Raw genomic sequence first — 60,948 nt, forward strand, 5'->3', positions numbered from 1 at the left:
CCCACCCACACACCCACACCTTCCCCACACACACACACACACACACACACACAAATGCTGACAAACACATATAGAGTCCTTACTGACTCTTAGGGCATCCCCAAGGTCTCTTATTGTAAAGTAGCTAGGAAACCCTAGTATCCAAAATTTATAGCTGTAAAGGACCCTCAAGCACATTAAGTTCAACTCCACATGCTGACAGAGGAGGAAACTGAGGAGAGGTGGTCAAGTGGCTTGATGCGGGTCACAAGCAAGATTCTTAGATAGGATTGGAAGTCAGATCTCTTCCTGCCTCCACTTTCAGGACAGTATCCACATGACCTGCTTCATCTAATAGGTCACTTCCTAGAAGTAGTAGGTGAAGCACTGACCTGCTTTGGTAGAGGGAATCACTTCCCTGAGAGATTTCCTTATCAATGACATCAGAAGTCCAGTCAAACTAAATGAAAACCCAGTTTGGGGGGAAATGTCCTGCTCTCCCCTCCCCAGAGGTCCTGTGCGTTGCCCTCCTGACCCCATCCTCTTAGAGCGTCTGTAGATCACAATTTCTTCCCATTTATTCTCCAGGGAACATAGTGGATCGAGGTTGCCTAGGACTCTGCTAAAACTCTATGTGGACCATGCTCTGGGGGAAAGTTCAGGGAAGGGCATGCTTGGAGATCCCAGCCTGGCTACTGGCTGTGGCTCTTCCAAGGAGGCCAACGGAAGGGACTAGGAGCTCACTGCATCCTTGCTGCCAACTTTGTTCCTTGCTGCTTGGCAGAATCTAATGTGTCATATCCTGGGCATAGGGCAGGCTGGTGATGGTGAAATTCAGAGGTAAGTCTGGGAACCTGGGGTCAATCAATCAGTGCCTTGGCTGCTGACAGTGGGAACCTGTGTTCAAGTCGAGCTGCCTCTGGAACATTCTCTTTGACCCTGGACAAGACTCTTTACCCCACAATGTCACTCTCTAAGACTTTAAGGTACAAGAAAATATTGATGTACATTGGTAAAGGGAGTTCCTTACCTGGAGTTCTCTGTATGTATGAAATTCCAGGCATGATCCCCTGGAGGGGAGAGGAAGGGAAGGAAGGGATGGAGAGATAAAGGAAAAGAGAAGAGAGGAGTGGGAAGCTAAGGTTTGGGGAGAGGAAAGACAGAAGAGAAGGGGAGGGAAGGGAAGGGAACAGGATAGAAAAGGGGAGGGAAATGAGAGTAGAGGAGGGGAGAAAAGGTGAGGATGGGGAGAGGAAGGGAGAGGAGAGAAGAATACACAATGGTTTTCCATATTTACATTTACATATCTGTAGCTTTTTCTAGTAGGTAATGAGGAGGAGGGAGACAGTTTGGAACTTTTTGTATTTCATGTATTAATGTATTTCAAAACACATTAAATATTTTTAAAAAAATAAAGAACAAGCATTTATGAAACACCCATCATGTGCTCATTGCATTAGATATTTTACTTCATTGGAGATGCTAAATAAATGTTGTCTAAATGAAAAAGGTTTGAACATCCACAGGAGAATAGATAGAAGGGGAAGTCAGAAAGTGATAAGACATATGAGGTCTACAGCCCTTTGAGACCTCCATTTTGGCCTCGGGGAAGCCATCATTGGGACTCTCAGAAGGCACTTGGAAAAGTGATGAGGTTCTGCCCTGAAAAGAGAACACCTCCAGCTCCTTGTTTGGGGCTGGGGGAGCGTGGGGATGGTCTGGAAGTCTAACTGTTTTTTTTTCCCAGCTCTGACACTTTCTGCAACTTTGGGCTAGGTCAAGTCTGCTCAGTGGATCTCAGTTTGCTCAATTGCAAAATGAGAAGGTTGAGTCTCCAAGGCCCTTCCCAAGTCAAACCTTTGACATTCTGAATGCTAAGGCTACTCTCTAAGCTCTGACACCCTAGGTTCTTTTTTATTTGACATTACAAAAATAAAATACTTGTTTTAAAAAATGCAATTTTAGCACATGCATCATTTTCTTAGCTGGTTGGCACGTTCAACCAAGCATTGTTTTAAAACAACCCAAAACTTTTACAATAGTGAAACAAATCATCAGGCATTCTGAAATACTAGGATCCAGCTGATAGAACTGACATATATCTCTGTTTCTTCTGGCACGGTAAAAATGAAGTGGGTGAAAAAGAAGCATTATGGCCAGTGAAAATGCTTTGTCATGTCCTCAAAATACACTGGTCTGTTGTTCTCAAAGAAAATGACCAGCACAGTTTGCCATGTTGATGTTACTACATACTGAGCCAAAATATTCCGTGAAATGTTTTCCCTGCCTCCATGATTACTCAAGCTTCATCATGGTTCTTACATCTCCATGAGATTTTTCATCCAAATCTGCAGCTTTGAAGAGATTTTTTCCTCCAACAGTACTGCAGGAAGAACTATACATATACATATACATACATATATATATATATGTATATATATATATACACACACACACATATACATATATATACATATATATATATATAAAGGATATCACGAAGTGCAGTCCAAGAAAGGAGATTTTATATGTAATAATCCTTACCTTTATATCGGCCCTTTGATTTCAAAAGACTTTGCAAATATTTCTTAACCCTCACAACATCCCTCTGAGGGAGGTGGGCATTACTGTCCCTACATTACCAATAGAAACCAGAGACAAAGGGGTAATGTGTCTTGTCTCCAGCTACAGAGGGAGCCAAGAGGAGCCCTGACACTCTTTCATCCTGGCAACCAACAATGTGCTCAGACTACACCATGTCTCTCTCATGTGACAACAGACTCGACTAATACATTTATGGGTCTCTATAGTATATTTTTGAAATAAAGACACACAAGAGTATAGAACAAGCCCAATCAGCATCCTTTTGCTTAGGAAAATATGATTAGTAAAATACAAAAAGCTTGGATTTAGAATTACATTTCTTTGAAAATCGTTTGGTGTCATAGAGGAACACTGCTACAAACTTTTGTTGACTTACTCTCAAAAACATCATAATGACTCTAAGCAAACTAAAATAATGGTTCCACACAGGCCTTGCCTCCACAATACCAGATTCCATAAAAATGTAAAATAATGATTCCATTCCTCCCAACCCCAAATCAAAAAAACCCAACAAACCCAAACCAATTCTGACTTAACCTAACCTTGTTGGGAATTAGTAGTGATCATTCTTTCTTGCGAAATGGGGAATCCACTTGACATTTAGAGCTGGCAAAAATGTTCAATATATTGAAGGTTGCAGTTCAAAGATACCTGATACTTAGTAGAAAAGCACAGTTGGAAAGGGAAAATTGAAGACTTCCATTTCCTTTGTGTAGTCATTCAGAGGAATAAGGCATTTAGAAACGATACTGTACTAAGAAATAATATTGTAGAAAAAGAACATAATAGAATTTAGATGGGATCCTTAGAATTAGAATATTTTACAAGGGGTGAAGAGATTATAAAATCTATACTATTGGAAGCAATTTAGTGAGAAGACCCAATGGCATTTGTTACATATAGTTTTGGAGGATGTACATATAAATGTAAACTACTAAGGCTTGGACGATGGTGTGGTGATGCAGGAATGGAGGGTGATCGATGTGCCCTTACTGGGATCACTTCTAAGGTGAAATACCCACTCTGCTCTGTAAGTCACCAGATCATGAAGTGGCATCACAAAACTCACCTTCATTTTTTCCTGATATCTTGTGGCGATAACCAAGCAAGGAAACACGAAGAGAACTGGAGTCTTTAAAGTCAAATGTAAAACTTCAAAACTACCCTTTAAACAGAAACCACATTCATTGTGAGAAGTAAAAAATGTAAAACTCTTAAATCATTGTACATAGAGCTGTATATACATATATATATAGTTTAAGAGATATTACTGGATGCAGTTCAGAGAAAATTTTTGACGCATGATTTTCCTTAAAAAAAATACCTTTTTTTTTTTTAAGGAAAATCATGCCTTAAAAAATACTTTTTTTTTGCTTTCCCACTTCCCCTAGTTTCTTATTAGTAGTTAGATAATGTTTATCTTTCCATCCACTTAGGTTGTTCATTCATATTGTGCACTCAGGGGCTCATTCTCACTTGTATGCTGTAGCAGTCTTGTTTGTTACCAATTTGTTCAGTTTGTCACTGTTAGTTGGTTCAAAGTTTTTGGCATAGAGTGAATACCAGTCCCTTTCAAATACCTCTTTCAGTTGCCTGATGATGCTTGTGCTGTTTTCCACCTCTGCCTGGTTGAAAACAAGGCCTGTGCCAGCATTCAGGGTAACATCATGCCCTATCCAATCAAAATTCCCAATGGTAGCTGCTCCATCAGTTACCTTACATTTATTTCTGTTGCACTTGGGAAACGAATTGTTCTTTTGAGGAGCAGGCACTCTCTCTTTCTAAATTCAAGAAGTTAGCTTTCAAACTGTAGTTAGCAATTTCAGCGCAAATACTTTTAGACATGAAACAAAGTTCAATGAGGGGGTCTCTTTCTTTCCAGAAACTTAGGAGTCGAACTTTAACTCTTCCTAAAATGAATGCTTCTCTTGTTTTTCCCATCCAAATCTGGCCAGTAAGTTCTTCTGGTGCTTGTCCTAGTGACAGGAAGATAATCCCTTACAGCAATGAACCCAAGTCCTTTGCATCGTCAGTGACACTATAGATGGCATCTATGTCAAAGCTCCTATTTTTAGAGCAAAAGACTATTTAGGAGAATTCGACACAAATGCCTGAGACTTTGTTTCATTCAGCTGAAGTTGCCATGCTTTTTTGCTTGTCATACACTCCATACAACTTCTCTGACCAAGTTGGAGGCTCTCTGCTCTTGTATTTTAATGAGCTACGCAGGACAAATGTCGTTTGGAAATCTAAGACCAGATAGTTGCAGTTGTGAAAGATGACACCAGGTTCTTTCATCTGCCCTAGTGACCTCAAGTCCAAGCTGGCACTACCAGTGTAAATGTGCTGTTCATCAACAATCCAGAAGGATGATTGGAGCTGACCTTTCTTGGAAGCATTTGTGTCAATGTATATTACCTTGGCACTCTTTATTTTCACGTCTTCCAAAACTTTAAATGGCCTGGTGAATCATTTACTAATTTGAGCTCAAGATTTTGAGCAGCCAGTTGCAGCAACTTTTCACAAAGATGCTGACCTAGAGACGAAAAAACCAACATCTGGGTTTTTAAAGCCAGGGGGCTCCGTAGCCACCTCCTAGAGTCCTCACTGGGCTAAACAAACACTTCCATTCAGTAAGCACCTGACATCCTGGGTTCTAAGGACCCTGCTAGCTCTGACATCCTGGATTCTAAGTGCTCACCGCACCCCCCGCAAACCTCTGACAATATCCTTTCTAAAGACTCTCCCACCTTTAGCTTTCTAGGTTCTAAGAAACTCTGTGATTTAAACATTATGCCTTATATTCTAAGGAACTTTATAGCCAAACACTGTTTCAATCCCATAAGTCTTAATGTCACCTCTACTTTCTGGGGTACAAGTTTGTCAAGTGCCTCCCTTCTGCTTCTGCTCACCTCAAGCCCTGCTTCCCATCTCTCAGTCCCTCTGCAGCATCTGTTACCTCCATAAACCCTTCCCAACCACTGAGACCTTCGTATCCTCCTTACTTGTCATGTGCAGGTAATGCAGCCTGTAGAAATCCCTGAGCCAGTGGGCTGCAGCATTCCGAGTCCTATCCAGAAACACTTGTCCAGTGGTTTTGGGATCCAAGTTGGAGGAGAAACTGCAGTTGCCGGGGACCAATACTGAGCCCATGCTATGGACCAAGATTAAAGGACATTGGGTCAGGGGACCCAATTGCCCTTCCCAATGTGGCCTTGGTCTTCCAGGTTAAGGATCCTGGGATGAGTTGAGGTGGATATATTTCCTGTAGCCTACTGAGGTAAGGTGGAGGGCTCCACAGAACCTCAGTGATTAATTGATCAATCAAGTAGCATTTACTGAACTCTATCTATGGCCAAGGTATTGTGCTCGGTGCTGTGGAGATATGTTCACCTAATCTAATCTCTCTGGCAGGGAGAGAACCCTTCTATAGTGTCCTTGGCAGGTTGATTTTCCTCTCCCCTGCTCAACCACAGGGCTTCTGATTTTAAGGATGTCCTCACATTAAGTGGAAATCTATCTCCTGTACAACTCCCCTTCCCCCATTCACCCTTCTTTTCCCCACTTGAAGCCCATAGCTCAGATCTCTTTGTTTTGCCCTTTGATGGCATTCCAGCACTGGAACATTTTTCTCCAGTCCCCTGAGGCTGCAGACACATTGAATCTAAGCACTGGGAGAGAACTCAGTGGCCACCTAGACCTATACCCCTCAACAACATCCCTGGAACCTGTCTTGCTGCCTCTGTCTGCGATTGTGCCTGTAACTCAGTGAGGAAAATCACCAGTTGAAGTGTTCCAACTGATCATCATAGAACAAGGTTCAGAGTTCCCTTCCCCTTCTGACACAATGTCCTCTGGCCCTCCTGAAATGTGGTGTCCAAAACTGGACCCAACCTTTCTGATGGAGTCCACTTGGGACAGAGGGCCCAGTGCCTCCATCTCCCTGGTCTGGGACACTCTTTTCCTCTACATAAGGCCTGAGGTGGTGTCAGCTGTCCTTGCTGCACTTTCTTTTCTCCGGGACTATCTCAAGGACAGAGCAGTTGGAAATCACCTAAGAGGAAGTGATCACAGTCAGGACAGGCACCAAGAATGACCCAGAGTACAGTTCTCTAGGGATATAATCTAAAAATTGACACAAGCAAAGTCTTCTCGCCCATGAATGTTTACTCTGAACTTTGGATGGTGAGAATCTTGTAGGAATTTAGGAGCAAAAATTGAGACTTGGAAGGGAGCCAACTGCTTATCTAGTGTCATGATGGCATAGAAGAGAGACCAACCACTGTCTCTGGGTCTGAGATGACTTGGGTTCAGATTCTGCCTCTGACACTCAATACTACCTTGATCAATCTCGTTTTTCTTCTTGATAAAAGGAGGAGGCCAGACTAGATGGACTGTGAACTTTCTGGGTCTCTTCTAGCTCTACAATTCTCTATGTGTCTGCCTCTCCCTGTCTCTTCCTACCCCTCATCCCTCTAGCCCCTCTCTCCTTCTCCCTGTCTCTTTTTGTCTCCCTCTCTGTGTCTGTGTGTGTGTGTGTGTGTCTGCCTGTCTCTCTCAGTGTCTCTCCTCCTGCAGTGGAACCGTGAATCAAACCTTGATCCTCCAATCAAAATCTGAAGGCATTAAACTGAGAAGTTGAAGAGCAAAAGATAAGTGTTACCTGTGGGTGTTTGAGGCATTTTTGAGAAGGTTGTGTCACGTTAAACCTTTAATCTTTACAAATTCATGAGGTCACAATACTTTATGGGATGGATTAGAAAAGCAAAATCGAGCCCTGACAAGAGGGGTTACAAAGCAGTGACATGATGAGGGGAAGGGATGGAGAGGGAGAGGGAGATGTGATGGGAAACAAAGTCTGAATGAGGTTGAACACCCTGGGGTGGCCTAGAGTAGGGGAGTAGGCAGGGCATTTTGGAGTCATGCGATATGAAGGGAGGGAGAAGTTTAAGAGGAAGAAAACAAGAAGTTTTGGAGAGAGACTGAAGGCCTTTCAAGTTGGGAAGGGGCTGGATAGTGAGTGGGAATCTCAGGACAATCTGAGTGAAACATTTCATAAACAAGGCACAGCCAAGATTTCCTGTATGTCCTGGGAAGTCTGGTCCCTAAGACTTCCTTGTGCCAGGAGGTCTCTAGGTTCTTTGCCCTTAAGGCTGCTGATGCTGCCAGAGGATGCAGGGAGTGAAAGGAGTTGGGAAGATGTTTCCAATCCTTGAGGCTGCAGAAAGGACTATTCATCACCTCAAAGGCCATCAGATCCAACCCTCTAACTGTACAGATGAGGAAACTGAGGCCTGGAAATTTCAGTGATTGTCTAAGGTCCAACAAGTGATATGTGAAAGAACCTCTGCATCTCTGGTCTATGGCAGTGGAAGGGACTGGGCTAGGACACTGCTTGAACCTAGTTCTTCATTAGTGGGGAGAATATCTGTGCACATGAAACTTCTGACTAATGCCCATATCAGGCAAAGATTACAGTATATCATGGCTGGAAAGGAACTCAGAGGTCATCGAGACCAAATTCAGTATGAAGAAGAGTCCTCTTCCTAACATTGCCAACATCCTTTGCTTGAAGATCTCTGGTGAGAGGCAGGGAACCCACAATCACACAAGGCAACCACTTTGTTTCTAATAGCCACAAAGTTGTTCTTAGATCCACTAATTGCTCCTTATCCCACCTGAGGGGGTTAGGCAGAACAAACTGAATCCTCTTTTCACTGAGGTTTCCCTGTCCTCTCCCTGACCAGGCTTCTGTTATCCAGGGTAAAAATCACTAGTTCCTCAAGTAATCATGATATGATGTGAACTCCATGTTCATCACTTCCCAATCACCTTCTTCTAGATATTCCTCTTTCCCAGCTTCCTAATGTGTGGTAGCTAGCCCAGAACATAACACTCCTGAAGTGGTCAAAGCAGTGCAAAGCTCAGCATTCATTCATCACTTCTTGAATCTTGGGAAGGAAGTTTCTCTTATTTCAGCCTAACACATATTTCTTTTCTTTAGACATTCCCATTGTTCCTGCATGTGAAATTTGCAATCCAAATGAAATTCCAAGCACTTTACAGAAAGACCTCTCTTACTTTCCTCACAGAGATTAAAAAAAAAACAAAACCTTGAATGCATGATTTTGCATTTGTTTCCATTAAATTTCAAATTCATGCAGCCTATGCTGTCTTTGTCATCTACTGGGTTGGTACCTCCTCCTTCCAGCTCTATGCCTTTTGCATATTTAGTGAAGAAGGCTCTCTATAACTTTAAGTAGCTATCAGAAATGTGAAAGAACACAGGGCAAAGCAAAGGTTTCTGGAAATTCCAGAGGAGATCTGCTTCCAAAAGCAGGGGAGGTTCGATGCTGTCTCTCTCTCATCTATCATACTTGTCACATCCACTCCAAACAGTGGTCCTATCACCCCTTCTCTTGCCTCCTGTTTTTCTCAAAAGTTTCTGATAAAGCCTGCTATTTGTGAACAAGGGCCTCAGCTGACAAAGGAAAGTGATTAGAGAATGCTCAGATAAACAAAGAATGGCTACAGAATGTAGGTAGAGAGTGGGAAGTGCAAAAATCTCACCAGATGCTAAAGGGCCCCTTCTTCTTTGTTAAGTTCGATAGAGCCTGGGTGTCCAAGTGTGTAGGGTCAATTAGTGATGGTGAAGTTGACGGTAAAATGTTGCAGACTCTGGTCACTAGCTGCAAGAATAGAGGGAGAAAAATGACCATGTCCAAGCTTTGGAAGATTCAGGGACCGTGAGAGGGGACAGGGATACTTTTAGCCCTGGCCTTTACTGTCAAAGTTTGTCTGCCCAGGGCCTTATGCACACAGTACCACACGCTTTCATTTTCCTTGCGGTTTGAGTAAGAGACAAGACAGCAGGTTTCCACATGATTATTCTGGTGAGCTATAAGATCAACAGCTTGAAAGTTACATCTTTTCTAGTCTTTGTGATATGCCACCCCACTATAACCCACCAAGCCCTGCCTGGGTTTTGCAGATGAATGATGGAGATTTGGAAAGACCTAGAGCTGGTCTCTCTTTTAGGCAGGATAATGTTTAATATAAAATTTTGGAATAATCTCTTTGTTCTCTCTGAAGTAAACTCAGAGAATGCCTTTCCTATGTCAGCAAAAGCCAGCCAAGGCCTACTCTACACTCCTTAAGGAGACCTTTAACCTAAGACACTATATCTTGAATAATGAGACTTTCCTTTGAATCTTATTATCTGTAGACACATACTATGTTATGGCATATTAATGGTAAAGAAAATATAGACATCTTAGGTCGTAATTTCTATTGAACATTGTTCACCCTTTTCTATGTCAATTATCTGTTTAGGGGAGGAAGCCTGCCACTTACTAGTGGTGGGGATTCTTTCCTTATCACCAAGACATATGCTTACCCAGCCTGAAATCCCAAGGCCTGACCAACATTGCTTTGTTAATTGTCCAGTCTTACTGAATTTATGGTTTGCTTAATTAGGAGAGTTTCTTTCTCACGGCAAAATGCATATAAGCCAGAAGATTTCTGCACTGGGTAGCCAGAACATTTCTGGCTCCATAATGCATTATGTTACCGTTATCTTTAATAGGGAATTGATCAATTAATTAATTAAATCATAGAATGTATGCATTTAGTTTGTTGCCTTTTCTTAACAAAGTTTTCAGGTCAACAGGCAGCATATTATTTCTTGGCAGAAGTATGGGACTGTCAGTCCTCACCAGGGGATTGATGCTTCCCCTTTCTTACCTGTCTGGTGTCCAGATCTTGTGGGACCCACAGGGATTGCAGGTGGTGGTACGCTTGGAAGTGGAGGAGCTGCAAAAAAGAGTGTCATTACATATGGACTAAGACCATGCTTACAGAGTGAAACAGGGCTTTTGGGCAAAGGCACAGTTTGTCACAAATAGATGATGCTAAATAAATGCTTGTATAATGGAGGAAAGAACAAATGGAATGTGTTTGTGTGTATATAAGTGTGTGTGTGTGTGTGTGTGTGTGTAAGTGTCTTACAGCTGAAGATCCTCAGCTGAAGTACAATCTCAAGGATGTAATTCATAATGAAATTAATTAATTCAATAAAATAGAGGAATTTCAAATATTCTTGATGAAAAGACCAGAGATGAAATGAAAATTTCACTTTCAAACATAAGAATCAAGAGAAGCATGAAAAGGTAAACAGGAAACATATCATAAGGGAATTACTAAAGTTGAACTGTTTACATTCCTATATGGAAAGACAACATTTGAACTCTTAAAACTTTTTTCAGTATCTGGGTAGTTGGTGGGATTATACACACACACACACACACACACACAAACACACACAGATACACACACACAGACAGAGGGCACAGGGTGAGTTGAATAGGAAGGGAACATATCTAAAAAAATGAAATTAAGGGGTGAGAGAGGAATATGTTGGAAGGAGAAAGGGAAAAATGGAATGGGGCAAATTATCTCTCATAAAAGGGGCAAGAAAAAGACTTTTCAATGGAGGGAGAAAGGGGGAAGGTGAGAAGAGAAACATGAAACTTACACTTATCACATCTAACTCATGGAAGGAATAAAAGGCACACTCATTTTGGTATGAAAACAATAAAGGAAAGTGGGGGAGAAGGGGAAAAGCAGGGTGGGGGATGATGGAAGGGAGGCAAATTAGAGGAGGAAGCAATAGAAGTCAACACTCTTGAGGAGGGACAAAGTCAAAAGAGAGAATAGAAGAAATGGGGGGGTGGTACAGGACAGGATAGAGGGAAATATAGTCTTACACAACATGATTATTATGGAAGTCATTTGCAAAACTACACATACATAGTCAATATTGAATTGCTTACCTTCCCAATGGGGATGGGTGGGGAGGGAGGGAAGGAGGACACGTTGGATCTCAAAGTCTTAGGAACAACTCTTGAGTATTGCTCCTGCATACAACTGGGAAAAAAAAATACGGGTAATGTGGTATAGAAATTTATATTGCTCTACAGGACAAAAGAGAAGATGGGGATAAGGGAAGGGAGCGATGTTAGAAGGGAGGGCAGATTGGTGGTAGGGTTAATTAGAATGCTCAGCATTTTGGGGGGAGGAGAAGGAAGAGATGGGGAGAAAATTTCAAACTCACAGTTTTGTGGAAATGGTGAAAACTAAAATAAATTTGAAAAATTGTTGCAGTCTCTGGTCACTAGCTGCAAGAAGAGAGGGAGAAAAATGATCATGTCTGGGCTTTGGAAGGTTCAGGGACCATGAGAGGGGACAGGGATACTTATATCCCTCGCCTTCAGTGCCAAAATTTGTCTGCCCAGAGCCTTATCCACAGAGTACCTCGGGCTTTCATTTTCCTTGCGTTTTGAGTAAGAGACAAGACAGCAAGTTTCCATATGATTATTCTGGTGAGGTATAAAGTCAACAGCTTGAAAGTTACATCTGTTCCAGCCTTCATAATAAGGCACCCAGTGTAACAAACCAAGCCCTGCATGAGTTTTGCAGATGAATGATGGAGGTTTGGAAAGACCTAGAGCTGATCTCCCTTTTAGACAGCAAATTCTTCCTTGGCAGAAGCATGGGACTAAGTCAGTCCTCTCCAGGGGATTGATGCTTCCCCTCTTTCTTACCTGTCCAGTGGCCAGATCTTACAGGTCCCACAGGGATTGCATGTGGTGGTATGCTCGTTAATGGAGGAGCTGTAAGAAGGAATGTCATTAGGTATGGACACTAGGACCATGGTTACAGAGTGAAATAGGTCTTTTGGGCAAAGGCACACTTTGCCACAAATAGATGATGCTAAATGAATGCTTGTGTAATGGAGGACAGAACAAACGGAATATGAGTCTCTGTGTGTCTAATAGCTGAAGATCATCAACTGACGTATAATCTCAGGGACTTCATTCATAAGGGACATGGAATTCAGGACTACTAGGTATCTCATGAGGTGGTTTTTCCACCACATACATACTGCTCTTTGCCACCGAGCTAAAGTTGACCTGACACCTACCCGTGACCTCTCCGGGGTTAAGTTTGAAAAGTATTCACCACCCAAGCTCTGACAGGGGAATAAGGAAAGCAATGCCCATGCATCTACTATTGGGAAGGCATCAAAAGATGCAGAGGTACGGGGTTTCTTCCTCATATCATTTTGGCCTTATGATGGAGGAAATGAGAAACCCATCACTATCACACCAATACTGGGAAGGTATGAGAAGACCCAGAAATATGGGATCTCTTCCTCACAGCATGTTAACAATAGAAGGGGCTTACACAGGGAATCGAGCCAAGGGAAATCCTCTCAACTGTCTCCCAGAAAAAAGTCCCTTGATACTTTGATAAATCAACCACCAGAAATTCATGTTCTACTTTGAGATTTGGGGGGTGGGGAGGGAGGGCTTTGAGACATTCAGCATACTAAGGTCAGTGTTGCTCACCCAAGATGTTTCACCAAGTCTCAGAAACTGCTTTGCAGTATTAGAATGAGAGAATTTTTAAGGATTGAAGCAATTTTCCTTTTCAGAATCATTCTCTCCCCAGCATGCAAATGAGACCCAGGGGGTGGTCCCCAGGGTACGAATGCTGCCAAATTGATACCTGTGGAGGCTCCAGGCCCTGTGGATTCCTTGAAACTTGAAGAGATGACACAATGGGTATACCAACAGCTGTCAAAATATAGAGAAGGAAAGGAAGAACAAAAAGATGAAGAAGAAGAAAATGTAGTAGTAGAGGAGGAGCAAGTTGAAGAAAATGGAGGAGGAGTAGAAGAAAAGAGGAAAAGAAGAAAGGAGAGAGGAAGAGGGGAAAAAAGAAGAATTAAAAGCCAAAGAAGAGGAAGAAGACAAGGGAGAGGTAAAGGAAGAACAAGTAGGAGAAGAAGAAGACGATGAAGGAGAAGATGAGGAAGAAGACGAAAAAGAGGAAGGAAGAGGAGGAGGAGAAGAAGAAAAAGGAGAAGGAGCAGAAGAAGGAGGAGGAGAAGAAAAAGAAGAAGAAGAGGAGGCAGAGGAAGAGAAGACATTGAGAAGTGACAGAGACTGTTCTGGCCTAGCACTCTGTCAGGTCCTCCCAATATTAATGAGGTCATTAGTTCAGTGTTCCACATGTAGGATTTGTCCAATAAGTGTTGGACAAATGACTGAAATCATGAATGTGGGCAGACACTTCAGGTGGACTTAGCGGACTGGATTCTCACAGGAACAGTCTTTGATAAGAACAATGGCGAACGTATCCAGCTGGGACACCATCATGAGTTCTCTTTTAGAAAAACTCTCTTAAAGAACTGAGGTCAATTGTTAAGGGGATGTCTTGCTAAGTTATCACCATGCACCATAAGACACAGGACCTGCAATTCCAGGGAAGAAAACAATGTTTCTGGATAATGAGGGTGCACAAGAGTCCATTTTTTCTTTCCATCTAGGACATTTTCTTCAGAGATTCTCGGTAATAGAAAAGCCCTCAGAGTGCATCAAGCCCTTTACTAAAGCATTCTTAACATGTTGTGTCTTTAGGATGATTTCCAGTGATGGAAAATTTACTAAGTTTCAAAGCTTTCCTTTGTGGGGGGCGGTGGGTGAAGGAAAGAAGCTTTTTCTAACAATACCAGAGTTGACTAAAGTGAAAGGAACATCAGTTCACATGTCATTTCACTATCAAAACACTTACTTGCTATGATGTGCATTTGAGGGTATTCATTATAACCTGTAAAGCCAAATAACAGAATGAAAGGAAGCTGATCAAAAAAGAAGGAAAAGGAAACTGGATAGACTCTAGGATGATATCAAGAGCTATCAACATGATAGCATTCATGCCAAGGCATGACAGACAAGAGGATTCACTCTCCAAAGGACCTATGGATGTCATAACTGGAATGAAACCATTTTCAGATTGCCAAATGGAGGAAATGGACCCTGGGTGGAAGCACTGCCTTTGCTATTTGCCCATCTTGAACCTTAGTCATGAAGTAAACGTGTGAGTTCTCATCCCCCTTCTGGGAGTAATGTAGCATTTTTCTAGCCACTTCCTTACTCTTCCATGAAGTTCTCCATGAAGGTAGAGGCAAGAAGGGCCCTTAAAGCTTTGGGGATTGAGATGGAGCAAAGAGAATCCTATTTCAGTTGTTTTTCCTATGTCCTGACCTCAAGAAACATAGCAGAAGGCCAAGCCACATACTGACTATTCCACTCATCACTAAGAGCAGGAAAGAATGCTTAAGCACAACAGTGACTACAGAAAAGGCTTTTGTATTCACTGTGATCCACGTTTGAGGAAAACTAAAGACCCATACCTGATCCCTGGGCACATCAACCAAAGAGAGCCTCTCGCAATCTATTCTTCTATTGGCCTCTTTCCTCCCGGAAGGAAAACTCATACTGCATGGCCACATTGACATCCACACAGAGGAATCTCTTGCAATTCCCAAACCTTCCTTCCCAGGAACTCTCCCATTGTTCTTCTCATCTTCTAGTTAAGCACAATAAAACACTCATGGGAATGCATAATAGGGGTACCCTTTTACCTGAGGTGCTGGAGAATGTTGCTGCAGTTGATGAGGCGCCTGGAGGGTGAGAGGTTCTCACAGGTCCTGAGAAGAAAGCATAGAGAATAGAAAGCACTGATAAAGTCAAAGTGTGGACAATTTCCCAGTGGATGTGGGGGCAAAGTGATCAGCTGAATGAGTCACAGAACCCCTTGGAGAGGACTCAAAGCAGGGTAGGATGGTGCTCAGTGGCCACAGGAAGAAAAAGAATTTCATGAAATGGCTGCTACTGACAAAACATGTCAGGCTCTGCGCTTCCTGGCTAGAATGCCCCAGGCCTTCAATTTCTTTAGGTTTTGCATGGGAGACACAGGTTCATTTCAAAGAACTATGGAAATGCTTTTGGATTTCATGCTAAATCAACTGACAAAAAGTCACATCTGCCTTTTGTGTGTGTTTGTGTGTTTGTTTGTGTGTGCGTCAGAGGTGAGGGCTTAGAAATATGTAACATAGCAAGGTTACCCTCTACCACCCAAGTCGTTAAACCCAGTCTCAGATTCTGGTGTGCCCCCTTTGGAAAGTGAGCATATAAGGCTTCAAGCAAGTTTCATTTTTCAAATCATATTCTCTCCCCAGCTTGCCTGTGGGACCCAGGACACTAATATTCCCACATTTATACCTGTGAATGTTCCAGGCCCTGAGAGCTCCTTGAAAGTTGGAATAGATGAAATATTTGCTGTACATCAAGCTATAAAAACATAAATAAAAGACAGAAGAACACCAAAAAGACGAAGAAAAAGAAAAACTGAAAGATGAAGAAGGAGGAGGATTAGAAAAAGAAGAAGAAAGAGGAAGAGGAGATGTTGAAAATTGACAGAGACCATTATGGCCAAGCAATCTGTTGGGGCATCCCTATATTAATGAGGTCATTACTTCAGTGTTCCAGATGGATGGATTGTCTCCTAAGTGTTGGACAAAAGGCTGAATGAATGAATGTGGACAGACACTTCAGGTTGACTTATCTGCCTGGCTTCTCACAGGAGGAGTCTGGATAAGAACAATGGCTACAGCACCCTGCTGCTGACACTATACAAGGGACACCATCATGAGCTCACCTTTACAGAATCTTTCTTCAAGAGCTGAGCTCCACTGTGAATTCCCCTAACCATCCCAAAGAGATGCCTTGCTCAATAATCGCTGCAGTCTCGGACAGAGGACCAGGAATTCCAGGCAATCAAACAATGTCTCTGGATCGTGAAGGTGCATAAGGAGCTAGAGTCTATTTATTTCTCCCTCTGGGACATATCCTACCTAGACTCTCACTACTTGAAAAGCCTTCAGAGTGCATCAAACATTCTACTGAAGCATTCTTATCATCTTGGGTTTTCAAGATGATTTCTAGTGATGGGAAGTTTGCTATGTATCAAGGCAGTCCTTTGGGGCCGGGGGGTGTGGGGTGAGGGTAGGTATAGAACTTCTTTTTAAAGACACCAGAGTTGACTCAAGTGAAAGGGAACACAGGATTCAAAGTTGATTTGGATAACAAAACACTTACAGTTGAAGACTTGGCTGGGGTTTTACTCATGATCATCTGAAAAGGCAAATAAGATAGAATGAAGGGAAGTAGATCAAAAAAGAAGGAAAAGGAAATTAGATGAACTTCAGGATGACATGAAGAGCTATCATCATGATTGCATTTGTGCCAAAACATAGCAGACAAAAGGAATCACATTCCTAAGTTCCAATGAATGAAGAGACTGGGAATTAAACCGTTTTCAGACTGGAAAATGAAGAAAATGGACATTGGATAGAGGCACTGCCTTGGCTGCTTGCCCACCCTGAACCTTAGCCAAGAAGGGAATTTAAGAGTTTGAGTTCACTTCTCATCTCCTTAAGGGAGGAGAGTAGCATTCTTGTGGGCAATTTCTTACTGTGCCACAAAGACCTGTCATGAAGGTAGAGGTAAGAAGGGACTGTAAACCTTTGGGGACTTAGATGGAGCAAACAGAGAACTGATTCATTTCACTGTTGCTATGTTCTGGCCTGCATTACTATAGCAGAAGCCCAAGCCACCTACTGAGTAACCAGTGATCTCTCAGCTCATAAAAGATCCCTTCAGCACAGCAGTTACCACATGAAAGTCTTCTTTCATTCATTGTGGTCCAAGCTTCCTGCAGAAGAACTCTTCCAATTCCATTTCCAGCAACGTGTCATTCAAGCTTAGCATGAACACCTTCCATGAGGGGACACCCACTGCTTGCTGAGGCAGTGCATTCTACTTTCAATGGCTATAATTCATGGAAAATATTCCCTTAATGTGAATCTAAATATAGTCCCCAACAACTATCATTCAAATTTCTCATTCTGCTCACTGACATCAAGGAGAAGGATGTGCTGTGCAATGCCCCTAGAGGCCTTGCAGTATTTGAAGATACTCATTAAAGTCCCTTTTATTTGTAGTAAATAAATCCAGTTCCTTCCCACAATTCTTTTTATGAAATAGCTTTCAGTTCACATAAGGGCCATTTGTTTTCCCTATATTTTCTATCTAACGCCTGTTTCCTCAGAATACAACAGAGCATGCTCAATGGGGGCTGATCATGCCAGGGCCTGTGATTAATCATTTTTGTTCTTCCCCTATACAAGGACTAGATTGATCTTCATGGGGACTAAATATATTGTTCCATAAGACTGTTGGATTAGGTTGAGATTTCAGACTCCTAAACTCTTACACACTTCACAATGGGAATTCTTTCTAATCATGTCCCAATCATGCTCTGGTTAGCAAATTCATTTTCTAATTTTGTATTTGTATTTTAACCTTAGGTTTCTTAAATATCATGTTCTGAGATAGGATACACCTTTCTCAACTTTATAGACTTTGAATTCTGCCTAACATTGCTAATCACCTGACCCTCCTGGATTCCTGTCCTTTGCAGCTTTGCTCCCATTTATGGCTGAATTCAATTGATTGCTAAAATTTTGCATAACACAGGAACATGAACAGAGCTCAGGAGCAGGAAATAATTTACATAAATTAGACCATGAAAAAGAAAGGCTAAGTTAACCAGGGAAGTAGGCATGGGATTCAGGGTAAAGTCTGGGCATCTGTGACCTCATTTCAAACTAACGTTTCTAGTGGGAGTAGATGACATGAAGTGTCCTGACACCAGATGCTAAAATCATAAGATGCCAATATCTACTATCTCTCTTTCTCAGGGCAAATGTAAGGAAATCCCTGCAGTGAATGGATCAAAGACGGAAGCAGATCATACCTGTCGACGCTTCTGATGTCATGGCAAGGTTGTCTTTTACTTCATCTGAAGGGAAATAGCATGGAAGAAAATGGTGCGTCAAGTGTCCATGTGACAAGAGGGTTAAACACTGGAAACCATGGGGAACATGCACACATTTTGCCTACCCCATGTGTCAATGAGTGGGGACTGAATCATGAGATTGAAGGGGACATGAGTCTGAGCCTCAGTGTCCTCATTTCAAAATGATGTTTCTAGTTGGTGTAGATTACATAAACTGTCCTGCCAACAGATGCTAAAATCAAAAGATGTTAATATCTACTATCTCTCTTTCTCACGACAAATGTAAGCAAATCCCTGCAGTGATTGGATCAAAGACGGAAGCACACAATACCTGTCGATTCTTCTGATGACACATCAAAGTGGGCTGATACTTCCCCTGAAGAGAAAAGTCATGGAAGTAAGCTGTGGCTCAAATGTCCATGTGAGAAGGAGGGGTATATCTACACTGTAAATCACAGGGAAAATGCACACATATTCCCAGCCTCATGTCTCAACGAGTGGGGAGTGGATTATGAGATTGAGGGAGACATGAGTCTGGGCTTCAGTGTCATCATTTCCAAATAATGGTTCCATAGGAGCAGATGACTCCAAGTCTCCTACCACTAGATGCAAAAATCCGAAGATCCTAAGATCTCCTATCTCTCTTTCTCAGGACAAATCTCAGGAAATCCTTGCATAGAATGGATAAGAGATGGAAGCAGGTCTTACTTGTCGATTGTTCTGATGAAACTGCAAGGGTGGCTGTTACTTCACCTGAAGGGAAATATCATGGAAGAAAATGTTGAGTCAAATGTTCGTGTGACAACGAGGGGTATAGACTGTAAGCCACAGGTAAAATGGATCCTTTTTATCTAGCTCAGTGTGATACTGAGTGGAAACTGAATTAGGACTTTGAGGGGGACATGATTCTGAAACTCAGGCTCCTTTACCCAAAGTGACAGCAGGAGTTAGACTACATGACCTAGAAATTTCCTACTCTCAGAGGCTAACATCTTCTATTTTAAGATGCTAAGATGCTGAGTAGTCTCCCATCTCTCAGTCTTACAGACAAAAGTAAAGAAAACCTGTCAGAGAATGGCTCAAAGGTGGAAGTAGACCTTACTTGTGCATATTACTGATGAACCTAGCAGGTTGGTTGTTCCTGAACCTGACAGGCAATATCATGATTGCAAACTTATGGAGCAGATATCTTTTTGTCAAGGACGTGAATGAAAAAATAGACAGAGGAAACATGGACTTCTGTTGGCATGCTCACTGAGGTAACTGCTGAGGACTGAAATATGAGACTGAGGGGACATAATTCTGGACCTCAGGATCCTCAATTCAAAATGATGTTTCTAGTAGGAGTAGAGGACATGAAGTGCGCTGCCACCGGATGCTGAAATTGTAAGATGCTAAGATGTACTATCCCTCTTTCTCAAGGAAAATGTGAGGAAATCTTTGCAGGGAATGGTTCAAAGATGGAAGCAGATCATACCTGTCGATTCTTGTGATGACACTTCAAGGTTGTTTTTTACGTCATCTGAAGGGAAATAGCATGGAAGAAAATTATGCATCACATGACCATGTGACAAGGAGGAATATACACTGGAAACCATAGGGAACATTCAAATATTTTGCTTAGCCCCATGTGTCAACGAGTAGGGACTGAATCATGAGACTGAGGGGGATATGCGTCTACCCCTCAGTGTCCTCATTTCAAAATGATGTTTCTACTTGGAGTAGATGACATGAAGTGTCCTGCCACCAGATGCTAAAATCACATGATGCCAAGATCTACTATCTCTCTTTCTCGGGGAAATGGAACAAATCCTTGCAGGGAATGGATCAAAGATGGAAGCAGATCATACCTGTCGACTCTTCTGATGTCACTGCAAGGGTGGCTGTTACTTCCCCTGAAGGGAAATAGAATGGAAGAAAACTGTGAATCAAATGGCCTTGTGCAAATGAGGGTTCTACATTGTAAACCACAAGGAAAATGGACTCATTTTGCCTAGCCCCACGTGTCAAGGTGTGGGAATTGAATTATGAGATTGAGGGGGACATGAGTATGGGCTTCAGTGTCATCATTTCAAAATCATGTTTCCATAGGAGTAGATGACTCCAAGTACCCTGCCATTAGATGCAAAAATCTTAAGATGCTAAGATCTCCTATCTCTCTTTCTCAGGACAAATCTCAGGAAATCCTTGCAGAGAATGGAAAACAGATGGAAGCAGATCATACCTGTCAATTGTTCTGATGAAACTGCACAGGTGGCTGTTACCTCACCTGAAGGGAAATATCATGGAAAGAAAACGTTGAGTCAAATGTTTGTGTGAAATGGAAGGGTATAGACTGCAAGCCACAGGGACAATGGACACATTTGATCTAGCCCAGTGTGATAACGAGTGGGAACTGAATTAGGACATTGAGGGGGACATGATTCTGAAACTCAGGCTCTTTTACCCAAAGTGACAGCAGGAGTTAGACTACATGATCTAGAAATTTCCTACCCTCAGCTGCTAAGATCTTCTATTTTAAAATCCTAAGATACTGAGTATTCTCCCATCTCTCCGTCTTAGACAAATGTAAAGAAAACCTGTCAGAGAATGTCTCAAAGGTGGAAGTAGACCTTACTTGTGCATATAACTGATGAACCTAGCAGGTTGGTTGTTCCTGGACCTGACAGGCAATATCATGATTGCAAACTTATGGAGCAGATATCTTTTTGTCAAGGACGTGAATGAAAAAATAGACAGAGGAAACATGGACTTCTGTTGGCATGCTCACTGAGGTAACTGCTGAGGACTGAAATATGAGACTGAGGGGACATAATTCTGGACCTCAGGATCCTCATTGCAAAATGATGTTTCTAGTAGGAGTAGATGACATGAAGTGTCCTGCCACCAGATGCGAAAATTGTAAGATGCTAAGATGTAGTATCTCTCTTTCTCAGGGAAGATATAAGGAAATCTTTGCAGGGAATGGTTCAAAGATGGAAGCAGATCATACCTGTTGACTCTTCTGCTGACACTGCACACTTGGCTGGTACTTCACCTGAAGGGAAATAGCATGGAAGAAAACTGTGGGTCAAATATCCGTGTGACAAGAAGGGGTATGCACTGTCAACCCCAGGGTCAAGGCACACATGTTGTCTGCCCAGTGAGTCAAGTGCTGGGACTGAATTATGAGACTGAGGGGACATGAGTCTGGGCCTTTGTGTCCTCAACTCAATATGATGGTTCAAGTTGGATTAAAGGACAGGAAGTGTCCTGCCATGAGATCCTAAAATCCCAAGATGCTAAGATAACCTACCTCTCATTCTCATGTCGAAAACCTATGCAAAACTTTCCATGGAACCAGTGGACTCAAGTCAAAATGACAGCAGAATTTTGAAGAGATGACTGAAAACTGTTCTGACATGAGATCCTAAGATGTCCAATCTTTGAAACCAAATATCCTAAGATCTCCTGTCCATCAGTGTTATAGGGAAATATGAACAAAACCTTGGAAAGAATGGATCTAAACTGGAAGCAGTCCTTACCGATGGAAATTTGTGATTCCCATGGAGATGGGCTGGTTGTTACTGCAACTGAAGGGAAAAACCATGAGTCACAACTTTGTACCAAAACCCATGTGACAAGGGGGTAGGAACTGTAAGACCCAGGGACAACAGACTCCATTGGGCTTGACAACTGAATCAGCTGATCAGAACCAAATTTGGAGACTGAGGGGGTCATGACTCTGGGCCTCAGCGTCTTCAACTCAATAGGATGACAGGAGTTAGACTGCATGACCAGGGAATTTCCTGCCTGGTCATCCTAAGATCTCCTATCTTAAGATCCTAACGTCCAAAACTCTACCTTTCAGTCTCATGGCCAAATGTAAGCCAAACCTTCCCAAGAAGAGATCAGAGATGGAAGCACACCTTACCTTCGGAAATTCCGGCCAGATGGAAACTCGGTCTAATTCTCACTGGAACTGAAGCAAAAATTGATGAATGAAAACTATTGATCAAACGTTCATGGGACAAGGAAGAGTGTGGACTGTAAGACACAGGGAAAATGGACTCCATTTGGCTTGACCAGTGAGTCAACCAGTGAGGCCTGAATGATGAGAAGGACGGAGACATGGTGCCTCCCTCTCTCTCTCCTGCCCTTGGTCCATCCTTTCTTTCCCAGGTTCCTATTAGAACAAGGTGGACAAGTAGTGTTCTCTCTTTGTTCCCAGGATAAAAATACTCACAGCAGCACAAGAAGGAGCAGAGGCGCACGCTATAGTCGTTCCCTATGGAGAGAGAGAGAACAACCATATATGGAAGGACTAGAAGATTTTGAGAAAAGATTATGGAGAAACATCCAAGACAGCATCTGAAGCCTAAGGACTTGCAACAGTATGAATCATGACTCAAGACAGAGGATTCCACAAAGAGTTCCCAGGGCAAAAGTCCATCTGCCGATCTAGGGCTTAGTTCTCTAGGGCATCTCTTAACACATCATAGGAAAATACGTTCAGTAAGACACATGCCATCCAGGCAAGATTGGATCCTCATAAGCACAGAAAATTGCTTTGACAAAGGAGAGCTTAATAGGAGTGGGACCAAGCATGAAGATCAGGCAACTGCATGTACTCACCATTGATGGACAAGCTCTTTGAATTGAGCTTCAAGGGCCCCAGCCTTCTGCTGTTCTTGGTGTTCTTCTTCATGTGTTTATACACTTTTTTACAATCCAGGGTCTGACCAGTGGGGCTTTGCTCATAATAGCAAAGCAGAGTAACAGCTGTGCCTTTCTTCACACACCTGAGAAAGGACACCTTGGTAATGACTGGCAAATATCAGGCTTACCATAGGCATAACAATTTAGCTGCAGTGAGAAGGGACCATAGATGCTTTCCAAAGGAATTTCAGGATTTTTTGAGAAAAAGTATTTCTTGAAAAATTTTTGAAACTATCATTTGATGGACTGAAGGAGCTGAGGGCAGGGGAGAGTATAGACCTTTCTTCAGGAATTCAGATCAGCATCTTGCCTACAAAATATCGACTCATAATGTTGCCTAGGGAAATTAGATGGTTTGCCAGATTCACACAGTCTACAATCAGTCTCTGTCAGAGAGGTGACCTAAAGACAGATTTCTTGACTCTTGAGACCTACTCTCTAAGCCACGGCAACAAGCAACCTCTGGAAACGTCATATTCAACATCAACACAACCATAGAAAAATGTACTGCAACTATTGACCTTTCAACAAAGTCTTTTCAACATCAAATACAACTTTTCACTCACTTCCTCTAAAGAGTTCCATTCAAGATCATTTCTTCATTGATTCTCTTTCTCTGGTCTTCTCTTGGTAGGTGTATTTAGTGTGAGATTGATTTAGCTGATTTTTCTGGGGGGTTTTGTACTTTGCATTCTTTGATGACATTGTTACAATATTTCTTTTTAGCTAAGTGGTATACATAATTAGAATGCCAAGCATGGGTATCAGGAAAACCTGAGTTCATATCAGCTTCAAACATTAGTCAGTTGTTTTGTCCTGGGCAAGTCATTTGACCTCTGCCTGACTGTGTTTCCTCAGCTGTAAAACAGAGATCATCAGAGCACCTCCCTGCCAGAATTGTTTTGCAGTTTCAATGAGATAATATTTGTAAAACACTGAGCACACACAACGCCGGGCACATGGTAGGTACTTCATAAATGTCCTCTGCCGTTCCCTCCCCAATTCAGAGAATCACAGTATTGAGAGTTGGAGAATTCAGGGGTCAGCTAGTCTATCCCGTACCTAAAAGGAATAACATCACTTGAATTCATCAAGGCAACCAAAGTGTCCTCGTCTCCCATCTCTGCTCCTCTTGGGAAGGAATTTCCTGTGAGTCATTTTGTTCCATCATTTCTACTCCAAAAATCATCTCCCTTGACAGAGCAAACAACTCATCCAAGAAGACAAGCTTTGGATGCCTCCTCTTTCTGTTCTCACTTACCATCATCACATCCACCCCCAATTAGCAGGTCTATCCCATGATACTCTACTTTCCACAGCACAACGTTTGCAAAACATCTCCTTCTGTTTTCCTTAGCTTCCCACTCAACCACCAACTCACTAGAAGCATTTCCACTCAAGACACTAATTTTACAAGACTCTGCTACTGAGATCGTCTTTCTGTTCCATCCCCTTTTGAACATCTTCAAATACTCAAGTATTTTGTACATATCCTCTTTTTTAAAATCCAAGCTAGTTGGTTAGCTCCTTGTGTATCCACTTCAGGCTTTTTGGACGATTCACATTTGTCTGCCTCATTGGAATTGGATCACCTTTGGAGTGTTCAGAAGTTCATTTCTGAGAGTTTCTTATTCTCCCTCATCTAACGGAGGGTTGAGACCTGGATGGCACGCTGAACTTTTTAGTTCAAGGGGACAACCATTTCCTCTCAGTCTTGGATGCAATTTGGACTGTTGAAATCTTTGAGCTGTGAGGAGGACTTGAGACCGGGAGTTAGAGGGGGGACGGATGTGAGACAGAGGAAGGGAATGGAAAGAGAAAGGGAGAAAGAGGAAGAGATGGAGGGGAAAGGAGGAATGAGACAGGAAAGGGTGAGAGGGAGGGAAGTGAGGGGAAGGGGAAAAAGAGAGAGAGAGAAGAGTCAGGGAGGAGAAAGGCGAGAGAGGACAACATGGCAAGAGAAAGTAGAGGAATGATGTCCTGAGCCTTCTGCAGAGCTTCTTCAGCTTAGACTGGGAAAAATGGCAACCCAGGAGTAGTAGGCAAACAAAAAGGAAGGAACTGAAAGGAGAGATGGGCCGTGTCAGAGAAGGGAAAGCTCAAGGCAGGCCATTGAGTCCCCCTAAGGATCTCAAGACAGAGGATCCTAACTGAAAGCTACAAGGTGTGAGAGCAGTTTTCCAAAGGTCTACTCTTTCCCTCTCAGCCTGTCTGTTGAATTCTTTCACCTAAGTGTCTTCTGTGGCTTCACTTTGTCCTAAATGTCAAGAGACCAGGCTTTAATGGGAAACAGAGAAAAATGTAATTAGAGCACAGTCAAACCTCTGAAGGTATGGAATTTCCTAAATAGGGTGGGATCTAAGCTATAAAAATTAATTGGAACTAATGACATTTTTCTTAATTGGAAGACTGAACAATGAACCCAGTCCTTATGAGCATGTGCCACGTGGTTGGCTGATGTATTGTTCATATGCATTTGGGAGCATGTGTAGACGTCCCAAGCTTGTCTTTGGGTGAGCTAAGGTCAAAAAGACTCCTCCCCCCTGTGTGTACTGTTGGCCTCTGGAAACACAGCATATCCAAGATGGAACGTGGTATGTCTTCCCTTCCCCCTGCCCCTTCCACAAGCCTGTCTTCTCTTCCAGACTTCCTGATTCCTGTTAAAGGCACCACTGTCTTTTCAATCACCAGCTTTGAAACCTCGTAGTCACCCTTATTTTGTCCCTCTATCTCAACTAAAACAACCAGTCAATAGGCTATTTGACTTCCTTCAACATCTTTCACATGTTTTCACTCAAAGAGTCTCATCAGCAACCCTCACCTAGATGCTTCTAATAACCCCTAATTCTTCTCCTTGCTGGCAGTCCCTCCATCCCTCCAATTCATCACTCTCTCTCCCTCTGGCCAATCTATATTTCACACAGCTGCCAAAATAAACATCCCAAGACACATCTCTCACTACCTCATTCCCTTGCTCACAAACCTCTAGTGGCTCCCTATTGCTTCTAATGTGAAATAAAATTCCTTAGTCGGACCTTGAAAATTCTTTTCAATCCAGTTTCAGTTCATCATTCCACACTGATCTTTTGTATACTGCTCACATGGAAATCTAACCAGAGTGGCCTACTAGGTGTCCCTTGAATTCACATTTGGCATAACGCTTTGCCAACAGATGTCTCTCATGCCAACAATGAACTTCCTCCTCAACATGCCTCCTGGCATTCTTAGTCTTCCCTTCAAAGAAGCCAGCTCACATGGCACCAAAGGAAAATCTTCCCTGATTCCTCCCACATGTCAGTGTCCTCCCTCTCTCTCTCCCTCTGTCTATCTCTCTGTCTCTGTCTCTGTCTCTGTCTCTCTCTCTCCTCTCAGATCACCACCCCTTTCTCTGTGTACACATGGCATCACTCTAGCCCCAAGAGAATGTAAATTCCTGGAGGTCATGCACTCCTTTGTCTTTTTATTTCGTACCTATGACTGCACGTGGAACCTGCTGGGTAGTAACTCAACGCTTGTCCAAATAAAGGGTGGTTAAACAACCCTGGTGGTTGGTGTTGTAAGGCCTGTACTCTTTCTGCCTTTGTGGATAAGAAGTGACATCGGGCCAATCAAAAGAACTGCCTCCAGACATCATCTGGCTCCCTGACAACCTGGGACCATCTCTCTCTGTGTCCTTACCTCAAAGAGGTGAGATTGCACCCCATGTATGTACACAAACCACAACCCCTCTGCAGTAACGAATCCAGCTGAAAAGGAAGGGAGAGAATGAGTGAACCTCTGAACAGATGTGGACTAAAGTCCCAAACAGGAGGAAGGCAGGACAGGAAGTGATGAATCTCACCAGACTTTGTAGAAGGTTTTCAGCCGCTTGGAAATTTGGGCCATCTGGCTGTTTCCTCTTGCCCACAAAATACATGTTTTTAATGATGAACTCCATCACAAAGTAGTCCATGAAGCTGCTGGCTGCTTTGAGGGAAGGACAGAAACGCTCATGGTTGAGCCTTGGGTACACAGACTTATAAGATTCTAGATTTAGACCAGGAATGGACCTTCTAATCCCCTCAATTGACAAGTGAGGAAACAGAGAGGATTCAGTGAAGTGTCCAAGGTCCCATACCTAGTGTCTCAGGTGAGATTTGGACCTAAGTCTTCCTGACTTTTAGAAAAATGCCCTATTCACTGGAACATGCTGCCATCCATCAACTCCCCAAGGGATACCCAACTGAAATTGATCAATTCTTTAATGGAAGGAAAACTGACCATACTGGTTCCAATTACGCATCTGTGATAGGACCTCTCATTCCCCTCTTCCCCTCCCCTGTGCTACCACCACCTTCCTCTACAACTCCCATCTTCTCCACTTACAGTCAACTTTCCAAAGAAACTCTTCAGTTAAGACTACACAAGAGACAGGGCAGAGACATAGGTGACTAGTACCTGAACAACTGGGTGGACGGATGGACTAGAAATTTGGTTGTCACTCTGCACAGGAGAGGAGCTGAAAGGTGAAAAATATCAGGAATGAAAACCACCTTGGATAAGATACATAAATGGGGAAAGGCACTCTGTTGGGCTAGGTTACTAAACATTCCCATGTCAATTGAGGGTTCAAACACAGAGAGACCACAGGCCGTCACTTGGCTCCCTCTGTCCCTTTTCTTGGCAGAGTAAGGGCTAAAATTAGATGGAGTGGAGGAATCACTGCTTTCACATGCCAGGTCATGTGTCAATAGAGAAATCAAGTCACTGAATACTCTCTGCTCGATGCTGGGGTGGAGGATTGATGAGTGATGATTGCAATTTAGAGAAAAATACAGACAGAGACTTGGAGTTAGGTGGCCCCTATGTTCCTTGGGTGCCCTGCTTCTCTGCTGTTTTTACATTCCATGGGGGTGAGGATAAGGAAGGGAGAATTTGGGGCAGGCTCTTTCCTGAAAAGTAACAATATCAAGGATATATCCCAAGGGCCATGTCCTGAGTGGGGCTACTCCAAAGACCCTGGGCAGGTGAAAGTTGTGCTTGATGCTCTGGTGTCACTTAACTCTGTCTCCTTCAGTTCCTCATCTGAAAAATGAGCTGGAGAACCACTCTTGACTAACACAACCCCAAATGGGGTCATGAACAGTAAGACATCACTGAAAAATGACTCCACAGACACACTAGTATGCTCTCAGATATGATGAGCAGGTTGGTTTCAGAAATATCTGGGAAAACTAAGAAATGATGCCAAGTGAAGTGAGGAGAACCAGTACAACACTATCCACAGCAACACCAATACTGAAATGATGATCAGTTGTGAAAATCTTACCTACTCTAATAAATAAACTTAGACAAGATTATTGCAAAGGATCCATGATGAAACCCACCATCTACCTGCTAAGAGAGAACTCATGAACTTTGAGCGTCTATTGAGGCACACTTTTTTTCTTGCTTTTTTTGCAACATGGATAATACAGAAATGTGTTTTCCATGACTTTCTCATGTATACTATGTATCATATTGCTTGCCCTTTCAGTGGTGTCAGACAGGATGAAAGGAGGGAGAGGACTTGGAACTCACCATTTAAGAATGACTATGAAAAAAGAATTGTTGGATCCTCATATCACTAATGTGAAACTCATAAGACACTGTGACAAATGTTGTCCCTATATGTACTTTTTGTAAAGCCCCAAATTGTACTTCTCTGCTGCCCTTTGACTCCTGACATGTGTTAGAATCATTGCAAATGTCAGCATTTCACCAAATCAATGAGGAAAAGGAACTGAATACAAGCACCATTAGATTTTACTACAAGGGAGTGGACCACTCAGGTCCAAAAATCGCCCAAAGTAGAGGTCCAAAGAGAAAATTACCAACCGAAAGAAAATCTTCTGGCAATGTAGAGAGAGTGCTGAATCAGGAATGAGGAAGATCTGAGTGGAAATGTAGCCTCAGACACTTAGTATATTGTGTCAACCTTGGGAGGGTTACTTAATCTGTGTCTGCTTCAGTTTCCTCATCTATAAAATGGGAACAAGGTTCAACTTTCCTGTGAAGCTAAAGTGAGACGATGTTGATAAAGAATTCTGTAAGCCCTAAAATACTACCTATATCATCATCATCATCATCAACCCAGACACAATTCTCATATCCCTGCTCCAAATGTATTTTCCAAAGTCACATCAATTCCCCTTAATGTGAGGTTTAATGAGAAGTCTACTTACTTCGGAAAAAAAGTCGGGTTTGTAGATTGTACTATGGGACTGGGTACTTCAGGTAGGCAGCGAGGTGGTGAGTTGAAGGAAGGTACAAACAAGATGGTAACAGGATCATTGGGGTAGAGCTAATTTATACCCATCTGTGGGGCTGTTGCTAGGCAACTATGACACTGTTTGTATAAGCATTATGACCATTGCTGAGGAAACCTGAAAGTCACAGCAACACTCAACTACCAGAGCAGTAGTACCCAGGCCTTCAGGGTAGATGTACCTCATCTATCTCAGAAGACCCTTGGGTGTAGAGGACCGGAACTGATGGCATCCAGAATGTGAGATACCGTCCAGGTTTTACTTGAGATTTGGACTAGCATGAGGGCTGACATTCCCCAGATAACTGGCTCACCATCCCACTGCTGATATGCAAGGATGAGAAAGTCCTGACTCAGACTGTGTACCCCGAGCTGGTCCCACTGGAGGAACCAGAGGAGGAAGCAAGACAAGTCAACTAAAAGTGTTCTCATGGGAATAAACTTACTTGCTTGAATGTTCTCATGGGAATAATCCTGCTTGCTTGCCTGTCAAAGACTACATCAACCTTGACCCTCAGTTTAACTAATGGCAAGTTGTTCTTCACACTCCCAGCCTGGTCCATGTCTTTTCTTCTTCCACCATCTCTCAGCCTTCACAATTGGCAGCCCCCACAGCAGGTCCACTGCACTTGTGTGTCTATCCCTGGTGCTGATGCAGCTATTTTAGGTAGCTTTGTAGAAACAGAGGCAGCTGAGCTAGGCACTACTCTCCAGTGATTCAGTTGGCAGAGCGCTTGGTTAGGGCTGGGTCAAGGTTAGTGTCCTGGGCCTTTCTAATGGAGGGGACAAGATAAGGCTTCTATGCCTGAGAGAGTGCCCATGGGAGCCCGAGTCTCCCCTAATATTGGAGTCAGAGTAAACGCTGTTATGGACTCTGCTTCACAGGTTTTAGCTGTAGTAAGAGACAATCCAGATTCTATGGCACTCTCCTGCAATATTTGGGGGATCGCTAGACTTTGAGTCTCAGATGGGTCAGCCTGGGTCACCCCAGCCAGATTTGTACCTGACACAAGATGCCATGGTCACCGTGGCTCACCTGGATGGAGAGCTTTTCTCTCTGGGAATCTCAACCACTGAACTTGCTCAAATGTCTCCTGAGAAAGTACTAGGTGAATCTGAAGCTTAGAATGCACGTCTGGAAGGCTGGTTGCCCAAGCAGCTCCATTTGAGCCTGTTTCCTTATCCATGCTGATAGAAGCTGGGACCTTTGACAATGGAAAGATAAAGGGCCCAGAAGGGCCAGTGCCCTCTATGAGGGTAGTTTGAGCCTCCAGAGTAGATGTGCTTTGACTTTCAAACCTTTGGGTACTTGTCCATGGTGCTGAAGCAGTGATTTCCCAAAGGCTTAGGAAACAAAAGTAGCTAAGCTGGTGCCTGTTTCAGGTCATTGCTTAGTTGGTTGAGTGGACAGTGCTTGGTCAGTGCATGCTGCTCTCTCACGACTAGTGTCATGTGTCATGGGGCTTTCTGAAGGATAAAACAAGGTGAGATAGGTCCTACTGGCTTCTGTCCCTGAGATGGCAATTTGGAAGCCTGGTTCTCCTCCAGGCCTGAGATCAGAGTGAAATGTGTTATGGTCACTCTTTGAGTGGCCTCAGTGGCAGTAAGAGACAACAGGCATTCTGGGTCAGTCTCCCATGGGACTTTGGTGATGATTAAAGGACTTTGAGTTTCAGAGAAGTCAGCCTGAGGCACAGCAGCCAGACTTGACCCTACTCCAATATGGATTCACGGCTCACTGTGGTCCCCCCCTGGCCACAAGGAGGAAGGGCTTATATCACTGGGAGTCATCATGGCCTCAGAACTTTTGTGGAGTCTCTGCTGGACTTAGAGGAGAAGGAATGTCTGAGGTCTCTTCAGCTCCACTGTTGAGGCCTAGAGGAGCTGAGGTAATAACTTTCTCTCATCCTGTCTGGAATGGTGCTTTCTGTGGTCTCTGTGCCTAAAGTGGTCAGAAGAAGCTCTGGATTCCCCTCTAAGTCTTCATGTGGGACACTATAATCATCCAGCCTGTGAGACATGAGCCCCCAACTGTGAGAAACATGGTCACGTTAAACAACGAACAATACTTGTTGTGAAATCAGCAAAGCTCAGGGGTGGAGGCAAGATGGCAGAGTAGAAAGACTCATATACTCTAGCACTTCCCCCACAGCCCACAAAATATCTGTAAAAAATGACTCTCAACAAATTCTAAAGCAGGAGAACTCACAGAATGACAGAGTGAAAGAGATTTCCAGCAAAACGTAACCTGGAAGGAAGAGAGGAAAGGTTTCTCCCACGAGACACTGAGTGGAGCCCAGTCCTGGCCACGTGGCACAGAACCAATACTGGAACAGGCCTCTGGAGCAGAGTCCCCATCAGCGAGGGTCTCAGATACCTCAAATCAAAAACGACAAAGAATGATTCAAAGGTCAGGGAACAACACAAGAACATAGGAGGTTACTTCCTTGGTGAACAGGTGTCCCTTTCCATCCTTTCAGATGAGGAAGAGCAAGACATACTGTCAGAGGAAGTCAAGGCTTCTGCCTCCAGTGCCTCTAAAATGAATAGGAAATGGAATCAGGTTATATAAGGGTTTGAAAAGCATCAGCAGCTTGCTAAAAGAGAACCAAGGAAATGCTGAGAAAAATAACACCTTTGAAAATAGGCTGACTCAATTGGAAAAAGAGCTCCAAAAAGCCAATGAGGAGAAGAAGGCTTTAACAAACAGAATTAGCCAAATGGAAAAGGAGGTTCCAAAGCTCACTGAAGAAAATAGTTCTTTCAAAATGAGAGTGGAGTACAGGGAAGCTAATGCCTATACGATAAACCAAGAAAGTTGCGAAAGAAAACCAAAAGATTGAAAAAATAGAAAATAATGTGAAACATCATATTGGAAAACAACTGACCAGGAAAATAGAGCCAGGAGAGACAATTTACAAATTAGGGGACTAGCTGAAAGCCATGATCCAAAAAAGAGCCTAGACTTTATCTTTCAGGAAATTATCAAGGAAAACTGCCCTGATATTCTAGAACCAGAGGGAAAAAGAAACACTGAAAGAATCCACCAATCACCTCTTCAAAGAGACCCGAAAGGAGAAACTCCTAGGAATAGTATGGCCAAATTTCAGACTTCCCAGGTCAAGGAGAAAATATAGTAAGCTGCTAAAAAGAAACAATTCGAGGATTGTGGAAATACAATCAGGATAACACTGGATATGGCAGCTTCTACATGAAGGGATGGAAGGGCTTGCTATAGGATATTCCAGAAGTCAAAGGAGCTGGGATGAGAACCAAGAATCACCTACCCAGCAAAGCTCAGCATAATACTTTAAGGGAAAAAATGGTCATTCAATGATATGGAGGACTTTCAAGCATTCTTGAGGAAAAGACCAGAACTGAAGAGAAAATTTGACCTTCAAACACAAGAATCAGGAGAAGCATGAAAAGGCAAACAGTAAAAAGAAATCAAAAAGGACTTTCTAAAACTGAACTCATTGCATTCCTACATGGAAAGATAAGATTTGTAACTCTTGAGACATTTCTCAGTATTTGGGTAGGTGGAGGGATTATACACACACACACACACACACACACACACACATCAACAGACACACAGACAGTACAGGTTAAGGTGAATCAGAAGAGATGATATCCATAAAAAAATTAAATTCAGGGGCAAAAGAGAGAAATATTGGGAGAAGAAAGGGAGAAATGGAATGGGGTTGACTATCACTCATAAAGGAGGTAACAAAAATCTTTTACAATGGAGGAGAACAGGGAGGATGTGAGAGGGGAAAAGTGAAGTTTACTCTCTTCACATGTGGCTTGAAGAGAGAATAACATGCTCCCTAAATTTGGTATGAAAATCTATCTTACACTTAAGGAAAGTAGGGGAGAAGGGGAAAAGTGGGATGAGGGGAATGATGGAAGGGAGGGCAAATGGGAGAAGAGAGTAATTAGAAGTATACACTTTTGGGAAAGGACAAGTTCAAATGAGAGAATAGAAAAAATAGGGGGGACAGAGTAGGATGGAGGGCAATATAGTTACTCTTACACAACATGATTATTATGGAAGTTTTTTGCAAAATGACACGTATATAGCCTGTATTGAATTGCTTGTCTTCTCAGTGGGGATGAGAAAGGAGGGAGGAAGGGAGAGAAGTTGGAATTCAAAGAAGTAGAAATGAATGTTGAGGATTGTTATGCATATAACTGGGAAATAAGAAATACAGGTAATGGGGTATAGAAATCTATCCTGCCCTACAAGAAAAGATAGAAGATGGTGATAAGGGAAGGGTGGGGTGTGATAGAAGGGAGGACTCATTGAGGGACGGGCTAATCAGAATGCTAGGTGTTACGGGATGGGGAAGGAGAGAGATGGAGGCAAAAATGGAACTCAAAATTTTGTGGAAACGAATGTTGAAATCTAAAAATAAAGAAATAAAACTAGTGAAAAAGAAAAGAATAAAGAAAAAAAGGAAATCAGGAAAGCTTTTCTTAATTTTTATGTTCGTTTCCTCTGAATGGAGGGGTAGCTCCTAAGGGACTGCTACAATGATTCAGACCAATGCAAGCTTTCTTATACTATCTTATACTATACTATCTCAAATTTGAATCTCCTGCCTCACCCACTGTTGGCTAGATGAAGCCCCCCGAACACCCCACTTCCTGTTCTCCTCTCTGAGAGGCTTCCCCTCAAAGAGCTTGTCAAGCGTGTGCACTTGTTGCTGACATTTCACCTGATCATGCTAGGTCATAATTCCAATTAGCTGCTTTCCCTGAAAGCTGGGAGGAGTTTGAATCCTGTGCCAACAGAATTCCTTCTTTTGTTTCCTGCAGGCTTCATAGAAGTTGAGCCAGCAGAGGTGACCAATGAAACGCCAGGATTAGTGTCTGTGAACAGTGGAGCTTTAGTAGAAGTGGTGGTCAAGGGGTATTTTTGCTTTTTTCTGATCCTGTACTTGGGAGCTCAGGCCTGAGAGTGACCATAGGAGAAAGAGGGAAGTCTGTGATTTTAGTGCTGAAGATGAGATTTTTGACATCAGTCCTGGGAACAGCTGAGTTCCTGTTCTCAGTGAAGGGAGTAAATCTGGATAAGGTTACAGGGAGTTGATGAAGAGAGTGTCCTTGGCCATGTGGATGTCTCCGTGATGGTAAGACCCTTGGCTTCAGCTGGGGTAGATGAGAGGGAAATTGTGTTTTGTCCAGGGATAGTCCTGGAACTCGTGCTCAGTAGGACTCTGTTCTCTTGAGCTTCTGTGATGTGCTCTGTAGTTGCCGTAGCAATGTCGACAGTCATGTTAGCTCTTACACTATGGACCATGTGCACTATGACCAATGGGAAACCTGAGGTCCTCTCTGAGTATCTAGTTGAAACTATAAGCTACAGCCAGCTATGGAGTTGAACTAGTACTGGTCCCTAACACACTCAGTACCTCTCCCGTAAGAGGGGCTGAGGACATAGGAGGGCAAGATAAAGCAGGGATCGCTGAAGCACCTGTGTTATGCTCTCCCACTACCCAGAAATTCTTGGGTGGGAGAGGTCTTAGGATAAAGAAAAGCCATGTCTCTGACCTTGCTAGTGAGGATGATACTTATGCTTTCAGTCCCAGGAACTTCAGAACTCATGGTCTTCACATTGTAAGTAACCTCAGAGGAGCTCATTGGTGACATAAGAGAGAAGGTCTGTGGCAAAGTAGACATTGTATCTGTACCCACTTTGGTGAAATCTGTAGCTTCAGCTGAGGTCAAGGAGCAGGAAATCTCTGTTCTTATGCCAGGCAGAGATCCAGAGATGCTGGTTATGGAGACAGCAGGTGATGGTGTAGTCAAGACCAAAGATGAGTCTGTTTCTCCACCAAGCCTGCTCCTGTAGAACTTGGGGTGTAGGATGGAGTCATGGAGCCAGCTGACTTTGGGCTGGACCCTCCCACAGGACTTGCAATGAAGTCAGCTGTGCTCTCAGCAGGATGAAACTTCCCTGGGATGAGTGTGCTGGTATCTGAGGCTGCAGGGTGACCTGGTCTGCTGCTCTTCCATACTGGAGTGCTGGTGCAGGCCAAACTGTACTGGGGTTTTGCACTGTCCCTGATTCTCAATTCAGTTCTTGGTAAAACAGAGGGAGTGCCCCTCTCAGGCAATGTGGCCTTTCTGAATTCTGGGGGAGGAGGTTCAGCTGGGCTTCACTGGGCTCCAGTCATGGCCATGTTTGTCATGTTCCCCACAGAGGCTGTAGAGACAATCCTGTAATAGCTGGGTTCTTCACTTCCATGGTTGAGAGAAGAGGTGGAGGTCCTGTCAGGCCCTCTTGGGCTTAGAGAGTGCACATGCTCTCTGTGAGTGATTCTGAGGTTCTCTGGAAGGGTGCTGGACACTGTTTTACCCTCTGTTGGCCATTTTATAGACGCCAAAATATGCTCGTGTCCCCTCTGGCAGATGTGGGGTTGATGCTGGGAAGAGTAGAGGACAGAGCAGCTGAAACTGGCTCTGCTATTGTCTGGATATCCTCTTTCTCCAGGGTGGTGAGTCTCATAGGCAAGTCTGGCCTTGGCCTGCTTTCTGTAGCACTGATGGCTGCAGGAGTTGAGGACAGAAGCAAACTGGAGCTGATTGTCATTCCTGGGACTGAGACAGTCATATGAAAAGAATCAACTGGAGTGTGCCATGGAGTCAGGGTGGTGCTGGAACTCTCTGTAGGGAATGTCTCTGTTGCATCTTCAGGAAACAGAAGAAACTGTTCCATTTAGGCTGATCTTTAAGGGACCATTGGAACCCAAGTTGGATATGGACTCTGCTGGAGTCATGGAGAATGTGGGGCTTGCAATGCCCATGGTGACTCCAGAAGATGTTTCCAGTGGAGTTGGGGCTTCTGTAGATGAGTTCCTGGTTGTCTTGTGTGTCTCAGACCTAAGGTCACTTGTTCCAGTAGCTACAGGGAGATGGGGGGGCCTGAGAGGCTTTTGTACCTGGCAGAGTTTCCATGGTGAATATCTCTGTTTCAGTGTCTGAAATGAAATCTCTCCCAGAAGAGTCTGTCATGGGCACACTGGTGGACTCTGCTGATTCTCTTTCCAGGTCAGACCCACTCAGATTCCTTAGTATCACTGCGCCCTTGGTAGTGAATCCTGTGACCAGCGCAGTTGGTTGAAGTGTGCCCAAAGAGTGTTGGGGGAAGTTTGGAGTCATTTGGACAGAGTTTCCTACTGCCCACAACCAAAACACAACCCCTCACATTACTCTCCAGTGCTCAACTGTCTCCTTGACAAGCACTTTCCACAATAAAAAGAACTCTGCAAGCCACCTACCTCTGCTCTAGGGTGGGTGGCCACCATGAGAATTATTGAATATCAAGGGATCAAGGTTTAGACGGCTCTCTCCTGATATCTTGTCACAAGATGAGAAGGGGACCCAGGCTCAGACAAACTGTTTGTGGACTTGTTCTGCTCAAATAAACAATCATTTCACAATGATTTTAGGCTTCAGCTACTCTTACTGCCACTCATGGTGTGAGGTGCTGGGCATGCATAGACAAGAATCACATGATGCTTGTCCTCCTATAGCTGACTTTTAACACGCAAATAACAGGTATTCATGCAAGGGAATACAAGAAATGTATAAAATCCCCCGGCAGCTCCTCATTCAAAGCCTGTTATCACAACATACTTCAAAGCAGAAATTCATGTGGCAGATGAAGCTGCCAAGTCTTTCAGTCTATTTACAATATGCCCCAAAAGTGTCCTCTTCTCAGACTGTGAAGATGAGTTCCTACCTTTTCCCAAAACTGAGAGACATGAACCCAGGAAACACAAGAGAAAGAAAAGAGGCATTTACTTGCCCATAGGACCTACAGTGGACTGAGGCGTCAGTGGGCCACTAGTCAGCACTGCCATGCCTCCTGGTGCTCCCTGGTCTGGGATGTGTGTGGCAGGCACTACACCAACCTCACTACCTGTAACTACGAATGAGTGCACATATCACAGTCATGGGGAAGAAAGGGTAATATATTATCTCTACATGTTCTCCTTGTATACTACAATTGATGTGCTTTCTTTGCCTCATACTTCTCACAGCAGTCTTTCCTCTGTTCTCCCACTCTCTCACTCATCTTCAATCTCTGCTTGTCTACTGGCTGTTCCCCTTACTAATCCATCTGCAAAAACATGAAAGTCTAAAGAAACCCTTCCTTTTGTCCATCTGTCCTTGACAGCGATCCGTCCTCATCTCTTCTCTTTGTGTGTCCAAAGTCCTTGAGATAGCTGTCTACAAAAAGGCTTTCCACTTCCTTTCCTCTCACCCTCACTGGAATTCTACAGTCTTGTTTTCATCCTCATCATTCAAATGAAATTCTCCTCTCTAACATTGCTAATCATCTCTTCATTGCAAAAATGAATGAACTTTTCTCAATCCTCATTCTTCCTCAGCTCTCTGCAACCTTTTATTTCATTATACTATTTTCATTGATACTATCTTCTGTTTAGATTTTGATGACAATACTCTCCTGGTTCTCCTGCTCATTGATTCCTGTCTCAGTCTCTCTTACTGGATTCTCACCTAAGTCATAAATCTTAATTGTGGGTCCTATACATTAGGGCATTGAGTTGCACCCTTCTTGTTCTCCTTCTCTATGAAATTTCATGATTTCATAAGCTCCTGTGAATTTCATTCTTAACTCTAAATTGATGATTCTCAAATCCATTCATCCACCCTTAACCTGTCTGGTGATCTCCAGTCTCACAACTCCTTTTGGACAAGTACCTATTACAAATCTTCAACGGAATGTCTTGTAAATATCTTCAATTCAACATATCCAAAACTTAACCCATAGTTTTACCCCCAAAACCTTCATCTCTTCTCTACTTGCCCATTTTAGGGAATCACCATCTTCCCAGGCACCCAGGCTCATAACCCAGAAGATCCTTCTTGACTACTTCCTTTAATCCCCCATAGCCAATATGTTGCTGAGGTCTGTAGATTTTGCTTTCATAACACCTTTCCTATTTGGACCTTCTCTCTTTGAACGCCGTCATCCTCCTTTTGCAGGACCTCATCACCTCATTCCTGGACTATTGCAGGAGCCTTCTGACTGCTTTTCCTGTCAGAAGATGCTTCCCACTCCCATCCATCCTCCACTCAGCCAACACAGCAATTTTCCTAAAGCCCAGATCTGGCCATGTCATTGTCCTGTGCAAGAAACTCCAATATCTTTCTTTGACCTCAAGCATCAAATGTACAATGTTGTTTTTGATTCAAAGTCATTCATAACCTGCCCCTCCTTTTCTTTTCTTATCTTTTGGCACCCTACACCTCCTTACCTCCAGGGACCTGGCCTTCTTTCTCTTCCTTGAGCTTGCCTTCCTACTTCCCAACTCACCGCATGCTCACTGGCTGTCTTCCATTCCTGGAGTCTTTCCCTTCTTATTTTTCTGACTTCCTTCAAGTCCCTGCAAAGATTCTACCTTGCTTTTCTTGTTCTTAAAAATTGGTTTTAATTAATTTATCTATTTATTTTTAGTTTTCAACAGACACTTCCACAGGATTTTGAGTTCCAAATATTCTCCCCATATCTCCCTTTTACCCACCCCAAGACAGTGTGCATTCTGATTCCTGCTTCCCCCATCTGCCCTCCCTTCAGTCACACGCTTCCCTTCTCATTTCTTCTAGGGCAAGATATATTTCTATACATTGACTGTATATCTTATTACCCTTTTGCATGAAAAGAAACAATTTTTAACATTCATTTTTAAAACTTTGAGTTCCAAATCCTCCCCCTTCCTCCCTCCCCACTCATCCCCAATGAGAAGGCAAGCAATTCCATGTATGTTATACATGTATAGTTATGCATATCACTTCCATAAAAGTTGTGTGTGAAAGACTAACTATATTTCCCTTCATCCTATCCTGCTCCCCCACCTTATTCTACTCTCTTTGGACCCTATCCCTCATCAAAAGTGTTTATTTCTAATTAACCCTTCCTCCCATTTGCCTTCCCTTCTATCATCCCCACCCCTTGCTTAACCTCTTTCCCTCTACTTTCCTGTAACGTAAGATACATCTTCATACCAAATTGAGTGTGCATGTTATTCCTTCCTTAAGCCAAACTAAATGAGAGTAAGGCTCACTCTTTCCCTCTCACCTCCCCCCTTTTCCCCACCATGGAAAATGCTTTTTCTTGCCTCTTTATTGTGAGATCATTTGCCCCATTCCATTTCTCCCTTTCTCCTCCCAATATATTCCTCTTTCTCCCCTTAATTTTATTTTTTAGATATCACTCCTACCTGTTCAACTCACCCTGTGCCCTCTGTCTTTATGTATGTCTTTATGGAGGGATTACCGTCCAACAACCCTAATACTGAGACAACGTCTCCAGAGTTACAAATAGGATCTTTCCATGTAAGAATGTGAATAGTTCAACTTTAGTAAGTGCCTTGTGATTTCTCTTTCCTATTTACCTTTTCGTGCTTCACTTGATTCTTATGTTTGAAAGTCAAATTTTCTATTCAGTTCTGGTCATTTCAGGAAGAATGCTTGGCACTCCTCTATTTCACTGACTGACCGTTTTGTCCCCTGAAATATTATACTTAGCTTTTCTAGGTAGGTGATTTTTGGTTTGAATCCTATTTCATCTGATCTCTCGAATAACCTATTCCAAGCACTGAGATCCCTCAATATAGAAGCTGCTAGATCTTGTACTATCTTGAAAGTATTTCCACAGTACTTGAAATGTTTCTTTCTGGATGCTTGCCATATTTTCTCCTTGAGCTGGAATGTGGCTACAATATTCTTAGGAGATTTCCTTTGAGAGTCTCTTTTAGGAGGTGATCAATGGATTCTTTCAATATCTATTTTATCCTCTGGATCTACAACATTAGAGAAGTTTTCTTTCATAATTTTGTGCACGGTCATATCTAGGCTCTTTTTTAGATCTTGACTTTCACAGAGTCCGATAATTTTTAAATTGTCTCTCCTGGATGTATTTTCCTAGTCAGTTGTTTTTCCAGTGAGATATTTCACATTGCCTGCTATTTTTTCATTCCTTTGGCTTTGTTTGATATATTCTTGATTTTTCATATACTCATTACCTTCTATATGCTTCATTGCTATCTTTAAGGAATTATTTTCTTCCATCAGCTTTTGAACCTCCTTTTCCATCTGACCTAATTCTGCTTTTGAGGACATTCATCTCCTCATTGCCTTTTTGGATCTCTTTTGCCATTTTGGTTACTCTGTTTTATAAAGTGTCATTTCCCACTTACTTAGATCTGACTTTATTTGTGCAAAAAGTGTCTTGCCACTGTATTAATATGCTCCCTGGGTTTGTTTTCGAAGGTAAACTCCCAAATATTTCATAGTGTCCACCCCATGGGATTTCTCTTTCTATCTCTTGCTGTTGGGCTTTGTTACTAATATATAGCAATGCAGAAGATTAGTGTGGGTTTATTTTGTAACCTGCAACTTTGACAAAGATGTTTATTATTTAAAGTAGCTTTTTCACTTGAATCTCCGGGATTTTCTAAATATATCATCCTATCATCTGCAAAGAGTGATAACTTACTTTCGTCTTTGCCTATTCTAATTCCTTCAATTCCTTTATCTTTTCTAATTGCTATAGCTAACATTTCTAGTGCCACATTGAGTAATAGTGGTGATAATGGACATGCTTGTTTCATGCCTGATCTTATTGGGAATGCATCTAGCTTATCACCTTTGCATAGAATGCTTGCTGAAGGTTTTAGGTAGATACTGCTTACTATTTTGTGGAAAGTTCTCTTTATTCCTATGCTCTCCAATATTTGTAATAGGAATGGGTGTTGTATTTGGTCAAAAGCTTTTACTGCATCTATTGAGATATGCATGTGATTTCTGTTAGTTTTATTGTTGATATGATTGATAATGTTAATAGTTTTCTTAATATTGAACCAGCCCTGCATTCCTGGTATGAATCCTACCTGATCTTAATGTGTTATTCTCATGATAAGATGCTGTATCCTTTTTGCTAAAGTCTTACTGAAAATTTTTGCAGCTGTATTCATTAGAGGAATTGGTTTATAATTTCCTTTCTCTGTTTTCTTTCTTCCTGCTTTAGGTATGAAAACCATATTTGTATCATACAAAGCATTTGGAAGTACTTCTTCTTCCCTAATTTTCCTAGATAATCTATATAATGTTGGAATTAACTGGTCTTTCAGTGTTTAATAGAATTCACTCCTAATTCCATCTGACCCTGGAGATATTTTTCCTAGGGAGTTCAATGCTGACTTCTTCAATTTCTTTGTCTGAGATGGGGTCGTTTAAATATTCAACTTCCTCTTCTGTTAATCTGGACAATTTACCATGCCTGGGTCCTCGTGGGACTTTGCACCCCCTCTGTGACTCCTCTCCTAGCATTAGGTCATGCCTGGGTCCTAGTGCAAGTTTCCATGCCCTCTGGAACTCCCCTCCTGGTGCTGAGGCACACTTGGGTCCCAGTGGGAGTTTCCACCACTTCTGGGGCTCCTCTCCTTTCACTTCTCCTCTGTCATAGGAAGAGGAATTCCCTTTAGCTATTTTCCAAACCTCAGGTGCTACGAGAAGGTTTGCCCTTTCAACTGTTCCCACTGATTCAATGATTTTTCTGGAGAAATATTTTATGATTTTTTTGAGGTCCATGAGGGGCAGGGGAGAGAGCATTGACAGATCCCTCCTCCATTTTGGCTCCCTGAAGATCAAGTCGGTGACATACAGACATTTAATATGCAGGCTGAAAGTCTCCAACAGGGCTCCAGCTGATACCTGGGGCTCAGCAGCTATCACTCCCTGGCCTTGGGTGATCCCTTGACCTGGGCTGTCACTCTGCCTTGCCGCCATGCTGCTGCTGCCTTTGACTGCCCTGTGGTTTCCCCACTTACCTGCGGGGAAGCACTGTGCAGTGTGCTGTGGGCTCACCCAGGAAGAACAGGTCCTTCCTGTCCCTCTTCCAGTCTTTGCTGGGCTGTGCATCTGTCACAGTCTGTCTCCTATTGGATTCGGCACCTCCAAAATTTGGTCAGAGTCTCTTTCTAGAGTTACCTGAAGGAGGTTGTCTAAGAGCTTAGGTGAATAGTGGGTCTCACTCTGCCATCTTGCTCCATCCCCTAAGGTGTCATTTTCTTCAGCAATTTTTCAATCTCCCTTAGTAAGCAGTTGACTCGTTATTCATGATTTTCTTGCCTCACTCTCAATTCTCTTCCCAATTTTGGTTCTACTTCACTTACTTGAGTTTCAAAATACCTTTGAGCTCTTCCCTGGCCTGAGACCAATTCATATTTTTCTTGACGACTTTGGATGTTTCAGCTTTGACTTTGTTGTCTTCTGTTTGGATAGTTTGGCCTTCCTTGTTACTAAAGTAAGATTTTATACACTGATCTTTTTTTCTGGTTTTTGGCTCATTTTCACAGCTGTTTACTTGATTTTGGAGCTCTTTGTCAAGTGGGGGTGTGGGTACACTGTCAGCTGCTTGATCTCTCCACAGTCTGTGGGCCTAGAGCTCCAGAAACAGACACTCCACTGGCACTGCCCCTGCCCTTACTGCTACTGCATGCTCCTCCTCTGTGGGCTCCTCTGATGGGGGTGGGGGCCAACTTCTCCACTCCCTCACATAGATCCCACAGGGTTTTGCCACTGACCCTCAAAATTGTCCTGGGACACCAAAGGAAATGCATTTACCCTACTGTTTGTTAATCCCAAACCAATGCCTTCTCTTATTTCTTCCATCATACTAGCTAATGGAAGTTTTCCCCTCCAAATCATTACTTCAGTACTGGACAATCCCATTATATGTTAAACTAACAGGGAACAACTTAATTTTAGGCACATCAACATTCCCTAAACAGGAGGCTTCATTAGAAATCTACTTACCTGTGGACACAGTGGAGCTGGTAGGTAGAGGACAAAACAGAGGCTGTCTCTCCTCTGGCACTGCTCCTCTCTGAGTCTGGGGAGCCTAGGGTGGCTGGGTTGGGAGGTGATGATATCCAGGCTGCTTGTGTTCTTGCTGGAGGCAGAGTAACAGCTGGAGTTGATGTTTCCACTGGCCCTGTAGTCGAGGTGGCTGTCTCTTATCATTCTCAAGGAGGAGCAGTCCCATGGGGACTGGAGCTTATGAAGGCTGCAGAACTGCTAACAGTAGGAGAGATGTTAGGGCTTGGACTCAGAGACTTGTGGACAGGGCCAGGTGTTACCACTTTTGTGGAGGACTCCAGGAAAGGTTCACCTAAGATGATGTCAACTAGACTTGGAGAACTTGTTTTCATTGGTGATGAGGCAGTTGAATTGAATATAGTCTCCACATTTATGCTGATCAAAGCTGTGACCTTTGACTTTGGAGGGATCAAGGTCAAAGCAGGACTAATCCACTGCTAGAACTGTGCTAACTTCCAGGGTAGCTGTGCTCTGAATTTCAGACCCTGAAGTACTTACTTGCCCTTGGTGCAGTGACTTCAGAAAGCATTGTGGAAACAGAGACTGGTGAAGCAGGGTCTGCTCCCAGTGATTTCTTAGCTGTCAAAGTGGATGGTGCCAGATAAGGGCTTGTTACTGTCTCAGGACTAGTAGCTGGTGTTCTAGGGCTTTCCAGGAAAGATGACAAGGTGGAAGAGGTTCTGTAGGCCTCTGAGTCTGAGATTTTGTCCCTGGTCCAGGGGCCACTGTGGAAGCTCTTATGGTCCGTGTTCCAATGGTTTCAATTTCAGTAGGGGGCGATGGAGACTCAGCGTCAGTTCCCTGTGGAACTTTGGTAACCAATGCTTCTTGAGTTTCAGATAACTCAGCCAGGATCATAGCAGCCAAACTTGATCCTTCTGATGCTATGCTAGGGCCTATGCTCTGCCCTCTTCAAAAGGGAATCCATTTTCCCTGTGTCTTACAATCCATATCCCTCCTTGGCACATGGATATTTGGTCGATGACTCTCATTCATGGTATTTCCCTTCATTTCCATTAAAAACCAGCTTTGCAGCTCAATGACCAATTTCCGCAGGTGAGGTCTGCTTATATCTTTTATCCATTCTCTGGAAGGTTTTGTTTACATTTGACTATCAGAATGAGAGATAGGAGATCTTAGGATCTCATGGTAGGAAACTTCCACATCATCTATTCTAACTGCTAGAGCCATTTGGTGTTGAGGACCTTGAGGTCCAGAGTCATTTGCCCCTTGGCCTCATAATTCATTTCTCATCGGCTGACTCAATGGCCAAACAAAACAGAATCTATTTTCTCTGTGTCTTACAGTCCATTCCCCTAATCACATGTATATTTGGTCCACAGTTTTCATTCATGATATTTCTCTTCATTTCCAGTAACACTCTGCCTTCCAGCTCCATCACTCATTTCCATGGGTAAGGTCTGCTTCCATCTTAGGTTCCTTCTCTGGAAGGTTTTGCTTACATTTGGCCATGAGATGAAGAGATAAGAGATTTGGGCATCTTACGAACCTAAGATAGGAGATCTTAGGATCTTGTTGCAGGACACTTCCAGTCATGAAGTCTAACTCCTGCTGTCATTTTGAGGTGAGTTCATTGAGGTCCAGAAGCCTATCACTAGGAATTGTGACATTTAGGTTGCTCCAAATTCAATTTACTTTAAACTACATTTTGGTCCCAGAGCAGTAGTTTTTGGCCAAAACTTTCCTGAAGGATTCATTAGTTATTTCCATCTGCTGAATTATTCTTGTAAGAAAGAATAGCTGGGGGGGGGGGGGGGGGAGCCAAGATGGCAGAGTAGAAAGACGCACATACACATAGCTCTGAACCCACAGCCCATAGAACATCTGTAAAAAAGAACCCCCAGCGAATTCTGGAGCAGCAGAGGCCACAGAAGAGTGGAGCAGAGAAGATTTCTGTTCCAGAGAGCCCTGCAAACCTCTCTCAAAAGGTCCATCGTGCTGCAGACTCAGAGCCAAGCCCAGCCCAGAGGCCACGTGCGCGCGGTGCTGAGAAGAGCGGATCTGAGCGGGCTTCAGGGACAGAATCTCCAGCGGCCAGGTGGGTCCCTCCACCCACAGGTGACAAGGGTCGGTGAGAGGGTCTCTTTGGCAGGTTGAGAGGGGAGTGGGGTGCCCCCATAACTCAGGCCCCCTCGGGAGCCAACAGCGGAGGCAGGAGCAGACCAGGGCTCCCCAAGCAGGCAGGAGCCAGGATCCATTGTTGAAGGTCTCTGCATAAACCCCCTGAGGGAACTGAGCCCGTGTGGTGGCCCTGCCCCAACCTGAGCAGCTGAACTTCATCTCACACTGAATAGCAGCCCTGCCCCCGCCAAAAGCCCTGAGGCTGGGAAGCAGCATTTGAATCTCAGACCCCAAGTGCTGGCTGGGAGGATCCAGAGGTGAAGTGGGTGTGAAGAGAATATTCAGAAGGCAAGTCACTGGCTGGGAAAATGCCCAGAAAAGGGAAAAAAAATAAGACTATAGAAGGTTACTTTCTTGATGAACAGGCATTTCCTCCCTTCCTTTCTGATGAGGAAGAACAATGCTTACCATCAGGCAAAGACACAGAAGTCAAGGCTTCTGTATCCCAACCCACTCAATGGGCTCAGGCCATGGAAGAGCTCAAAAAGGATTTTGAAAATCAAGTTAGAGAGGTGGAGGAAAAGCTGGGAAGAGCAATGAGAGACACCCAGGTAAAGCATGAACAGCAGGTCAGCACCCTGCTAAAGGAGACCCAAAAAAATACTGAAGAAAATAACACCTTGAAAAATAGGCTAACTCAATTGGCAAAAGAGGTTCAAAAAGCCAATGAGGAGAAGAATGCTTTCAAAAGCAGAATTAGCCAAACGGAAAAGGAGGTTCAAAAGCTCACTGAAGAAAATAGTTCTTTCAAAATTAGAATGGCACAGATGGAGGCTAATGACTTTATGAGAAACCAAGAAATCACAAAACAAAACCAAAAGAATGAAAAAATGGAAGATAATGTGAAATATCTCATTGGAAAAACAACTGACTTGGAAAATAGATCCAGGAGAGACAATTTAAAAATTATGGGACTACCTGAAAGCCATGATCAAAAAAAGAGCCTAGACATCATCTTTCATGAATGAAGTGGTTGATTGTTTCTATGAATTGTTGTTTTACCCACTCCTTCTTTAAGACTAGATTATTTAGTTTCCAATTAATTTTTGATTTATCTTTCCATGGCCTTTTATTACGCATAATTTTTATTGCATTATGATCTGAGAAGGATGCATTGACTATCTCTGCCTCTCTGCACTGGATGGTGGGGTTTTTATGCCCTAGAACATGGTCAGTTTTAGTATATGTGCCATGTACCACTGAGAAAAAAGGTATATTCCTTTCTATCCCCATTCAGTTGTCTCCAAAGATCTATCATACCTATCTTATCCAGAGTTTTATTCAACTCCTTAACTTCCTTCTTGTTATTTTAAGGTTAGATTACTCACGTTCAGAGAGGGGGAGGTTGAGGTGCCTCACTAGTATAGTTTTGCTGTCTGTTTCTTCCTGCAACTCCCCCAACCTCTCCTCTAAGAATTTGGATGCTATACTACTTGGAACATACATGTTTAGCAATGATATTGATTCATTGTTTATGGTGCCTTTTAGCAGGATATAGTTTCCTTCCTTATCTCTTTGGATTAGATCTATTTCTGTTTTTGCTTTGTCTGAGATTAGGATGGCTAGCCCTTCTTTTCTTACATCAGATGAAGCACAGTATATTCTGCTCCACCCTTTACCTTTACCCTGTGTGCATCCCCCCATTTCAAATGTGTTTCTTGTGAACAACATATTGTTGGATTATGGCTTTTAATCCATTCTGCTATCCGTCTCTGTTTTATGGGAGAGTTCATTCCATTCACATTCACAGTTTAGATTACAATCTGTGTCTTTCCCTCCATCCTCTTTCTCACCATTTGTGCTTTTACTTCTCTCATCTCCCTTCCCTTCCTCAATAGAGTTTTCACTTTTGACCACCACCTCCCACAGTCTTCCCTTCCTTTTTTTAGCCCCCCTCCCTTTTACTCCCCTTTAACCTATCTACTTCTTCCCCCCTTTAGCTTTCCCTCTCCTTTCCTCCCCCTTTCCCTCCTACTGCCTATAGAGCTAGGCAGATTTATATACTTAAGTTCATTGTTCCCTTCTTGAACCAAATCAGATGAGAGTACCTCTCAAACAATGCTCCTCTCCCTCCCCTCTTTCCCTCTACTATAATATAATTTTGTACTTCTTCCTGTGATGTAATTTATCATTTTCTGCTTCTTCCTTTTTACATCTCTTGTTACAATTCCTTTGAATGCATAAATCACATTTTTATCATCACATCATTTACTTTATACCCACTCCCTCTATCTATATACATCCCTTTTATACTTCATGATAGATGTACAATTTTCAATATTAACACATATCATCTTCAGTTACAGGGATGTAATCAGTTTGTCCAAATTGAGTAACAAGTTTTTCTTTTCCCCCATTTACCTTTTTATTCCTCTCTTGAGACCTGCGTTTGAAGATCAGATTTTCTATTGAGTTCTGGCTTTTTTTGTCAGGAAGGTCTGGAAATCCCTTATTTAGTTGAATGTCCATCTCCTTTCCTGAAATGTTATGCTGAACTTTGCTGCATAATTAATCCTTGGTTGTAGTCCCAGTTCCTTTGCCTTAGGGAATATCAGATTCAAATTTCTTCGATCTTTTAATGTAGAAGCTGCAAGGTCCTCTGTCATCCTGATTGCAGCTCCTCAATATATGGTTTCTTTCTGCCTGCCTGTAGTATTTTCTCCTTCACTTGATAGTTCTGGAATTTGGCAACAATATTTCTTGGTGTTTTTAATTTAGGATCCCTTTCACGAGGTGAATGGTGGATTCCTTCAATGACCACTTTGGCCTCTGGATTTAACACTACTGGGCAGTTTTCCTTGATGTTTTCTTGGAAGATATTATCCAGACTCTTTTTTTCATCACAGATTTCTGACAGGCCAATGATTCTTAAATTTTCTCTCCTGGATCCATTTTCCAGGTAAGTTGTTTTTCCAGTTAGATACTTTACATCTTTTTCCTTTAGATTTTTGTTGTCTGATTCTTGATGTCTCATAGAGTCATTAGTTTCTACTTCTCCAATATTAATTTTCATCAAATTGTTTTCTTCAGTTAACCTTGGCATCTCTTTTTTCCATGTGCCCAATTATTCCTTTTAAGGAATTATTTTCTCCAATAAGTTTTTGTTCTTCCTTTTCCATTTGTCCAGTTTTCCCAGTTAGGTTTTGTGCTTCCTTTTCCATTTGTTCGATTTTCCTTTTTAAAGAAGTGTTCTCTTCAGAGAATTCTTTTTGCATACTTTTAAAATCATTGGCCAGTTTTTCTTCTATTTCCTTTTTCATCTGCTCCAGGAGAGCTCTTTGTGCATGCGAGCTGTTCATAGTCCGTTCTGAAGTTTCAGATGGGAGTACAGTGTCAATACTGACCTCTTTGGTAATCATGTTTTGGTCCTTGTCCCCATAGAAAGATTCTACAGTCTTTTCTCTCCTCCTTTGCTTCTTGCTCAAGACAGTGAGGCTTTGTGTGTTGTAGCTTCTGGTTCTTTCAGTTAAAAGCTGGAGAATCTGTTGTTGGGCTGCTGGTGTGGGAAATTGAAGGGTAGGTACCTTTGTTTATCCTTTTGTTTTGTGTTTCCTGGATTATCCTGGGGCTAGCTTGCTAAGTGTGGAGGAGGGGGTGGTCTGATCCTGGGAGGTCTCCTCAGCTGAGCTAGAGCAAAGGCAGGCTCAGCTCGTAGCTGGGTCCTAGTGCAATTTTCTACCCCCTCTGGGGCTTCTCTCCTTCCAGTTCACCTCTGCCACAGAGCAAGGAGGAGTTTGATCAAGGAGCCCAGTAGCTGGAGGTAGATGCAGAAGTCACTTGAGAGCTCTTGGAGCAGCTGAGGTAGTAGATAGCTGTCAAGTGCAGCCAGGTGAGGAAGTGGACCATTCTTTGGGTGATATATGCTGGGATTACAAAGAGGTACTCACTTAGGAAGATTTTTTTGAAGTTTATATGTAAGTTTTCCTTGGGGAAGAGACAGCATTAGAAATTCCAAGGGCCAGAGATTGGATTGAGAGGAAGATACAGAATCTAGGGAACACAGTGCAGGGGACCCTGTCTACCAAGCCACCCTAGAAGCCACTGAGTCACCTCCTTGGGCCACGTGGCCTCTGGCATATGATGCAGACATTGGCACCTACTTCTTTTTAGGCACAGTAGCTTTCCTGTTACTCCTGCTATTAATATGTACAGCTATATAGAGGGTCAGATATACATGGAGTAAAGTTGTACTGCTTGTCCTTTGAGAGAATTATAAAATTGTCATGTGTACCAGCAGTTTGAGGTGATTGACAAGAGGGACTATGGCCTCAGTGGAGGGCTGTGTTTCATGTCTAACTTATACTAACCCCCTCTGACTTAGGGGAGATTCCTTCATACCTGGGAGCCTCAGTTTCACTATCTGAAAAATCAGTTAGTAAACACTTATTAAGTGACTACTATGTGCAAGTCACTGTACTAAGCACTAGGGATATAAAAGGAGGCAAAAGACAGTGTCTGCCCTCTAGGATCTTCCAGTGTAACAGAGAAGACAACAAGAAAACAAATATTCATAAGCAAGCAATATACAGGATACATAGGAAATAATTAACAGAGAGAAGGCAACAGAGGTGTTGGGGAAGGTTTCCTATAAAAGGTGGGATTTTAGTTGGGACTTAAAGACAGGGAGGTCAGTAGTTGGAGTGGAGGAGGAAGAGTATTCTGAGCATGGGAGATAGACAGAGAAAATGCCCAGATTAGAGAGCTGGAGGGTCTTGTTCTTGAAACAGTCATAAGATCAGTGTCACTGCATCAATCATTGGAGAATAAGGTGGAAGGAGACTGGAAAAGGAAGAAGGGGCTAGGTTATGAAGGCTTTGAATGCCAAACAGCTTTTTCTATTTGATGCTGGAGGGAATAAGGAACTTCTGGAGTTTGGGGGTATGGGGAACAAGGGGTGACATGATTGGACCTGCATTCTAGGAAATATCTCTTTGGACTGAATATAGAGGATGGATTGGTGGCAGAATCGTGAGAAGTTGGTTTCACAGTTTCGGTTCATTTGGTAGCTATGGCCAGACTAACTAGGGCCCACAAGGTCAGTCTAGAGCTCTTCTACTTCATCTCTTAAACATCACTGGTGTAGTTCAAAGAACAAAGAGGAGAAGCATGTACTTGGTGGCTTGGCTGGGAATGACTGATGAACTAAACCTTTGACTGCAAAGTCTTCCCCAGGTTTTTCTGTACCTGCTGGAAGTTTAGTGTGATGATTAAATCTATGAGTCACTAATTCCAGATGTTGTCCTCCCTGTATTTCATGATACATGTGTCAGTCTCCCTGACGCCTTGTTTTGACTTGATGATTGGCCCTCAGTTCCATCTCAGGTATCAGAGCATTTCTGTGAAACATTTCTGGGTTAGGAAATGAGGAGAGCATTCTGTCTGTCTTCAAGGTTTGCAGCACTGTAGGGGATGACTGGAAGGGTTTATTAAGGATGGTGTGAGGCTCAGTGATAGAGATACACAAAGAAAGAGAAGTTCACTAGGGCAGCTAAGAGATAAAGAAAAGGAGGAATCCATTCTAGGTATGAGGTCACCCTTGTAAAGGTACAGAAGTGGAGTGTTGAATTTGAGGAGCCAGGCAATACAAAGCAAAGTAAATGAAAGAAGGATTCTGAGGATTAACCTGGAGTACCAAGTGAGAAGGAGACTGGCCAGAGTTCTCAATGCCAGACAGTAGGATTTATTTCTTTTGATCCTAGAAGCATGCAAATAATTTCCCCATTAAAGATGTTTGAGCAAGAGAATGACACAGCTATCCCCATGCCTTAGCAAGATGAATTGGGAAGTTCTTCCCAGCCTTGGATGCAGTGACCCCACTAATATTCATGTGCCCCCAAGATGTTCAAAGGCAGCAAAGTCACATATCTAACTGGAATATTTTGTGGCCATAGAAACTGAAAACAAAGTGGGTTGATTGGGCAATGGCTGAACAAAAGGTGATGTGTTAATGTACATTGGAGTGCACTGGTGCTCTAAGAATAGGAAATGTAGAAAAACTCGTATGAACTGATGCAGAACAAAGGAAGTGGAGTCAGGAGAACATCATACATAAGGACTCCACCATGTCGGTAAAAACAATATTTAAACAGGATTTGAACTCAAATCAAAAGGTATAGCTAATATTGGATCTAGAGGACAGCTAGTGAAACACTTTCCTCCTTCCAGTACAGAAGCAGGGGACCTACCATAGATGTGGGACTTTGCCTATATTCTTTGACTTGCCCACTAGGTTGTCTGGTTTTACTTGGTTTCTTGTTTTTTCTTCACAAAGCAGAGAGTTATCTGGCAGTAGGCAGTATATTGGGAAATGAGTACAGACATCAATAAAACTTTATGGATGTCGACCTGTCAGCTTAGTGGAACATAGATTGGAGAAGGGGGTGGCTGGAAGCAGGGAAACTAATAAAAAGACTTATGGAATAGTCCTGCTGAGAGGTAATGAGGCCCCAAACCACGTTAGTGGCCTTGTGAGTGGTGGGAGGAAAGAGATGATAGAGGTCAAGTGAACAGGATTTGTCCACTGATTGAACCCAGGGATGAGCAAAGGGGAGGGGAGGGCAAGGATTCCTCCAGACTGTGAGGGAACCTGGGAGAGTGGAAGGATAGGACAAGGCAGATGGCCTTTGAGATGGTTTTTCATGCTTGGCTGCCTAAAAATAGGCTCTTGGATAGTGGTTCTTTAGACTGAATTTCTTCCTGGATCCAGGGGCTGGTATAACAGAGTGTCTGTATTTCCTGTCTCAGGTGGAAAACCTGCAGCAAGAAAGCATTGCTCTGAAAAAAACAGACTCAGGAAGTGAAGGAGCAGTTACTTCAACCAAAGGTAGAGTGATGCTCCTCATCAGTTCCTTGAAATCAAAGAAACAAGGGAAAATTCAGATTGGTGTAGTAATACACCCTGTAGAGAGAAGGATTATCTTTTACCTGATCATGAAGATAGACTTAACCCTTGACTTGGTTTTCATAAAATATATCTATAAACTTTCTCATAAATTCCCCCTAAAAGCAGTTGCTTCTAGACTTTGAGCATTGAAACTATTCCAACAAGGATTTTTAACCAAGAAAGTCAACTTCAACACCATATCCTAAGAATATTATGTCATTCTAGGATGTCCTAGTAGGTCATGGTGGAAGCATACCTGAAGGAAGCAAATTCCAAGCACCAGCTGGTCAGAGAATTGAAAACCACCAAGCAAAGACTGGACTTCGAGAAGAGAAATCTGTGGTGGGATTTAATCAAAGTTCAGGGAGAAAAGAAGTTGGTGGAAGTGGCACATTCCAAGTTATGGAAGGAAGTGTCCTATTTCCAACAGAAAATAACCTGACCTGGAAGTAGAGCTGGACCTGATGCAGAAAGGAGATGAAATGGAGACACAGCTACAGGTCTGGGTGGTACTGGCAGAGTTATCTCAGGGGGATTTCTAATTTGATTGTTGTGGCTACCAAGACGTCTTTCACAAGTTCTACTCCTTGTCTCCTCCAAAGTGTCTCATTTTAAGAAGAGGTCCTCAGAGTTGGGCTCTCAACACTGCAGGTAGCAAACATCCACAGAGGGAAAATTTCAAAAATTGAGACAGCAGATAGCCCCCAAATAACACCTTATCAGCTCTGTAGATGGAGGTGCTCAGGTAGCCTCCAGTGCACCTGGAGTCATGATGCTCACTCCATTTCTCAGACCCCTGTCCAGATAGCATCTCCTACCATAAAGCAGGCCACAGAGCAGACTGAAAGATGGTTCCCTTCCAAACATCTCACATTGTGTATCCATCTCTCCCATTTTCAAGTCTTTGCAGTTTGACAGAGAACTAATGGTGTCTCTTAGAGATGTGAATGAGGTGTTGAAACAACAAGCAGAACAAATGCAGCAAGAAGCTGGAAAGTGAGTATGTCCGTGAGGGTGATGACTTAGCCCCTCAGGGCCTGCTGCCTGGAGGAAGCACCCACAGAAGTGGAGATGAGCACATGGCAGTGTTCATGTGAGGGTGGTTTCATCCCAAGTAGTTTTTCTTCATTTCTATGCCTATGTATGAACAGATACCTATGCCTACCTATGTGTGGATGTGGACTCCTCTATACGTGGAAATGCAGACCCATCCCTGGATGTTTCAGTGCCTTGATGATTCTGTGCTTTCATGTATGAAATCCTCTTCCATAAGTATAAAATCTCATACCACATATACCTTATTCTGTGCACTTATGACATCTGCTCATATATAAAAGTCCATGAAACAGTATATATCCTTCTCCAGTATTAGTTGCTTAAACATTTTGTAAATGCTCTTACAGCCCTTGGGCTTCTTACCTTTCACTGTGTATGCATCAAGTTTGTTCTCAGATTTGTTGCATATACACTTGTCCTTGTGAACAAAGAAAAAAGTTTACAAGCCCACAAAACTTTTATTAACCTCTTCTTCTGCCACCCAGAATATTCACAAACCCTACAAAGAAATCGACTCTTTGATATTATTTCATTCTGTGTTGATGTCTATTTGTTCACAGGCACTGTGAGCATGGTCCACCTTTAAAAAAAACTGAAGCTGGGATATTCCAGGTTGGCAGACTGGAAAACTGGGGATCTGTTACTTTCATTGTGAAAGATTCCACATCTCTACAAAAGGAAGGGATTCAGAGTTCTTGGAAATGGAAAGCTTCTCTATGTGTGGGGTACAGAGACCCTTATGAGTGAATCAGAGGCTCAGAGATATTAGCAAAAAGAAGAGTTCATTTATTGACTTTCTGGAGAAAGGGCTCCCTCAGAGTGCCCAAAAGATGTCACCAACTGAAGAGAGCAGAGCTGTGTTTAACTCAGCTCATTATATAGGCCCTTACCGCAATGCCCCTTCACTAGCCCCCTTCCTCAGGGCTCAGGGGTGCAAGTCCTGAGGGTTCAATCTATTCAAGGCAATCTACTCCAGCAGCAGAGAAGGAAGACAGTTTTCACACATTAACCCTAAAAAAATAAAAAAATAAAAAAGGGTGGGGGAGGTGTTATTCCTCCCTGCTATGTGCCTAAAAACAATGGGGGGAAAGGCTCGAAAATACAGAGGACAGTCAGGGAAAATATAGGGAGGAGTCTGGGACAGTACAGAATATGTTACAACATTTCTTCTACAAGGTCTACCTGCTGCAAATGTTTCAACAAGACAAGAAACGATGAACCCCTGGAAGAGGCTTCACTCCTGATGGAGATCCTCCGAGATCATCTCTCACACCTAGAACATTTAAAATTCATCTTGCAAAAATCCTTTTTGTGCCCTGTTTTGGAGTAGTCATTCTCTTTCACAAAAAATGACAGACCATAACCTGCAGGTAGAAATGGCGGAAAGTTAAGCTCACCCACCCAGATATTATCTTTTAGATTTCAAATCATGCTTTTTAATCAGGGAAAGTCAGTCAGAAGTAGTTTTAGACTTTGTCTCTCCAATCCTTCCTTTTTTAATCAAGGACCAAAACCAGCAATTGACTTGGCCAGCTCGTGGCACAGTGTCTGTGAGGGATGCTTTGAATGGAATGGGAGGACCTTGCCCCATGTTTGTCCTTTGTTTCTTTAAATTATTTTTAAATAAATTTATCATTTTTATTTTTAACACTTAACATCTTTATTTTAACATTTGTTTTTAACATTTAAGTTATTTTTTCAATTTTGATTTCTGAATTCTCTCCCACTTCTGCAAAGTTTGTTTCTGTATTATGTATGTTGCTCCATACACTCTCTCCAGCCTGTCATGAAATATGAATTGATTCATTGCTGTGATTCAGGGGGGAAAGTGACCAGTTTTTCTGGTTTGTAAGGAGAGGGAGTTTTCCCCTAATTTCACAGGATCCTTCCCAAGGTCCTCTGAGAAGAGGAAAATGCAGATTGAAACCTTGGAACACCTTGCATGTCTTATCATTGGTTTAGTGAGTCGTTCTTTGACACTTTCTCTCTGGGACCTTGGCCTTTACCATATTGTGACAAGAGTTAGCTCTAGAGGCCTGCTGAGGTTGCTTCCAAGCTCTGAGATTATATGAAGTTAAACATTTCATTTCCATTTTTGATGGCTTGTAGCCTCAGATTTTTTTTCTTTTTTCTCCTTTACTTTGCTGCAGGATCATTACAGAGCAAAAGCAAAGGATGAAGCCATTGGGTTCAAATCTGACCAGTGTGCAGAAGGAGATGGAGGCCCAGCACAAAGCCTATGAAAACGCAGTGAGCATCCTGAACCACCACCTCCAGGAAGCCCTCGCTGACCAAGAATCCTCAAAGACAGAATTAAACAAACTCAGAGCCCAGGTCAAAGAAGGAAGAAACATCCAAGCTCTAAATATAGGCAGATGTCACCTTCCCTCTCTCTCTCTCTCTCTCTCTCTCTCTCTCTCTCTCTCTCTCTCTCTCTCTCTCTCTCTCTCGTGGAGGAGTGAGCTCAAAGTGCAAGTGTGGGGAGAGAACATCAATTGCCTGCCCCCTCCTTGGGACTTTGTGTCTTCATTTGTAAAAAGAGTGTGGTGACTCGTAGGATTTCCAAGTTTCCTTCTAGCTGTAACCTCATTTATCAGAAAGATGTAATTTTTTTCTGTTAGAAAACTTATTGGTGGATAAATTAGGGAGTCAGACAAAAGATTTTCTCTTTAACTGTTTATGTATCACAGACTCCAAACTACCATTTTAATACCCCATAGCTTTCTTACTTAGGATACACTTTCTTGGGGTGATCCATGTTGTTCAGCAGTCTCTGTGGCCCCATTGCTGTCACAGGACCCATGAGAGGCCCTGTGCCTGCATTTCAACATGGTTGTCTTGTTTGTAACATATAGTATAGGCCACTCCTGTGAAAGGAGTTGTCCTTTTCCTGATTTCAGAATTCTTCTGTATCTTTCACCAATAGAGTACAAAAAATGTGCCCCATGGTTTTATTTGTTGCCAATGAAAATGTACATGACTTGGTTAAGTAAAGTTAAACCCCTTCTCAACAAAACTTCTAAGGGAATGTATTAAAGTATTTGTTATCACGTATGAAACTTCAAGTGACCAAAACCAGATCCTACCCCTTTAAAACTGCCCTTGCTCAAAGGAAGCAAATAAGCGAAGTGGTTGTTGTCATGTGCCCTCATGAAGTAGGAACCTGCTCCCTCTGTCTTCAGGAACAAATCCAAGTCCTGGACTTGGAGCTGCAGACTGTTGGTCACAGTAAGATAGTGATGGAGAAGGAGCTCCGGGAAAAAGTTTTCATGCTCAAGCACTATAAACAACTTCTCTTAGGGGTAATTTATGATAAAGTACATAAATATATTTTAAGAAAACCAAGTTAAGGGTTAAAAGTTTGTCTTCATGATCAGTTAAAAGATAATGCTTCTATCTACAGGGTATATTATTACATCAATCTGAATTTTCCCTTGTTTCTTTCATTTCAAGGAACTGATGAGGAACATTACTGTACCTGTTGTTGAAGAAACTGCTCCTTCACTTTCTGAGTCTGTTTTTTCAGAGCAATGCTTTCTTGTGGCAGTTTTTCCACCCGGTACAGGAAATACAGTCACACTCTGTTACACCATCCCCTGGGATTCAGGGAGACATTCAGTTTAAAGAACCACTTTCCAAGAGCCTATTTTTATGCAGCCAAGCATGAAAAAAATCACAAAGACTATCTACCTTGTCCTATCCTTCAAACCTCCCAGGTTCCCTCACAGTCTTGAGGAATCCTAGCCCTCCCTTCCCTTTTGCTCATCCCTGAGTTCAATCAGTGAACAAATCCTGTTCACTTGACTTCTATCATCCCTTTCCTCTCTCTACTCACAAGGCCACTAACATGGTTTGGGGCCTCATTACCTCTCACCAGGACTATTCTATAAGTCTTTTTATTAGTTTCCCTGCTTCCAGCCATCCCCTTCTCCATCTATCTTCCACAAAGTTGACAAGTCAATATCTATAAAGTTTTACTGATGTCTTTACTCATTTCCTAATATATCACCTACTGCCAGACAACTGTGCTTTGTAAAAAAAGAAAAGAAATAGTCAAGTAAAACCAGCCAATCTAATGTGCACATCTGAGAACACAGGCAAAATTCCATACCTGTGGTCAGTCCCCTGCTTCTCTACTGTATGGAGAGAAGTGTTTCACTTGCTGTACTCCAGAACCAATATTAGCCATTACTTTTGATTTGAGTTCAAATGCTTTTTTACTTACACTGTGGAGTCCTTGTGTATGAAGTCCTCCTTGAATCCACTTCCTTTGCTCTCCATCAGTTCATACAAGTCTTTCTATAATTCTTAGTGTACAAATGCTACTCCATTACATTAAGACACCACGTTTGTTGAGTCATCACCCTATCAATGGACATTCAATGAAACGGAGGAATTTCAAGCATTCTTGATGAAAAGACCAGAGCTGAACTGAAATCTTGACTTTCAAACACAAGAATTAAGAAAAGTATGAAAAGGTAAACAGGAAAGAGAAATCAAAAGGGACTTATTAAAATTGTACTGTTCACATTTCTACATGGAAAGATGATATTTGTAACTCATGAGACCTTTCTCAGCATTAGGGTAGTTGGAGGGAATATATATATATTTTATATAGATATAGATATAGACAGAGAGGACAGGGTGAATTGAATATAAAGGGATGATATCTTAAAAAAATAAAATTAAGGAGTGAGAGAGCAATATATTTGGAGAAGGAGAAAGGAAGAGACAGAATGTGATAAATTATCTCCCATAAAGGAGTCAAGGAAAAGCTTTTACAATGCAGGGGAAGAAGGGAGAGGTTAGAGGAAATAAGAAAATCTTACTCTCATCGAATTTGGCTTAAGAAGAGAATAGCATATAGGCTCAATTGGGTATCTTACTCTACAGGAAAGTAGGGGGAAGTGGATGACTGGGGGTATAAAAGAAGGGAGGGCTGATTGGACAAAGGGGTAGTTGGAAGCAAACACTTTTGAAAAGTGACAGAGTCAAAGGAGAGAATAGAATAAATGGGAGGACAGGACAGGATGAAGGGAAATATAGTTAGTCTTTCACAACATGACTATTATGGAAGCATTTTGCATAACTACACATATATAGCCTATGTCGAATTGCTTGCCTTCTCAGTGAGGGTGGGTGGGGAGGGAATAAGGGAGAGAATTTGGAATTCAAAGTTTTAAAAACAAATATTACAAATTGTTTTTATATGGAACTGGGAAATGAGATATATAGGTAAAGGAATATAGAACTCTGTCTTGCCCTACGAAAAAATGAGAGGGATAGGAGGGGTTGGGGTAATAGGAGGGAGGGCAGACTGGGGGAAGGGGTAATCAGAATGCATGACATTTGGGGGAGGGGAAAATAAGGAGAAAATTCAGAACTCAAAATCTTGTGGAAATGAATGTTGATGATTTTAAAGGCCTTCATAATATAGCCTCATCCTATCTTTCCAGCCTTCTCATACCTTACTCCCTAGAATACTCTATAGCCAGGTGTCTCTGGTAAAAGACTCAGTTAAAGACACTCCTTTTACCAACTCAGTATTTTCACTGGCTGTCCCCCCGCCTAGAATTCTCTTCCTCCTCACTTCAGCCTCCTGACATCTCTGACTTCCTTCAAGTCTCAATTAAAATCCCACTTTTTGGAAGGAGCCTCTCACAATGCACCTTAATGTCTGTGCCTTCATTCTGAGTTGATCTCCAATTTGTCCTCTATCTATCTTGTTTGTACATAGTTGTTTGCATGCCGTCTCTTCCAGTAGATAGATTGTGAATTCCCAGAGTAGGGACAGTTTTTGCTTTTCTTTGCAAAACCAGTGCATGACACAGTACCTGACACCAGCACATATTTAGTAAATGTTTGTTGACCTGTCTTACAAAAGTATCCCAATAGGTTATCCTGCCTCCAACCTATCCTTCATGATGCCTCCGGACTAAAATTCGAGCTTTGCCTTATATTATTCTCTGCTCTCACCAAAAAAATAAAAATGCTGCTATAAAACTTTGGGTTTATTTGGGGACTTTCTTCGTATCAGTGGCTTCCTTGGGGAGGTTTAATAAGGGAGTCTAGGTTTCAAAGGGTTAAGGCATTTTGTCACTATTTGCATAATTCCCAATAGCTTTAGCTCCATCGACAATGCATTTATGCACCATCTGCCCAAAACTTGCCCAACATTGACTATTCTCAACTTTTGTTATCTCTGCCAATTTACTCAGAGTGAGGTAAAACCTTCAGAGTTGTTCTGATTTACATTTCTTTCATTATTAATGTGAATGTTTTCATGTGGTTAATAGTTTACAATTCTTATTCTGAAAATTCTTCAAGGAAAGAAATGGACATTCAAAGAAATTGAGAACTTTCCATTTCAAGCATTCCTGATAAAAAAGGCCAGAGCTGAATAGAAAATCTGATTTTTAAATCCAAGATTCAAGAGAAGCATACAAAGGTAAACAGAAAAGAGAAATCAAAAAGAACTTAATAAGATGAAACTGTTTATATTCCTACGTGGGAAGATGATACAACGTAACTCCTAAAAACTTTTTCATTATTAGAGCAGTTAGAAGGAGTACATATAAGCAGAGGACATAGATGTGAATTGAATATGATGGAAAGCATGTGCGATAAGAGGTATCAGACTGACTACCAAATTGAAGGTCTACAGAGCCATTGTGCTAACCTCATTGTGTATGCTTATGAAACCTGGACAGTGAAGCAGCACCATGCCAGGGAACTGAACCACTTCCATTTGAATTGTTTTAGGAAAATTCTGACAATCACTTGGCAGGATAAGGTACCAGACACTGAGGACTTTACTTAAACTAAACTGCCAAGCATTCAGATTCTGCTTCAGAGAGTACAATTCCAATGAGCTGGCCACATTGTTCAAATGCAAAATGTACACTTGCCAAAAAGACTGTATTACAGAGAACTCACACAGGACAAGTGTTGACATAGTGGTCAGAAGAAGCAATACAAGGACACTTTCAAGGTCTCTCTGAAGAACTCTGGAATTGATTTGTGATATGGAAGACGCTGGCACAGGAACACTCAGCAAAGCATGCCCACATCAGAGAAGTTTGCTGCATTCTAAGCAAAAGAAAATTGAAACAGCTCAAAGGAAATGCATGATGGGCAAAAGTAGAGTATCCACCCCAAATGTTCACACAGACTATTTGTACCCACAGACCTGTGGTAGAGAATTCTGAGCTTTGGTTGGTCTGATCAGCCACAATCAGACACACTGAAACTTGGCTCTAGTGTAGTGCTATCATTTTGGTCCTCTTCCAGAACAAAGGACAGCAACAAACCAATGACATCTAAAAAACAAAAAACAAAAAATTAAGGAGTAAGAAAAAGGGAGAAAGGGAAAGGGAGAGGTACAATGAGGTAAATTATTTTACTTCAAAGAGTCAAGAAAGAGCTTTTACTGTGGAGAGGAAGATGGGGGAGGGAATACTTGAACCTTATTCTCCTCTGAACTGGCTCAAAGAAGGAATAACATATACACTCAACTAGGTATAGAAATACATCTTACCCTAGAGGAAAATAGAAAGGGAAAGGGATAAGGGAAGAAGGTGATACTCATAGAAAGGAGAGGAGAAAGTAGGAATCA

The 60,948-nt window shown here is 42.5% G+C and overlaps 1 protein-coding gene and 1 long non-coding RNA gene across 4 annotated transcripts; both read right to left on the reverse strand.

Moving 5' to 3' along the window:
• Positions 1-15,721: 15,721 nt before the first annotated feature.
• LOC140499420 (uncharacterized) lies at positions 15,722-29,347 on the reverse strand. Of its 3 annotated transcripts, none has more exons than XM_072600811.1 (17): positions 29,253-29,347; positions 27,487-27,547; positions 26,891-27,012; positions 26,728-26,795; positions 22,966-23,132; positions 22,577-22,618; positions 22,265-22,312; positions 21,876-21,923; positions 21,344-21,388; positions 20,576-20,620; positions 20,202-20,246; positions 19,829-19,873; positions 19,060-19,104; positions 18,683-18,727; positions 18,310-18,354; positions 16,590-16,625; positions 15,722-15,782 (listed from the first exon to the last, which is right to left on the reverse strand). In XM_072600811.1, the coding sequence occupies exons 3-16, from the start codon at positions 26,999-27,001 to the stop codon at positions 16,612-16,614; spliced, it is 813 nt and encodes a 270-aa protein (XP_072456912.1). In that variant the 5' UTR covers positions 27,002-27,012; positions 27,487-27,547; positions 29,253-29,347; the 3' UTR covers positions 15,722-15,782; positions 16,590-16,611. The 3 variants fall into 3 exon arrangements, with proteins under 3 accessions (XP_072456912.1, XP_072456913.1, XP_072456911.1); XM_072600810.1 differs by having other exon boundaries at positions 15,776-15,839; XM_072600812.1 differs by lacking the exon at positions 18,310-18,354 and having other exon boundaries at positions 15,765-15,782.
• A 24,712-nt stretch (positions 29,348-54,059) lies between these two features.
• LOC140499421 (uncharacterized) lies at positions 54,060-60,647 on the reverse strand. Its single transcript, XR_011965440.1, has 6 exons — positions 60,523-60,647; positions 60,270-60,422; positions 57,559-57,698; positions 56,812-56,929; positions 54,516-54,697; positions 54,060-54,344 (listed from the first exon to the last, which is right to left on the reverse strand). It is a non-coding gene; the product is annotated as an uncharacterized lncRNA (long non-coding RNA).
• Between the last annotated feature and the right edge of the window lie 301 nt (positions 60,648-60,948).

The sequence above is a fragment of the Notamacropus eugenii genome, chromosome 4 (assembly GCF_028372415.1).
Source record: "Notamacropus eugenii isolate mMacEug1 chromosome 4, mMacEug1.pri_v2, whole genome shotgun sequence".
Lineage (NCBI taxonomy): Eukaryota > Metazoa > Chordata > Mammalia > Diprotodontia > Macropodidae > Notamacropus > Notamacropus eugenii.

Coding starts and splice junctions, on each gene's coding strand:
- LOC140499420 (XM_072600811.1), bottom strand. CDS start 27,001: ATGGACTACTTTGTGATGGAGTTCATCATTAAAAACATGTATTTTGTG. Junction 21,389..21,875: donor GGAATCACAAATTTCCATCG/GTAAGGACTGCT, acceptor ATTTCCCTTCAG/GTGAAGTACCAGCCAAGTGT. Junction 20,621..21,343: donor GTCAGCAGAAGAGTCAACAG/GTATGATCTGCT, acceptor ATTTCCCTTCAG/GTGAGGTAACAGCCACCTGT.